Raw genomic sequence first — 72,089 nt, 5'->3', positions numbered from 1 at the left:
CCATCAGAGATGGAATACTATTGTATTATAAGAAATGATAAGCAGGATGATTTCAAAAAAAAGTTGGAGAGATATGCATGAACTGACACAGAGTGAAATAAGTTGACTGGGAGAACACTGTACACAATAACAGCAATATTGTACAATGATCAGTTGTGAAAAACTTGGCTACTTTCAGCAACATAATGATTTGGGACAATTTTGAAAGACTAATGATGGGGAATGCTATAGACCTCCAGAGAAAGAACTGGTGAGTCAAATGTGTAAGGAATTAAATTAAGGGGTTTGACTAAAAGGAATTAAATTAAGGGGTTTGACTAAAATATATGAGGATTCCAAATTAATATTGTGGTTGCTGATTTTAAAATATTATAGCTCAAGCCAAAATGTCTTTTCGTAGATTTATTTACAAAAAGGTGGAAAGAGTGAAAGTAGAGGAATATGAAAAGAGGGTAGAGAAGATGTCTAGCCTATTAGGGCTTGTTAACCCTCGACTGAAGGACCTGGTATTCCACCTATACCAGTGATGGGCAAACATTTTAAAGAGCAGGCCAAAGGAAAGGAAATGCTCATCTGTCAGTCTGTTTCTAAGGCAACTCTTTCAAAGTTTCATTGTATTATATTCTACTCATTGTATTTGTCAGATTAGGAATAATGTCTCCTCCAGAGAGAACATTTTAGGGAGCTGCAGTTTACCCATCACTGAACTACATGATCTGCTCCAAGAGGGGAAGGCCTCTCCACAACTAATCTCTCCAAAAGCCAGAAAAGGAAGGCCAGCTACTCACCCAAGAATCAGTCCAAGAGCCAAGGTCCCAAGTTGAAGCTAGGTCCAAGTCCAGAGTCACCTCCAAGAGGCAGGTTACCAGCCAAAGCTCCAAACTGAAGACTGAAGCTGGAGATGACTCAAAGACTCAAGCTGAAGAAGATCAGGACTTTCATAGTCCTTTTTGTCCCTTTCCCTCTTCACAGGGGCCAATCATAGCTTCCAAATTGCCTAGCACTGCCCAGGGGGGGCAGTGTCTGTGGGATTCACACCTCTTATCCTCTGAAAGTGTAAACTTTATCAAAAGGATTCACGTGTTCCTGACTGATTGAGTTTCTGAGGGTGTGAACTCTTTAAGTAAGTGACCTGTGAATTCTCTTGTTGGCTAACAAAGTATTAATAAGGGGTGTTTTGAGTTTTTGGTTGATTAAATTAAAAGTTGCTGATTGATGGACAAAGAAAGTTTGATTCACACTTCATAGATGGAAACAGATCAAAACACATTATCTTTCACATCAATGTGTTTACAGTTTATTTTGGTTTTGTGTGAGTTTGGCCTTTCAACAATGACCAATATGGAAGTATGTTTTGCATGATAACACATGTATGGCCCAGATCAAATATCTTGCCATCTCTCATTAGGGGGAGGGAAGTGAGGATAGGAGATGGTTTGGATCTTATAATTATGGAAAATGTATGTCAAAAATTATTATTACATGTAATTGGGAAAATAAAATATCTTTGAATTAAAAAAATAATATAGGTACTCCATCCCATACCCATACCCTATGTCATTGCAACAAGCAGCAGACACTGACTTTCCTCAGCTACTTGGAGAAATGAGAGGGGACTGTGGATTTCCTTCTAGGTTAGAGAATCTAAAGGCTAGCCCTTATCCTGACTTTAATTATGATTCTAACCCTAACCCACTCCACCTTCTGCTAGCCCAGCAAAAAGTGGAAGATATGGACTGATTCAAATTGATTCAACATGGCTCAGGGACTTAAGAATGGAAGTAACTGGAGTAGGGGCCAGTGTGCCTGGCTATGCTGGGCCTGAAGGAAAGAAGACTGCAACACAGCTGGGCCCAATCATTTCCTTCCAGATGCTACTTGGGGAAAGGGCCAAGGTCAGTGAAAAGTAAATTCCAAAGAGGGTCTAGCCCAAGGGTATATCCACCATCAAAGGGGGAGGAGTCAGAAAGTGGGTGGAAGGGAATTACCAAACCCTCCAAAGATTTGAAGAGGAAAATAATTCAATGAAAAACAGTGAGCAGAAATAGGTAAATCCAGAGAAGACAATATAATTGGAAGTAAGGGTGTGTGGATCACACCTCTATTATTACAAGACAAAATATTACAAGACAAAAGAATATTGAGCTAATCCTTGATGAAACATGGGACCCTTTGGGATCCTAAGAGAGCATAGAACAACATCTGACTATTCTGGGATTCTTCAAAAGAGAAATGAAAACCTTCAAGGCAATTAGAGGGACTGCATTTCTGAATGTACTGCCTCCACAGCAGAAATAATTAACAAAAGAGAAAAAACTCAAATCTACAATTGCTAGTCTCTCCCAAGAAACAAAAGATAGAGAATGATACATTGGGAATAAAAAAAAATTGGGAATAAAAAAGACGTTCAAGAGAAGGACAATCTGGAAGAAGAAAAGGAAAAGGCAATAATATTTAAAGTACACAATGATCTTGAAGACAGGACATGTAGAGCCACCATATAGATTACAGGTTTTCCAGAATAATATGATGAATAAAAAAATGAACATCAGAGTGTAAGAAACAACATAAGAAAACAATGTAGCTCTTAGGAATACAGAAGACAAAGTACCAGTTGAAAGAATCCACAACTTTTCTCCAGGAAAAACCCAAACCAAAAACAAACAAAAGGGCCAAAACAAATATAAAACAAAAAAAGCCCATATTTGAAATGCATAGGTGTTAAACTTAACAATTATAAAAAAAATTCTGCAGTTAGGATAAAGATTCAAACATAAGGGAAAGAAAATTCAAATAGCAAAAGAATATTCTGCACCTACACTATAAAAAGGAACATTATAATATATTTGGAAAAAGAAGAGAGATCAAGATATAACTCCACATATAACCCTGAGCTTAATCATTACAGAAAAAGCAATAACTATCCAAAAAGAAGAGAGATATTGATCCATTATTTGAGGCAAGAGACCAGAAATAAACAGATTTTTCAAGAAAACTATCAAGGAAGGAGTAAAGTGTGAAACAAATTGCTTCATCTCTAGAACTTTTTTTCCAGATGCTACTTGGGGAAAGGGCCAAGGTCAGTGAAAAGTAAATTCCAAAGAGGGTCTAGCCCAAGGGTATAGCCACCATCAAAGGGGGAGGAGTCAGAAAGTGGGTGGAAGGGAATTATTAAAAAATGGCCAAACCCTCCAAAGATTTGAAGAGGAAAATAATTCAATGAAAAACAGTGAGCAGAAATAGGTAAATCCAGAGAAGACAATATAATTGGAAGTAAGGGTGTGTGGATCACACCTCTATTATTACAAGACAAAATATTACAAGACAAAAGAATATTGAGCTAATACTTGATGAAACATGGAACCCTTTGGGATCCTAAGAGAGCATAGAACAACATCTGACTAACTTTTTTGCTTCAAAAATATAACAAGAGCGGGTGGCTGAGTAACTCAGTAGATTGAAAGCCAGGCCAAAAGATGGAAGGTCCTAGGTTCAAATCTGGTTTCAGACGCTTCTTAGCTGTAAGACCCTGGTCAAGTCACTTAATCCCCATTGCCCAGCCCTTACCACTCTTCTGCCTTGGAACCAATACACAGTATTGATTATAAAGTAGAAGGTAAGATTTAAAAATTTATTACAAGAGAGAAGTTAAGAAATGCCTTCTGAAAATAAACAAGGGATAAAGATTAAAAGTAAGATTCAAAGAACTGACCATGGAGAAGTAGACTTGAACCATCATGTACTAATTCCCTAAAGTCTCCATATAAGTGAATAAATGTATTTTATGGGACTAGATTGCTCTGAGAGGGTTTATAAATTGGGAGGCATATTTCTTCCCTCATGAATTGATACCTCTAAGAGTGGGGCACAACATACAAAAGGGATAATGTGGCAAGATATACACACACATCAATACTAGCTAAAAGAGAGAGTTTAATATTGGCACTTTAGAAACTTGGATTATATGATAAAAACATACCATATAGACTAGAACCAAAAAAAAATCCATAATATATAGGAATAATGAGAATCAATGAAAATAGTAAGGTAAAAAAATATTTATTAGACAAGAGTATAGAAAAAGAAAAATATAGCAAGTTGGAGATAAGGAAAATTGGAGAAACTAAATTAAACATGTATAAGTGAGGAAAAAAGAAACAGGAAAATAAAAGAATTACAAACCGAAAAATAGGAAGTAAAGAAAGAAAAAAGGAAAAAATGAAAAGAGGAGAAAAACTAAGGAAGGAAGAGAGGTTGGAGGGAGAGAGGGAGAAAGAGAAAACAAGCAAGAAAGAAAGAAATAAGGAAAGAAAGAAAGAAAAGAGGAAAGAAGGAAAGGAAGGAAGGAAGGGAGGAAGAAAGGAAAAAAGGAAAAAAGAGAAAAAAGGAAAAAAGAAAAGAAGAAAAGAAGGAAAGAAAGAGGAAGGATGGAAGGTAAAAGAAAAAGTGAATAATCATGTAAATTGAAAAATTGGAGGGAGTTATGAATGGGAAAAGAAGGAATAGGATTGTATCAAGCAGATTAAGACTAAGCAAAACTAATCATAAGAGAAAATACTGCCAAAAAGGGAAAGAGGAAAAACAATAATAAAGGCACAAATAGAGGAAATAGCAATTTTACTCTGTAATTTTAAATGTGAATATATTAAACAATCCAATAAAACAGTAACCAAAAAAGAGCAACATTGAATTAGGAAACAAAACCCTATCATCTGTTGGTTACAGAAACACATCTATGAAAAGCAAAGACATACAAGGATTGTGAATGAGAAGCTGGAACAAAATTTATTATTCATTAGGTGAATCCAGGAAAAAGAAGGAGTGGTAATCATGCTCTCAGACAAAGCAAAAGCAAATAATCATAATATAAACAGAGATAAACTCTGGAAATTGCATTCTGTTCAAAGGAACCAAAGAAAACAAATCTTAATATTAAATATGTATGCTAAAAATGGCATGCCATCTAAATCCATAATGCAAAAGTTAACTCAATTGAAAAATAAGACATTATAATAGTTGTAGAATCTTTGAGCTGGAAAAATCTCACAGAAAGATTTTTTTTAAAGGGAAGATATAAAGTTGAACATGTTAATAAAATTAGAGCAAAAAGATTTATAACACCTCTGAATGGAACGTCTAATAAATCAACATATCTTTCAGCTCCATGTGTAACTAATACATCAACAAAAATTGTTCATGCATAAATTGCAAATAAATGTAAATAGGCAGAAATAGCAAACATTCTTTATAAATCATAACACAATAAAGTAATAATAAATGCAGGGGAAACAAAAAGAGATGACCTAAAATGAGATGACAAAAATTCAAATATTGAGAACAAGTCATAGAAATAATTAACAATTATATGAAAGACAATGAGGAAAAAGCATACCAAAAAACTACAGGAAGGAAGCTACAGGAGTCCTTAAAGGAAAAATTATATCCCTCAACACATGCATTAACAGCATAGAAAAAGAGAAAATTAATGAATTGACTCTGCATTAAATAAATTTGAACCCAACAAATAAAGGTTTGCCTATATAATATCCCAACTAATTTACTCTAATAAGAAATATAAATGTGAGCCTATAGATATTTCATAGAATCATTTGACACATTCAGGCACTGGAGGCAGAAGGGATAGTAAGAGGGCAAAAAGTAGTTACCTAAAGTACAACCTCTTCATCAGCCACCAAGTGGCTCTTTGAGCCAAAGTTGCTCCAGTTCCCTGTTCACTTTTCTTTCTTTCTGTCTTTCATAGGTATTAATATAGACTGCCTCCTGTAACATACTATAGGTCCCAACAACCTCATTTTCTTAAGAATTCAGCCATAATATCACAAGGGATAGGAATCTGTCTGTGTTCTCTATACTTCCAACCTCCTAATACTTTGGTCCATGTGAAATATAGATTTTTAAATATGTGGATTATGATACAATAGTTCATAGTTTATTATGGGCTCAGAGGCCTATTAATGGGAAGGACTTGATAAACCATCTTGTCCAACTCTCTTATTTTACCAATGAAGAAGAATCTGAGACTTGGAGACTAAGGGAGCTGTCCAAAGTCAGACAGGTCATAGGCATCGAATTTGCGATTTTAAACTAGTTACTTTAATTCGAAAGCCAGCATTCTTCCCATCATTCTGATGACTTATGCCAAATCACAGTAAAATTTTATATCCTTAATTTCACGTGACCCAAAGAAATACATACTTTTATTATATGAGTATATTTGCTGAATGGAATTTAATTTTAATTTGCCTCTCCAGTCAAACATCTTTTTGATGTAGCACAAGGCTCCTTCGGAATATTTAATGAATCAAATATAAAAATTTTAAAAATACAACATTAAACTTTCCAAGTAACTGGCAACCTTAAGGCTAGAACCACAAACTTCCTGTGGTTGTAGCTGTTCCCACTGCGATCTGAGTTACCAACTTCATTTATGCAGTACATTACCCACAATGACTCACACAGAGGAAATGGTATAAAAGATATGATCAAGGACTGGAAAAGAAGGAGGTGAGCCAGTCAGCTGCCAATAGTGAGGAAGAAGAGAGAAACCCTTGATGTACTGAACCAAAAGGATTGAAGAGGGTTAAGTGTGCCATGTTGAGAGTGAGAGGCAGGAATATGACTGAACCTTTTCCTGCTAGAGCTGAAGAATTCTTCATCACATCATTTGTTACCCCTGTCCTCTTGGGTATAACTTCAGTGGCCTCTGCCCAGACTCAGATATCTCATTTTGGACAACATGTCTTTTCTTGTATGTTTTGAAATAGATCCATAGTGAAGGTCTATTGCTTTTTACCATCACTGGCTAGTCTGCTTCATTTAAGAAAGACACTAAGTTGGTGATGGCAAACTTATGACATGCATGTCAGCACTGACACACGTAGCCATTTTCAATGACACGCGGCCTCATGTAGCCACATATGGAGAATTATGGGGCTGCATGCCAAGGATGAAACATTTGCTGTAGTGTAGTGTAGACACTCTGTGCACTATAGATGACAATTCTACCTAGATTAATTTACCTATTTTGGTTTATTAAATAGTTATATATTACAATTATACACTTTTGTTATTTAAACTATAAATATCATGAAATTATGGGTTTTTTTTCACAAAGTGACACATCACTCAAGTTATGTTCACTTTTTTGGTGAATTTCAACACACCAAGCTCAAAAGGTTGCCCATCATTGCCCTAAGTCCCAAAACAGCTGCAAACCAAGATGGACCAGGACAGATCTGGAGAATGGACACACAATCCATTTAGAGCTATTTCTCTTTGTTCACTCATGATCAGAATGCTAATAACTGTTGTCTCCTATGCATTTTTGAAGAGATTCAACCCACTGGGGAACATTAATTACCCACAGGACTAGGCAGTACCTGACTTTTCCATAATTGAAAATTCTAATGTCAAGTAGTAATTTCTTTCTACTCTCTCATCTTCAAAACACACAGATGCACAAACTCACACAAAGTGGGGTTGACAAGATTTGCTTTTCTAGGCAAACATCTTTCTGATGTAGCACAGACATTCTTTGGGACAGGTATCAACCTTGGGATAGGTATCAATCATTGGTGTTGATTCATTATTTATAGAGATAGTAACAATAAATATTTAATTTCTCTCTAAATCCTAAAATTACAACATTAACAAAAACACCAGGGAATTAACAGTAGGGTTTAATTATCAGTGACAGTTATGCTTCACATATCAGTCTCTGATGGTTGATAACCAGAGACATACTGGTAAATATTTAACAGTTATCTTTCTGAAAAATTGCAACAAATTTTTGAGTTTAATCTGAATTATTAATGTTTTCATCATTCCTTTCTTAAGTCTATACATTAATATAAACATAGTTCAAGCCCTGATTTACTCAATTTGTTGGTTTCTGAGATGTAAATGCTCATGTTGAAATTTTAATAGTTTGCTCTGGGGAGATGGCATATAATGGCTTCAGCAAAGCTTTTCTATTATCTAAAAGTCACTTATTTTATTAGATATTTTCAAGTGATGAGTTGGGTTATTAATAAAAGGCATAATTACATAGAGGATAAAGAGCAGGTTTTAGAGTCAAGAAGGACTAAATATAAGTTTTGCCTCTGACACATGGATTTTGTGATCTCAGGAAAGTACAGGGCCTTGGACTTTGTGATGGTCAGCAGCATAGAAGGTGTCAATCTGGGGGCAGCTGAGTAGCTCAGTGGATTGAGAGTCAGACTTACAGACAGGAGGTCCTAGGTTCAAATCTGACCTCAGACACTTCCCAGCTGTGTGACCCTGGGCAAGTCACTTGACCCCCATTTCCCACCCTTACCACTCTTCCACCTAGGAGCCAATACACAGAAGTTAAGGATTTTTTTAAAAAAAAGGTGTCAATCTGCCCTGCAGAAGGAGTTTCCTCACCGAGAGTTCTCTGTACTAATGAAATAAAAGACTCAGTCCAAAAATAAATCAATGATCAAATGTATAATTTCTTCATATTAAAAAAACCTTCCATCTTAAAATCAATACTGTGCATAGGTTCCAAGGCAGAAGAGTTGTAAGGGCTAGGCTAGGAAGTGTCTGAGGTCAAATCTGAACCCAGGACCTCCTGTCCCTAGACCTGGATCTCAATCCACTGAGTCATCTAGGTGCCCCCCACCCCCAATCTTAACAATTTCTTCATTATTTAAAGACATGAGTACATTTGGTTACTATAGACATTTTATTATATCCCTGCCTACAGACCTTCCCTTTCTAATTCATCTCTTCAGTTACATTAAGATCCCAGGGTTATTGTGACAATTTGTGTGTAATTTAATATAAGAGCCTTTCTTGTTCCATGTATTACCTCCAATGGACTGACACAAAGACATTTATCTTAACACAGACATGTTAATACTTTAAAAAATTCATTTTAATGATATTTTGTTTCTTCTATCACCATATTATCCCATGTATCTCTCTGCCTCCACCTTCCAGACAGCCATTCCCAATGACAATGGCATTTCCTCAAAGAGGGAAAAGAAAAGCCAGCATAACTGATTGTTATAGTGAAAAAGTCTGAAAACGTGCAAATGAGTAACACTTGTAGATCTTCCATCTCCACAAAGAGGTAGGTTGAGATGTCTTTTCAGATCTCATAATTGCAGTTCTTTTGATCTTTATAATTTTGTTTGCTTGTGTATATGCTCATGTGTTTGTATTGGAGAGAAATTTCTTCTTGTGAAAGCACTATAAAATTTCCTAGGTGAAATAAAGCCCACTTGCTTCCTCCTACTCAAATGAGATATTTGCAAAGTGCTTAGCAGAGTTCTGTCCCATCAGAGATGCTTTCTAAATATTTGTTCCCTTCCCCCCTCCTTGTTTTCCATTTAATTCTGAGTTGAGCCTATAATCCATCTACTTTACTTATCCTTGTTATATGTGCCAATGTTAGATGAACTTAATGAACTGACCGTTGCCAAGCATCTATGTTTTGGGCAATAAATATTTTTCATTCATTTATTTTCCCCACCTTTCTATTTTAGCTTAGGACTTATTTTGGAGGTTCTATAGATTCTGGGACATGATTCCATCAGTACAATGTCACCTGAAAATAAGAGAATGCAGAAGACCTTACCATTTCTAGGAAATGTGACAAAGTAATTCCTATGGCTAAAACTTAGCAAGTAAGGTCTGTTTTCTTCTATTGCATCAAATACTTTTTTGGTGGTAATTAACAAAAAGACAAGGATAATGGGAGCCTGTATTCTCTGTAGCTTTCTGTCAACAGTGTGACTAATGTTATCGTCTGTTGTGGGAAATCATTTGACAAATTCTGCTTGCTTTCTTTTTCTAGTCTCATCATCAACCTTCTGCAGATGTTCTTAAGGTCCATGACCTTGTGTTTTTGGTAACCATATTTTATTAGTTTTCTTTTTAATCCTATATATTTTATTCTATTTATTTAAAACATCATCCTGAGAAGGGATGCAGATTTTATCAGATTGCCAAAGATATCTTTGGCTCAAAAATGTTTGGAACTCTTTATTATGGGCTTATATGTCATTTTTATAAAGATTTTTATAAATTTCAGAATATAGGCATTTGGTTAGTGTGTCATTATGTTTTTCTTAACAACCTTTTGGGGAGTAGAAATGTAGTTTGCACTTATTTCCATTCTTTTGGTATCTTTGTATCTCTGAGTTATCCTAGAAAAATTTACCCAGTGTTTTCAAGCATTTGTCATTTCTAGAAGGGATTTTCTCTTTGTACTTGATTTGGTTCAACTCTTCAATCTGACTCTGTCTTTTAAAACATGCCTTCTTGGGGGCAGCTGGGTAGCTCAGTGGAGTGAGAGTCAGGCCTAGAGACAGGAGGTCCTAGGTTCAAACCTGGCCTCAGCCACTTCCCAGCTGTGTGACCCTGGGCAAGTCACTTGACCCCCATTGCCCACCCTTACCAATCTTCCACCTATGAGACAATACACCGAAGTACAAGGGTTTAAAAAAAAAAAGTGCCTTCTTCCTGCTTATCGCTATTATACATTCAAGTGGTAGTAAATTATAATTGGGTAGGGTCACAGATGCGGAAAATAGATACAAGTACTCTTAGGCCATTTTCAGTTGTATTTGACTTTTTGTGACCTCATTTTGGGGTTTTCCTGGCAAAGATGCTGGAGTGGTTTGCCATTTTTTTTCTCCAGTTCATTTTACAGATGAGGAAACTGAGGCTGGCAGGCTTAGGTGACTTTCCTGGGACCACACAACTAGTAATTGTCTGAGGCCATAGTTGAGGTCTCAGAATTAGTGAACAATTTATTCCATTTTGCATCTACTTGTTGCTTTTCTGCCAGTCTCAGTTTTGATCTTTCTTGGGATTATAATGTAGAACCGACTTCTTCCATTAGGCTTCCTACAATCTCCACTGCTTTTTGCTATTCCATGAAGTGATACAACATGGACTCATTTACCTTCTTTTGTCATTTTTACAGATGAGCTTACATTCTAAACTTGTGATGCCTCCAGCTGCTTCGTTTCACTGTCAAAGAGATGAGCATTTGCTACATTGAGTTGGCTTGTGGACTCATGCTCTTCTTTCTCATTGTGCTGTCTACTTTATATTGGTTCCAATTTACAGGGAATGTTAATCACAATCAGGATTAATACCTTTATCTCTTTATTCCCATTTCTCAGCATCCACACATACCTAGAAAAGCCCACAAAGAAGCAGTAATTATTGTACTTAATGTGTTATCACCCTTTTGGTTGAAGACCACAGGGCATAGCGGAGAGTACGCTAGACATGAGCCATGAAGTTTGGAGTTTGAATTCAACAGCAAATAATAGCTATGTGACCCTGAGCAAATCAATTCTTCTTTGTATGCCTCAGTTTCTTCATCTGTAAAATAGGAGTAATAATAGCATCTACCTGAGATAGCTGTATTGAAAATGAGAAGTATGTAAAATTCTTTTAAATTCTTAAATGGCAGTAGAGATGGGAGCTAAGGTTTTTCTGTTGTCATTAAAGCATGTGACCTGTTTGGCTAGTGAAAATGTTTTCTGAAATCCATTAAGGTACTCTTCCATCTTTTAACACAAAAAAATCAGCATTTCTGGATAGAAGATGAGAAAGAATTGAATCTGAAAAATTGTGCTTTGGGAGTAACATTAGAACATGGGGTGACACTTAGCTTTCATAAAATGTGTTTATGACTTCTGTAAGTAGGTCTGTTCCTCTGATATTGATAATTGATTTTATGGAATGCATTACTTAACTCATTTTGAACCTCCTGACCACCTTATGAGGCAGGCGCAAGAGGTATTATTATTCCCATTTTATAGGTGAGGAAACTTCAGAAACTTGCCTGTGGACATACAACAAGAATGTGTGGAGAAGGGATCTGAATCGCTCTTGACTCCACTTCCAGAGTTCTGTAATACTCTCCATGATCTCTCTTGACTATCCTTGTTGTGATTCTTAATGATTTCAATTTTGATTCCACTCCTACCCCCCACTCCAACCCCCATACTCCAGTTCCAGGCATGGATACAGAATCCTATGCTCTTTATTAAAAAAAAAAAATTTAAGGTTCTAATGAACACTCATTTATCAAGTGTTGAAGTAAATCTTTTTGATGGGTATGACTTTTTATTATTGTTTTCATTGTTGTTTTTGGTGTTTGTACCAGTATTTGTTGAGACCTTATACTTACAAGGAGCTCCCATTGACAAATTTTACACTGCCAATGAAAATTACTGTCTGCTCTATGATTTCCAGTCCTGGCGAGTTGTCTAAGGCAGGGAGAAGTAATGTAATTTTTCTACTCATACAGTATCTGTTAAAGGCAGACCTTGAACCTAAGGCTTCCTGATTCCAATGTCAATTATCTATCTATCTGTACTGTCTAATACCACCATCACCACCACCACCACTACCACCACCATCATGAATTATATTATTATTATTATCATCAATTTATTTGATGTTTCAGTGCATCTGTGACCTTAATTATATGTATATTCTATGTTCTAGTACAGGTCCTAATCCATTCATCTCCAGGACTTTCTATGACTTACTGTAAATCTGCCATAAGGGTTTCACCCAATTGCCAAGAGACTTTGAAATTATGTTGTGATTGATATTACCATTGCTGCTATTATTATCCATAATCACTAACTTCCCTGAAAAATAGGAATAAGAAGAAATAAGAAATTTGTTGTGATTCAGAAAAATGAAGAAAATACTAAATTATCTCTATTGATATATTCTAAATGGAGAATACATTCTCTGAAAATTTAAGGTACTGAAGAATGGAATTAATTGACTTTGAACTCAGACTATGGAAGATGGTTCATTGTAGTGCTAATCAGGACTAGAACCACAGTAGAACCTAATTCTCCTATTCCTCAAACCTCTAAAATTTGTAATCTCCAAACTAAAAATTTTAAAATATTTTTTCTTTTATCCTGATTGTAGCTCCATAGTATTTAAACTTTTCCTAAAAAAATGTTCAATATAGCAATAATGTTCCTGAGAGCTTTCCTGTTGAGGTGGTGATTGATGAATTCTTTCAAGTTGTATTTTATCCTTTCATTCCAAAATTTCAGGGCAAATTTTCTTTAATACTTTCTTGATGTGTAGCATCTCTCTCTCTCTCTCTCTCTCTCTCTCTCTCTCTCTCTCTCTCCTTTATCATAACTTTCAAGTAATTGTAGAATTCTTAATCTTCTATTCTTGATCTGTTTTCCAGGTCAGTCACTTTTGTAGTAAGACATTTCATAATTCTTTTCCCCCATTTTTATTTCGGTTCATTATTTCTTGTTGTCCTAAAAATTTATCACCTTCCCCTTGCCCATTCTAATTTTTTTAAACCTTTACCTTCCATCTTCAAGTCAATACTGTGTATTGGCTCCAAGGCAGAAGAGTGGTAAGGGTAGGCAATGGGGGTCAAGTGACTTGTCCAGGGTCACACAACTGGTAAGTGTCTGAGGCCAGATTTGAACCTAGGACCTCCCGTCTCTAGGCCTGACTCTCAATCCACTGAGCTACCCAGCTGCCCCCCCCCCCCATTCTAATTTTTTAATGAATTTTTTTCTTTGGTAAGTTTTTGACTCAGTAATATCACTATTAGACTTATTTCATAAGATGATTAAGAAAAAGGAAAGAATTTATATGTTCCAAAATATTCATAATGGCTCTCTTTGTGGTGACAAAAAATCCTGGAAATTGAAGGGATGCCCATCAATTGAAAAATGGCTAAACAAGTTGTGGCATCTGATTGTGATGGAATGCTATTAATATGTAAAAATTGATGAGTAAGTCAGTTTTTAAAAAAATGGGAAGACATATGAAATTTTGAAGAGTGAAATGATTAGAACCAAGAGTACATTATATACAATAGCTGAAATACTTTTTGAAGAATAACATGTATATATACCTCCAGGGAAAGAACTGATGAAGAGAAATAAACAAGACTTTCCTTCTATCTATCTATCTATCTATCTATCTATCTATCTACATATCTTTGTCAAATGATACTTTCTTTGATGGAGGGAGAAGAGTGAGGGAGGGAGTTGCCAGGATATTTTAATGTAACAAATAAATAATTTTAACTTGAATAAAAAGAAATGTCTCTTCTCTCTGCCAGTACTGATCAACTTTCCTCTATGTGTTACTAGGATAGTTTTTATGAGTTGCTATGTCTGAAGAATTTTACATTGCCAGTTAAAACTTTGGATCAACAATCATATCAAGGTAGTATTTTTTTGAAAAAAGAATTTTTATTCATTTTAATTTCATTGATAATATACATTTTGATATTCTGAATTTAACAAATACCAATAAATGTTAGCATTTTTATTTACAGAAAAAAAGAACAGAAAAAGAGCACTGTATATGAAACTGAATTTCTATTTTGTACAGCTGTTTTTTTAAGTATATAATACATTTAATACATTGATTTAAAAAAATCAAGAATCTTGAACTTTTCATGTCTACCATGGACCTCTTTGGCAGAATGGTAAAGCTTTTAGACCTCTACATGTTACCAAAGTTAAAAAATAGAATACATAGGATTATAAAGCTATTTAAAATATAATTATTGAAATATTTTAAAATATTAGGGTGTCAGGCTAAGAACTGCTGGTCCAAATGGTTTTCAGATTCTACTCTACGCCTTATTTGTCATTGAGTTACATGATTCTTATGAAATTGTCACTTCAGTGTCAACTTTGATTTTCGAGAATATGTATGGTAAGGAGGCCTTTGAGAAAAAAATCTTTATGAATAGTGAGTACTATTGATACCTTTGTATTCAAAGTTGATATTCTTGAATTATTCAAAGATATTTTATTTTATGAATTACACATAATAAAAATTTTCAACATGTTTTTGGAAAGTATGAGATCCAAATTGTTTCCCTCCCTCTCTTCCCTATCCGCTCTCAGAGAGAGAAAGCAAATTGATCTGGATTATACCTGAATTCTCATGTAAAACATACTCCTATATTGGTCGTTGTGGTAAGAAAATAATGATATAAAACCAAAATCCCAAAATAAAACTGTAAATAAATGAATGTGAAAAATAGTTTGCTTTGATCTGCATCTGACTCTAAAAGTTCTTTCTCTGCAGGTGAATAGTATTTTTTTTTCATAAGTCCTTCACTTTGAGAATCCTAGAGAATCAACTAAAAACTAATTGAAACTTTAGTAAAGTTGCAGGATATAAAACAATAATACATACATATTATTATTTTATAAATCATCAGCATTTCTATATATTACCAACAAAGTTCAGCAGTCAGAGATAGAAATAGAAATTCCATTAAAAATAATTATAGACAACATAAAATACCTGGGAATCTACTTGCTGACACAAACACAGAAATTATATGAACTCAATTATTAAACACTTTTCACACAAAGTCAGATATAGACAACTGGAAGAATATTAATTGCTCAGGGGTAGGCCAAACTAATATAATAAAAATGACAATTCTACCTAAATTAATTTATTATTCAGTGCCAAGCCAATCAGACTACCAAATAATTATTTTATAGAACTAGAAGAAATAATGACAAAATTAATCTTGAATAACCAAAGGGCAAGAATATCAAAACAATTAATAAAAAAATGAAGAAGGTGGCCCAACAGTACCAGATCTCAAACTGTATTATAAAGCAGTAATCAACAAAACAGTCTGAGTTACTGAAGAAATAAATAAATTAATGGTGGTAAATTAATGGAATAGTTTAGATATACAATATATAGGGGTAATTGACTTTAGCACCTACTGCTTGATAACTATAAAGAGTTATCTGGAAAAAGAATTCATTATTTAACAAAAAGTGTTGGGAAAATTAGAAAACAGTATGACAGAAAGCAGGTATAGACCTGTATCTCATACCTTATACCAGTGATGGGCAAACTTTTTTAAAGAGGGGACCAAAGAAAAGGCAATGTTCCTTTGTCAGTCTGTTTCTAAGGCAACTCTTTTGAAGTTTCATTGTATTGTATCCTACTCTTTGTATTTGTCAGATAAGGAATAATGTCGTGCAGTGGGATAGAACATTTCAGGGGGCCACATCTGGCCCGTGGGCAGTAGTTTGCCTATCACTGCCTTATACCAAGATTAGGTCAAAATGGATATATGATTTAAAGAGTGATACCATAAGTAAATTAGGGGAACATAGAATAGTTTACCTGGCAGAACTATAGAGAAGAATTTATGACCAAATGAGATAAAGAACATTATAACATGTAAAATGTATAATTTTGATTATATTAAATTAAAGAGCATTTGATTAGAAGAAAACAAAAAAAACTGGGAAAAAAGTTTATAACAATTTTTTTTTCTGATAAAGCACTTAGTTTTCAGATTTAAAGAAAATTAAGTCAAAATTAAAAGAATACAAATCATTCCCCAATTGACAAGTAGTCAAAGGATATGAGCAAGCAATTTTCAGATGAAGAGATCAAAAGTATCAATAATCATATGAAAAAAAAATTTCTAAATCCTTCTTGATTAGAGAAATGAACTTAAAACAACTCTGAGGTGCCACCTCACACCTATCAGATTGACCAATATGACAGTGAAGGAAAGCGATCAATATTGGAGGGGATGTAGCAAAACTGGGACACCAATGTATTGTTGGTGGAGTTGTGAACTGATCCATACATTCTGGAGGGCAATTTGGAACTATGCTCAAAGGGCCACGAAATTGAGTATACCTTTTGATCCTACTGGATCTGTATCCTGAAGAGATAATTTAAAAAAGGAGAAAAGACCTATTTGTAAAAACAAAACAAAACAACACAACAACAACAACAAAAAAAACCCTTTACAACACTATTTTTTGTGATGGCAAAGAATTGGAAATTTGGGGAGTAGCTGAACAAATAGTAGTATATATGTTAGTGATAGAATTCATTTCAAGCTGTTGGAGAATTTTGCTCTCAGGATCTGCCCTAATCCAGACTTCCACATACATACACAGTAGAGCTTTCTGTCAGTCTGCCAGTAGTCTGTCTGTGTCTGTTGTCTTTCTGTAGTCTGTTTTCTGTCTATAGACTGTAGTCTCTGTTTTCTGGGAATCTATTGTCTATTTGTAATCTATCTGTTTTCTGTCCATAATCTAGTCTAACGTCTGTCCATCTGTTTGTCTTTCCTTCTGTCTGTGTTCTTTCTGAATTATCTTCATTTCTCCTAGCTGATGCCTGCTGGTTTTAGCTGTGTTTCAAGATATCCTTAAAACAGGGATTCTTAACCTTTTTGGATGTTAGACATCTCTTTGGCAGTCTGGTGAAGCCTGTTGACTCCTCAGAATAATATATTTAAAAAATAAAATTAGATACATGGAATTACAAAAAAAGTCAATTACATTAAAATTCAGTTATTCAAATATATGCAAAAACAAAACCAAAAACAGGTTCATAGTCACCAGGTTAAGAACCCTCCAAAAGCATATCTTTATTCTTCTTCTTGCTTATAAGGTCTGCACTTTCAGACATTCTTGGTCACCCCCTTGAATTCTTCAGTGTCAGTGCCTTGAGGGCACTCACGTGAGTTCCTAGATTGGCATGTAAATAACTTGGAATGCTGGAAATGTGCATTTGGAATCTAATCCTACTAGGAAACATTTTTCTCTTTCCCCCACATTGATATGATTCTAGGTCACTTTTTTGACTCTGAGCTATGTGGTGGGTAGGCTATGCTGAGTTCTTCCCAGAAAGAAAATGCTTCCCCACAAGTTATTTTGAAGGAACATGAACCATGGTGAGTGGAAACCCAGGAAGCCAATAATTCTGAGTAATTGCTGACAATCTGAATAGGAGGTCTTGGCTTAAGGAACCTGACAAATCTTCTACTCTCACCTACAGTTTTATATCTCAGTATAAACTAAGATCCAAAGCTGGTTGGACTTCTATTTTCAGTGTAGAATTCTGTCTCCTTAGATTATCTTGATATATATTTTATGGCTTAACTAAGATGGAAACTTGGTTTGAGAGGTTGTATGATTCAGTGGAAAGAATGTTGTATATGGAGTCAGAGGACTTGGGTTCAAAATCTACCTCTATTATTCATTCTTGTGTACCAGGGATAAGTTGTTCTGCCTCATGGGGCCTCAGTTCTCTTATCTATAAAATGAGAGGGTTTGGACTTCATGCTATATTCAAGGTGTCTTTCACTTCTCATATATATCCCCTTTTTTCCATCTTAATTCAGGCATTCAATGCCTCTCACTTAGACTATTGCAATAGACTTCTAATTTGTCTCTCTGTCTTGTTTCTCCCCCAATCCATATGTCCTCTACATCACTGCCAAAATGATTTTCCTACAGGGTAAGTATGATTGTGTTATCTACTACTCATTAATTTCCAATGGCTCCCTATTGCCCTTAAAACCAAATATAAACAATATAAATATAATATCAACTAATATAAATATGAGCATAAGATCATATAGAAACTATATAAATGTAATATAAATATATTTATAAAGTGAACTTTAAACTCCTTAGAGCTTAGAATTGGAGTTTCATTCCAATTTTGGAATTAAATTTAGAATTTAAAAGTCATCACAACCAGACCCAACCTGTCCTGTTTTTCCATCTTTACAAATACCTGCCCTCCACATGCATTATGGCCCCACCACCCAGGCCTATTATCTCTTTCTTGAGCACAATGCTGCATCTCCATCTACATATATTTGCACTGGAATACTGATTCTCCTTACCTATATCTCACTTCTAGGAGAATTCCTTACTTCAAGATTTAGCTCAAATGCCAACTCCTTTTAGAGATCTTTCCTATTTTTTTTAAATACCCTTACATTCCATTTTAGAATCAATACTATGTATTGGTTCCATGGCAGAAGTGTAGTAAAGGCTAGGCAAAAAGAAAGTAGTAAGGGCAAAGGGTTAAATGACTTGTCCAGGGTCACATAGCTAGGAAATGTCTGTGGCCAGATTTGGACCCAATTCTTCCAGTCTCTGGCCTTGGTTCTCAATCCATGGAGCCACCTAGCTGCCCTCTACCTAATATAAGTTTGAGGAAAAACAAAGACTTTCCTAAATAAACTTCAGAAGTTGCTTGAGACAATTAGAAGTTAAATGGCTTCCCCAGAGTTTGATGTGAAAGTCAGGATTTGAACCTGGGCCTTTTTAATGTCAGATCCCTTGTACCAAACACCCTTGAAGACAAAGTTATTTGTGAAGAAAGCCAACCATTTCCTGTATTCTTTTAAAAGTGATCAGACCCTTCCCACAACACACACATGTTCCCACTGCAAAACCAACTTTCTTTATCCTGAGCACATTGTACTGTGTGGCTTTGAGCTCACAACTGGAACAAGACATGAGGAGGAATTAATTTTCTAGCCTTGTTAGGGTTTAAGCTATTTCCTCCAGTCTAGTTTTCCTGAGTCAATTTCTCTTCCACCTTAAGAGCACCAATCACATGGCTGTATCTCACCATTCTTTAGCTCCATTGCATAGTAAATCATTTCAAGAACATTCCTTTCCAAATCATGCCCTAGCCCCAGACTAGATGACCCAACAAAGCCCAACATTATGCTCTCCATGCAACATAAATGGACAACTTTGTTCCTTCCTCCCCCAAGGACTATTTGCATCAGCAGGGGGTTTGGATGGCTTCCCAACCACCAACATGGTAGGGGAGTTACCACCACAAATTCTTCAAGCTCGCATCAGAGCAATAACAGGAGGAGGATGGTATGTGTGAGGCTATGGGGAAGGGGGTGGGAAGTGGATGGGAGGGAGAGTAGTAGCTCCATTTTAACCTACTGAATTATTTCATTTTGGAAACCAAATTAAAAAGAGGTTTTAGTTGTACAGAACAATTAGCTAGTTTGGAAACACTTGACTAATTTGATAAGAAGTCAATTTAATTAATGTTCATGCTAATAAGGTAGAAAGAGAGACTGTTATATTCATGACTCACTCACTCAAATGGAATAGTTCGATGTTGAATAAGACTTCTTTTCCCAAGTCTTTTCATGACTGGGCTTTCATTTCATGTTCACGAGCTGCCACTCTGGGAAACAATTGGAGTAGGGATCCTTCTACCCATTCCATTGAATGGTTTAAAAGCATTTATTAAGAACTTAAAATGTACATACAAAGCTCTGTGTTAATGTTGGGGATACAAATACAGAATGGAAACCATCCCTGCCCTCTCAGAGAGCTTACATTTGAATAAGAGAGATGGTACATACAGGCAATGGAGACCAAGGAATGGATTTATGGTCTGGGAAGTCATAAATAGGGTGTAGGTGAGAAAACAGGAATAGAATAACTAAGTGACTTGATGAAGATTGGTTACATCCAGAGGACAACCCTGACTTTTCTGATGCTCCATTCCTTCCCTTTTTTGCTTGACCATGATGGATGATGATTTTAGTTCTAGGTTTTGCTGGTTATGTGGTAGAAAGAATGTTCAGCCTGGAGTCATAAAGACCCAAGTTCAAATATGGACTCAGAATTTACTGGCTGTGTGACCCTAGGCAAGTCACGTGACCCTATTTGCCTCAATTTCCTTATCTGTAAAATGAGCTGGAGAAGGAAATGACAAACTACTGTAGTGCCTTTGCTGAGAAACCCTCAAGTGGGATCACAAAGAGTCAGACACAACTGTAAATAACAACAGCAATGTCCTCTGTTCTGGAGTAGGAGGCAATGGAATAGCAAGGAAGTGAGGGGGATGTAGGAAGAAAAGTAAACAAAGGAATGTGATGGGAATATACCTGTTCATCTACAGACTTGTAGTACCAGCTTCTTATTCATTTCAGGATCCAGTTTGGTGATCTCATTTATAGAGGCAAACATGTAAAGGCAGAGGCAGAATTGACTCCTTCTCACCTCCCACATGCAACTGGTTTCTAGACTTTGGACTGACTTATCTCCATTCCTTTCCAATGTCTAACTCAAGCAAGTGGCCTTAGCTCTCTGAACTAGACTTCTTTCAAGTGTAAACTGAAAAGATTGCATTAGGTGACCTCTTCTTTCCCTTCAAAATCTAAATAAATGGCCTTCTGGTCTCCCAGGTCCCTTTTTCCTCTGAGTTTATGGTCCTTTGATCTGAAAAATGCCAAGGCTGATGTATTTAGACCTGGTGTCCTTAGGGCCATTATTTTAACCGGGTATCTCATCTGTTTTCCTTTCTAATGCAAAACCTAATTTGTCTTTCAGACATGCTTCTATTCAAGATTCTTCTTCTTTATAGGAGCTAACTGTGCCCCAATTCAATCATAAATATGAATCTGAATGTAAATGCTTTATCTAGTTTCCTGTCAATTTATCTGTAAATATGCACACATTCTCTCTCTCTCTCTCTCTCTCTCTCTCTCTCTCTCTCTCTCTCTCTCTCTCTCACACACACACACACACACACACACACACACACACATCCCACAGAGTCCTTTATCCATTCACTTTTTATTTTCTAAAAATCAGTATTTATTATGCACGTACTACTACCTATGAGGCATTATGTTAACCACTGGTGATGCAGAGACAAAAATGAAATAATGCCTGCCCTCAAAGAGTTGACAATCTTTGACATTTTCTACATTGTATTTAGGGAATCACAGACCTTTCAGGCAAGTTTAGCTATCATTTAGTCACTAGGAAAGGAATAAAATCTGGATGAGATAGATTTAATTGAACTATAAAAGGGTAGAACAAATGACATCTCATAGATTCATAGATTTGGAGTTAAAAGTGAAATAGAGTTCAAGTCTTTCATTTTATAGGTGAAACACGGAGGTCTAGAGAGTTTTGCAACTTGTTCATGTTCACTCCAGTTGTCAGGAACACAGCCAGGCCCCAAGTGTTGAAATCCAATACTCTTTCTGCTGTGGCATGCTGTTTTTAATAGAAGAATACTCATGTTTTGGGTCCCACTCTGAAGATGGCGTGGCTAGATGTGAGCTTCACAGAATAAATGGACCTGGCAACAGAACCTGAAAATAGCTAAGGATAATTACTCTGGTGTAGTGGGAAAGCCACTGTCCTTGGAGTCAGAAGATTGGCATTCTAGTGGGATGGAACGGTATGTTGATAGACAAAGAGACATAGATAGGTAGATAGATAGATAGATAGATAGATAGATGGCTAGACGGATGGACAGATGCAAAAACGGATGAATGGACAGACTAGAGAGAGAGAGAGACAGAGAGATGTGTAAGAAATAAAATTAATGTAGAGTGATAAAATTAAACATATCATGGTTTCAAAGGGTTTATTGAAAGCCATTTAGAAAAATGAAGCCACATGCCTGTTGAATTATTTTAAAGTGACCCACCATTTATCTGCTCCTCCCATCCTCCTGCTGCTCCACAATCACCAAAAAAGAGGAAGTACCAATCCAGTCCTCAGTCTTTATATTTTTCTCCATGTTACTACGCTTTCTGTATATGTGATAATGCAAGAGGAATCATGGGAAATGTAGTTCAAAAGAGATCTAAATGTCCACAGGAAGTTTAGACCAGGGACCTCAAAATTAGTTCAAGGACCCCCAAATTTCCAATATCACATTCCCCCCTGAAGAGCCTGAGAGAGACTAGTCTCCCTTAAAGCTCTTGTAAACATAACTAACTTTTAAATTACAGAGATTTGGGGATAAAAAGAAAAGAGGACAAAAACAATGATCTTATGATTGCTAGCTGCATTGACAAAAAGCCAGTTAGGGGGCAGTCTCCTTCGGCATAAGAGCGTACATCCAAAACAAATGCATTCAACTCCCCATAGTTCAATCAACTGCACCGAAAAGTTCATTTTGGATCTTCATGATGCAGTGTAGGTTCTTCAGGCATCTTCACGGTGCCTTCTCCAAACAGGTTTGTTATCTGGATTCTGGGGAGATGGCAAATTTCTTATCCTAAAATTACTCTCAAAAGAATCTAAACTTTACATTATAGATTATAAAACATACATTCCCTTATGAGGAGAATAACACATTCTCTCCTGAGATTACTCTCAAAAGAATTTAAATTTTACATATCACAAATATTTACAATATCATAGATAGATAGATAGATGGACAGATGGATAAATGGATAGATGGATAGATGGATGACAGATGGATGGACAGATGGAAGGATGGATGGATGGACAGACTAGATAGATCAATAGAGAGAGAGACAGAGAGATGGATGAATGGATACATAGATAAAGGTAAGTGGAGAGATAGATGTATAGATGAGGGATATTATTTGTCCTTAGTTTTTGAAAGACATCAATGACATCAGCAGAGAAGTATCTTGACTCAAGCAGGAATTAGAATTAAGTGAGGCCCTTCCAGTGGGGGATATCTTCACATAGTTTATGGTAGACATCTCACCAACTCATCAAAGAGTTTGAGCCTGTTCATTTGTCTTAATGTAGCTTAGACCATTTGCTGAGTTGATTTAACTGGGATGTGTCTGAAGATCTCTGGCTTCTAGGAGCCACAGGTAAGAGTTAGTGAAAGGTAGATACTAAGTGAATGAGCAGCCATGAAAAGGCCTTGGCAAGTCTACATACCAGTGGCGTTAGTCATCTCTGAGCTCCTTATACAACTTATATGGTAGATGATAAATAGATAATAAAGATATGTGGAAAGATAGAGAAATAGATATGTAGACAATGAATAGATAAATGATAGGATGTAGATATATGAAATCTATACCTTCATGATAGAGAGGTAAAGGTACAGGTAGGTGATGTAGAGTGCTAGGTCTAAGCGAAGAAGACTCATCTTCATGAGTTTAAATCTGGCCTCACACATTGGCTTTGTGATCCTGGGCAAGTCACTTAAAACTATTGGTTTCAGTTTCCTCATCTGTAAAATGGACTGTAGAAATAAATGGCAAACCACTCCAGTATCTTTGCAAAGAAAACCTTAAATTGAGTCACGAAGAGTTGGACATTATTAAAATGATTGAATAACAACAACTATGTACCAGGCATTGTGCAAAGAAACAAAAAACAACCTCTATCCTCAAGGAGCTTACAATCTAATGGATTATTTTAAGAGTTTAGAGCTAGAAGGAGCTTTAGAGGTCACAAAGTCCAACACCCACATTTCACAGATGAGGAAAGTGAAGCTCAAAAAGAGTAAATTACTTTGAATTCAGGACTTCAAGACTTGATTATATATTCTTGAAATCATGTGACCCCCTTAGTGATATCTTAAGCTGTTTGTTCTGATAATTTTCAATCCCTAAGTATGCTTGCCAATATATTTGACAGTTCTCTATAGAGGTTAAGGTCCTCTAGATCAGGGATTCCTAAGTTTAAGATGTCCATGGATAGATAGCAAGGGGATTTTGAACTTGGATGGAAAAAAATAATTTTTGTTTCAATTGGCTTCCTTTGTATTCCTGTTTATTTCATTTCATGCATTTAAAAACACGAATAGACATTTATAACACATATAAAGTTTAGAAGTACTAGTGTAGATGCACCTGTCTGTTAGGTAACATCATGTCAATCATATCAAGTCCTAAAACATTTCAGAACTTCCTGAATTAGGTCCATAATTATTTTAACTAATGAGGTCCAACTAGCCTTATATGAAAAACCAAGTGGATAAAACATACCTTTTATTCAGATAAAATTATACACTGAGATGTATAATCTGTAGAGCTCATGCAACAGTCTATCTATCTATCTATACTATCTATTCTATCTAATTTAATCTAGCTGTCTGTCTGTCTGTATCTATCTATCCATCTATCTATCTATCTATCTATCTATCTATCTATCTATCTATCTATCTAATCTAATCNATCTATCTATCTATCTATCTATCTATCTATCTATCTATCTATCTATCTAATCTAATCTCCCTCTTTATCTATCTATTCTATCTAATCTAATCTAGCTGTCTGTCTGTCTCTATCCATCTATTCTATCTAATCTAATCTCCCTCTCTGTCTGTTCGTCTGTCTATCTATCTATCTATCTATCTATCTATCTATCTATCTATCTATCATCTATCTATTAATCTAATCTATCTGTCTGTATCTATCTCTATTCTATCTAATCTAATCTCCCCCTCTCTCTGTCTATCTCTGTCTAATCTATTCTATCTGTCTGTATCTCTCTGTCTATCTATTCTATCTAATCTAATCTGTCTGTATCTGTCTATCTGTCTGTCTGTCTGTCTGTCTATCTGTCTCTCTTTTAAACAAATACTGCCAATCACCAATTAAGCTGGGACCAGCACAGAACAATAGGAAGACAGCTGACTGGATTGCCTTTGGGGATTTCCAAAGTTTTATTGCAGTTTATTTTTGTACTTCTATTCCAAAAGTTTGCAGTAAGTCATACTGGTCGCCTTTCCTGGTTGATAGGACTTTCCAGAACTTGCTCTTTGCTGGTAGGAGGTTTGAGGTCCCAGAATCATCTGTAAGTCATGTTGAGGCATCAAAAGAGGACATCAGTGGAGGCCAAAAGAATTTCTAGTCATATATACCAGATGCACTGAGTAGTTCTGCATTACCATAAACATTATATGGGGCCTAGTTTTCAGTCAAGCTTGGGTAGACAAACAGTGTGTGATATGACAAATAATTCTGGTCCACAGATGTCAGCTCCAGCTGTCAGTTCAATAATATTTATTCCAAGTGTGCACTTGGATGAGGCATGGTGCTTGGCACCATCCAGAAGTTAATCTAATAAATGACCTATTTTTTCCACTAGAGATTATAATGGAATGTGAAAACAGAGACAAAGATAGGTATTTTCTCTAGAAGCAAAGGAACTCAGTTTTTCCAAAGTATTGTAAGATTCGCAAAGTTATGTATATGTACTATCTCTTATTTTACTATGGGCCGTGTGTGTGTGTGTGTATGTGTATGTGTGTGTGTGTGTGTGTGTGTGTGTGTGTGTGTGTATGTGATTACCATATTTGTACTTTGAAATCTCATGGATTGTATAGGAAACAAAGCAGTAGAATAGTCTTAGTCTGGATTCCCAATGTCTTTCCTCAATCAGGTCATCATTTGTCATAGACACAATAGCAGATCCAGGCAAAGAGAGCTTGGTTTGGAATTCCTGAGTCCTTCCTTGGACATTTTCTACCTGAGTTTGTCATTTGTCAAGTTATTTAATCTCCTTTGGATTCATCCTCAAGTAAAAAATGAGGAAATGGGACTGGATGGCCTCTGAGGTTTTATTTAGCTCTTGGTCAATGATCCTATGAAACTTTGCCTAATGAGCAAGCCTTCTGGATGACAAGAATCAAATCTAAGTCTGGAACAAAGGAGTTTTGTTGTTATTATTGTTTGTTTCTTTTGTTTTGCAACTTGATGTCCTAGTCTTTTCCAGGCTTGAAGCACAAACCTGTCACTCAAAGTCCAATCCCAGTGCTGTTTGGCATGGGAATTCTGACCTTCTTTGATTCTGGTCTGAACCTCAGAACTCCTAAACTCAAGTGATTCATCCGCCTCAACCTCTCCAGTAGCATTGTAGAGCTACGCCACCATGCTTAGAGCCACCATTCTTGGAACATGTGGTAATAATTCAGAAATAAAGGCATTTATCTAATTAGATGGAACATAGACCTCTTACTGTACTAAAATGAATTATCACTCAATCAATCAGCATATTTTAAGTAAGATACTAGATGATGAGGACAAGGGTACACAAAGAAGATAGTCCCTCCCCTCGGGCACTTGTCTGCTTGCTCTTAAAGAGGAGAGAGAGATCTCTGGAGAGACATCTCCCAACAAAATGGTGGCCTGAGTGTCTTCTTCCAAAGCCTGAGCTAACTTCTATGCTATGAGGAATGAAGGCAGAATGGACCTAGGGGACAAGCTCTCCCTGGATTGGGAGAAACAGATGCTGCAGGTGGGCAGGTTAATTAGTTGTTAATTGGGCAGCAATAGCACATAAAATGAGATGCTCACTGGGCCAGGTGGGAGCCTGGGGGAAGGAAATTTCACCACTCATTTCAGGAGAAACAAACTAAAAACAAAAACAGACAACACAATCTTGTAAAAACAGGTCTATCACTAAGAAAATGAAGAGCTTTCAAGGTGAGTAAATTATTGTAAATAGGCAAAGAAATGAATATACTGCCAGGACTGGGGGAGATTTTCCCCTCAGTTAGCAGAGCATTTGTTTTTGTCTTCTCAGTAGTTATAACAAAATGCCTGGCACATAGTAGGTGCTTAATGAATTCTTTGATAGAGAGAGTAAACTAGATCTTTTCTACCTGGCTTTATTTTAAATAAATGCCAGAGAATTTGTAGATCAAAATGTCACATTGAAACCCTGAGAGAGGCAGAGTTTGGCAGTTTTAACTACCCAAACAGGTTTGCTAGCTGAAATGTTTTGAGAGTAGATCAAAAGGAAAGGTCTGAAGTTTATGGGGTATATATATAATTTTTTTTTCCTGAGAGCTCAAGTTGACAGGAGCCTATAGGTCTGTAGTCCAAAAGGATTTGGAGTACAAAGTAAGGATCTTTTATTTCTAAAAAACAGAAAAGTCAGTCCTTGAACAAGGTCTGAAGGGCTGGGGAGGTAGCTAATGCTCTGGGAAGCTGGCTCCTGATTGACACCAATAAACTTTAGGAGATCTTGTGAAAATTGTTCCTAACTTCTCAAAGCCTATAAAGCACTCTGAATGACCCTAAAGAAAGATAGCATCCTCCTCGTAACAAATGATATTTTATACAGCACTTTAATGTTTGCAAAGTACTTTATGGATCATCTGACCTTTTAGCATTATGAGAACATTTAGTTTAATTTCCTCATTTTACATTTGAGGCGAACAGAGGTATAGAGGAGATAAATGATTTGTCTGAAGTCACACATGTAATGAGTTACAGAGCCAGGATTTGAACCTGGATCTCTTGACTCCCAATTCTGTATCCTTTCTACTATATTATGTTGCCTTCCCATGTGGTTGTTCCTAAAACATTGTCATTATTTTTCAGATAAGAAGAGTGAGACTCAAAGGGGGTAAGTATCATAGGTGCATCTCTGATGTCATTCATAAAACTAAAAACTAAGGGGAAAAGTTGTTGGGGGGACGTCATCTAGCTCTTACTTACTAGAAATTTGATCTGAAGACATCAAGGTCAGAGATGAGAGAGGTTGAGGAATGGTAGGGTTTCCTTCTTGGAGATTGCTGTTGAGTCTACTCACTTTGTTCTATGGGCTGGCAGAAGCAAGGCACAGGAAGAGGCCACAGGCCATGATGGAATGTGACACAAAAATACCAAGTCACTTGTAAACCACCCTAGAGAGAGGATGATGATATGGCTTCAACCTTCTTAGGTTTTCAGGTAATGTTGGAAGTTGAATATTTTTTGGAAACTGTCCTGTCATATTGTCAACACTCCAGTGGCCATGCTAAAGAAGAACAAGTTAGGGCACTAGTCAAATTGGGATATAAATCTCTGAATAAACCCTGGATGGGTTATTTTTCCTAGAACTCCTAGATTTGGATCAGTCATTGGACTGTCCAGGGTAAGCTAGGGATGTATAGCCATAGAATGAAATAAGCATTGTTTTGTTGTTTTTACTGTTTCTGTGCCATATACCATTAAGCAAGTTGATGTCTTTGGTGCCAGAATCACATATTTCAGGCTCAGTAAAATGAAGCATGACCAAGGAGAAGGCTGGAAAAGGCCACTGTGGGTGGTGGTGTCGGTCAGAATTAGTCTGATTGGTCAAACACAGATTTTTACTATCTTTCACCCTAGATTGATGTCCATTGCCTAGCAGAGCACATGGCATGTAGTAGGCATTTAAAAATATGGATGGATTGGGGACAACTAAGTGACTCAGTGGGTAGAGAGCTAGGCCTGAAGAAAGGAGGTCCTGGATTCAAATATGACCTCAGACACTTCCTAGATATGAGACCCTGGGCAAGTCATTTAACACCCATTGCCTAGTCCTTACTGTTCTTCTGCCTTGGAACCAATACTCAGTATTAGTTTTAAGATAGAAATTAAAGGGGGTGCTAAGTAATATTTTTTCTGGAAAGGGGGCGGTAGGCCAAAAAAGGTTTGGGAACCATTGCATTTAGTCTGACATTTGAGGCTCACTACAATCTAGATGTGGATAGTCTCACCTCCTTTATCTCACATTGAGTTCCCTCATTTCCTCTTCTCCATTCAAACTGGCTACCGCTTCATCAAATCCTCTTACATTCTCATCCCCATGCTTGTGTTTGTGCTATTTACTAGTGTCTGGAATTCACTCCATGAGCTCAGTTCATCTATTGATATCCTTCTCATCCATCAAGGCTTAACCCAAATGCCAGCTCATCCATGATGCCATCCCTGATTCTCATAACTGAAAATGGCCCCTCTGTCTCGTTGTCTTTTGATTTTTTTCATATTCCCATGTGTATAATGCTGCCTGACACATAGTAAGAGCTTAATTAATGCTGCTGATGATTTCTAAATTGTATTATATTTTTCTTGCAGAATTTTAGACTTAGAGTTAGTAGTGACTTCAATGGTCTATATATATATATCAGATCATTACTATATTATGAGCACCTAGAGGGCAGGGGATCCATCCGAGTACATGTATTGGTATCTTATCTCTGAGACTCAATGTATTGCACACAGTAGGCAATTAATAATTTTTTATTGATTGAACAAATGAGCAACTGATTGGTGAGGTCCTGTTTGTTCATGGGATAACAAGTGTTGATTGGATCAAGTTTCAAAACATCATCAAGGACGTTGGATAAGTGGTGCTCAATGAAAGGTTAAATTTGAAGTCCAAGGATCAGACTTTGAATCCTAGTTTTTGTCACATCATACTTCTATGACCCTAGGTCAGTCACTTCCCCCTTTTCTTTGTCCTCCTCTATAAAATGAGGGCATTGGTACCCTCTACAATTTCTTCTAGTTCTTAATTCATAATCTCATAATCCCATAAATAAAATTTATAATCACTTAAGCGTTGGGCCTAACCATTCAAAAAGAAAATGCCAAGTGGATAAAGAATTCCTGTTGTCAAGATTTTGATATGTAGTTGCCTAGATAAATTATGGAGCTCAATCCAAGCACTGGATTGCCTTTGCACAGTTGAAAAGTTTCTTTAATTATCTTAGCTTCTCTCTGAAGTCAAGACCGAACTTCTTAATGACATTTTTTCCCCAATACTGTTAGATGACTTCAAGGAAGGCAATACTATCATCTCAAAAGAACTGAAATTGAGGTTCACCCAAAAGACAATGGAGAAGTTCATAGCTGAGATGGGCAAGTTGCAATAAACTGCCAATGTAAGCTTACACAAAAGGATGTGAATAAAGGATGTGACGATCACAAAGGAGGAAGGATTGGTCTGATGGAAAGATTAAGATGAACTAATGTATAGACAACACATTGGAATCCTTCAAAAGTTAAAGGACTGGGAAGAAGATCCTGAGAATTTTGGGTAATTCACTCCTCCCAGGGACAAAGCCATGCTTCTTGCATAGGAGGGGCAGGTTGAGCATTGTACCTTTGAAGAGAATATTGACATTGATGAGATCATGGATCATTGGAATATTAGAGATAATAAAGGGATGTTGTATGGAACAGGGGGGCTGGAGGACCTGGGTTCAAAAACCACTTCTGATACTACCTGGGCCACAGTTTTTTCATCTATAAAATAAGGTAGCTGGTATGGAAGACCTCTAGGTTTCCTTGAGCTTGAAATTGATGATCTCTTAGATGATACAGGCTACCCATTGGGTTTCAGGGAAAGATATAAAAAATATTGTTGTGGAAACATGAGAATTACAACTATGTTACAGTTTCTCAAATGCTTGCAAAACATTGCTCCCTTAAATAGACTAAATGAATTCTAAATTGTAAATAGACCAACCTCACTGTTAATACATGGGAAAAAGTAGTATATTTTTCAACATCAACAAAACGAATGCCAATTTTAGTAAACCATATGCCAGCCCTTCACACAAAAGCAGCAGCCAACAGTGAAGTATCTTACTTGATTACATAATCTTTCTTATCCTCCTCCCTACAGCCTTCACTTAAGGATGGATAGAAGGAGGGTGAGATGCTATATTTTTTCTCTTCTTCCCAGATTCATGTGATTTCTCTATGAGCAACATCTATCAAGATGGGAAAAGGGAATGGGCTTTGAAAAATATATTAAAGATGCTGGATTAGAGGTATCTTTTCTAACATTGGGTGCCCGTTTTTTAAATTAAATTTTATTTTTTTTAAACCCTTAACTTCTGTGTATTGGCTCCTAGGTGGAAGAGTGGTAAGGGTGGGCAATGGGGGTCAAGTGACTTGCCCAGGGTCACACAGCTGGAAAGTGTCTGAGGCTGGATTTGAACCTAGGACCTCCCATCTCTAGGCCTGGCTCTCAATCCACTGAGCTACCCAGCTGCCCAGGGGTGCCTGTTTTGCCATCCAATAATTGAAGGGGTTTACTCCTATTTCATTTGATTCATCAATCAGCATTCAGAAAAATATTTACTGTTTGAAAGTGATTGTGTTAGGTGCTAGAGAAGATGTGAGCTTAAGTCAAACATGATCTCTTCTTTATAAGAGTTTACAGCCTCCTTACAGGAGAGATGACACCAGCAATGGAAGGGCAATGTTGAGTAGTGGATAGAGTATGCCTTGGAGTCAGGAAGAGTAATAATCCTGCCACAGACCTTTGGTAACTGTGTGTCCTTGGACAAATCACCAATTTCTCTCATGCTCACTTTTTTCATCTATAAAACAGAGATAATCATATCTGTAGTGTAAGATGAATATGCAAAGGATTTTGTCAAGCTTAGATCTATTTATCTATCTCTCTATTCTAGTTATTGTTGCAGTTTACAACATGACATGATAAGAATATTAGAGAATTATAGAACAGAGTGGTAGACTCCTGGGTCCATTTCTAACTTCTGGACTTCCTTTACTCAGTGCCTTTTATAATCTGTGCCATCTCTCATTGGGTAAAATTTCTTCCAACAATCCCTGCAGCCTTCTCAGTTTTGAATGTCTCACTGCAAGGTCTAACCCCTTCTCCCTTTGGTGAACTTATCCTCAAACTGCCATATTGTAAAAGGGCCCAGGTCAGTCCTCATTCTTCTCCTGGACCAGTTCCTGGCTTTTGGACTTCAAAACCATGTCCTTGGACTGGTCATTTCCCCACTGCTCACCTCCTTGCCCACTTTATAAACCCTATTGTGCATTGTCTCCTCCCTTAGAATGCAAAGTTCTCATGGGCTGGGATGGTCTTTCCATTTACTTGCATTTCTATCCCTTGTGCTTAGAACAGTGCCTAGAACATGGTAAGAACTTAATAAATTATTGTCTCTTCTCTAGTAGAAGGTAACCTCCTAGAGAGCAGGAACTATCTTATTTTTACTTTACTTACGTTTATAGTTATGCCTGGAATACCTAGCACAAAGGTTGGCATATAATAGGACATTAATTGTTTGTTTTTTGTTTGTTTTCAAAGAAGACCAGTGACTTCAGGAGTGTGAAGTCATAGCTTGTAAGTCATAACTTCAAAATATATAACTTGTATTCTGAAGCCAGAATAGTAAAAGATGTAAATGAATTGGATTTGTCAGAGAGAGTTACACAAAGTCAACAGTCTCAGTCTCTTCCAGAATCACTGAAATCCAGGGGGAAGACAAAAATCAGGTCAACTGACTTTTTTTTTTCTTTCTCCTGAATAGGATCTTAAGAAATGCTTGTTGATTGATTTGATTGATATTTGAGGGCTGAGAGAGACAGCATAGTGTAGGTGATGGTTCACTGAACCTAAAATCCCAAAGACCTAGGTTCAATTCTTGCCTCTGTCACTTAATAGCTATGTGACTAGGGCAAGTCATTTAATCTCTTGGAGCCCCAGAAAGCATTTTCTCTCAGAAGAAAGAATTTCTAAATCAGGAAAATGAGAGTCTCTGAAAGAGAAGGCCACTAGCAATGGGCAATTCTTTTCTCTTCTTTTCCCTCTTCCCCCTTTAACAAGGGCAGAGTCCCAAGAGATAACTAGATCAATATGTGGGATAATATCCCGTGTATGTGACACAATCTATGTTGTAATCCCTTTTGCTCTGCTCAGGATCACCCAGGACCAAACTGGGCTACATCTACATTTCATTTCTTACAAGATTAGGAACAAGGCCTGTAAGAAATCCTCTTAATCCTTTCCCAAGTTGTAAATAGACTATTGGCAAGATTTTCATTAGATCATTCGGCATCTTCTCCCTTAAATTTCTCATCTCACTTATAGGAGTTTCAAATAGGGTTTGCTAATTGAAGTACCAACATGATACATTAAATAAGAAAAGTGATAATGTCAGACCAAGGGGAAAATAGCAAGCTTTAGGCAGAGCTAAAAGAGTAAGAAATCTTCAGATCAGGGATGTTCCTGTTTACTCCAAACACTTTCAATCATTTTCAAGAATGAGGTTTTAAGTTTTTTGATTCAAAGAAGCATTTTTCCCCTGGGAAAAGAAGCCAGAATAGTAAAAGATGGACATCTCTCAATGAGATCCCATGGGACTGGCTGCGATAAGTTAGGGAGCATTAAAAGTTACAGCTGTGCATATTTCAGTGGGGCCATTCTCCAAACACACTTTGATGACTCTGGCTTTAACATTCTCCTAGAAAAGAACTTGAAATGAGCAGATTTATGATGAGATAAAAGATAATAAAGTAATTAAAATCTCCCTTAGTTACACTATCATTTGAAAAAGAAATGATTCCCAGATGGGGGAAAAAACAACAACAACTCTGAATTGATGTCCTACCACCATTGTTTTGCAACTCCAATTGAGTAATGAGATAATAAAAAACATGAGCCCCCAAAAGTCTTATAACCCATCAGATGTGTGGGCACCACGTACTATGGATACATTCTTTTTAAAACTCATCCAATGGTATCTCCTTAATATAAAGCATTTCTACCTTGGGCAAAGTGATGGAGGAGAAAAATCATGGGATATGAAGCCTTTTCAGCCCTCAGGCACTAAGGAATTGGACTGTGGACAAATCCTTTCACATTTGAGCAAGGCTAGAATGAGTGATTTTAGTATGCTCAAGGCATTCTTGGAGGGATAAGGGCATGAGATCTCAAGGAAAGATTTCAGATCTTCAAATATAAGTTTTTATAACAGAGAGGGGGAAAACATTAGGATATCACCTATAGGAGGAAAACAAAGTCCCATGGGTAGAAAACTAGACAATGGCAGAGATACTGGGAGGTGGCTGCTTGCTACCCACTGGAAGAGAGGAAGGTGAAGCTTGCTTGGATGAGATTTAACCTGGAATTGCTGCTGAGGGTTGGGGATGGGAGTAGAGGAGAAGCCAGGGAAGAAACAAACTTTAGAGAATTATTCTTGCTCCTCAGACTTGAAGCACAGCTGTTTCCACGTGCTAAAGGAATGCCAATTACCAATACCCTCTAAATTTCAGTGCCTTGGGAAAGAGGTCTCGTGAGTCTGCTCATGTTAGGACTATCGGGGATGGGGATCGGGTTCCTTATCTGGAAAATGAGAGGACTGTGTCTCTAAGGATTCTTTCAGCTTTAAAATTTGAAAAATCTATGAGCTCCTCTATCCAAAGAAGAAATTCCTAAGTAGAGTTGCCCATATCGCTTTGAAAGCTTATTTCTATGGTTCAATTTCAAGGGTTTTCAAGAGCTGCCCTCCTGAAAAATATCTTACCTACTTCCCAGTTGCTTGGAGATGTGTTTTTTAGAAGACAAAAGGTACCATTCCCTAATTTGAGATGAGGCCAAAAATAACACTCCAACCTGGGAGATAGGAGTGATTTAAATAAAGACTGAGTTAAACTTACATATAGAGATGCATCCATAAATACCTACCTGGGTAGATATCTGATTTCAGGTCATTTCTGGAATAAGTTTTGTTAGGGAAGAGGGTGCTAGGACTCTGGTGTGGGAGTGGAGCATCAGGGCTCTCTCCAGAGTAGGGAAAGCACATTCTATGAGGATTCTGGGAAAACAAGACTAATTTCACCTATCTCTGGTTACAACTTGAAATAAAATTATAAATCTATCCCATGTTAGGAAGGAAGACTTTTTCATAGGTTTTTCTAGGACTGGGACTGGGATAGGGACTGTAATAGAATTTCACTCCTGGATGAAGAAATTCTCTCCATCAGTGCAGGTCAAAACCTTTTCTGTAACCTCTAATCCTACAGTTAACTAGACCAAGGGGCCTGGCTTGCCTAGAGTCTTTCGGTCAATATATGTCTGAGACCAGTCACCCTCAGATTTTTTTCTGGCTCCAATGCCAATGATTCCTCCATTAAGTCATATTGTCTCTCCAAGTTTTAAGTATTTTATTTATTATTTGTTTGGTTATATTTATATGCATATATTTATCAACTTTGTATGATGTAGCACATTTGGCTGCTTGGAAAGAACAGGCTTAAGCAATTCCAACAGCACAATCCTTTCAAAATGGCACTATTGAAATCAAAGTACAGTGTTGAAAAGTCATACATGAAAAAGATTCTATAAATATTTAAGCTAAGTTGAGGGAAGAAGCTGGTATCCTGCAGACTCAGAACAAGAGAAACTTGTATAGACAAGATCCTTGAAGTCTTGTATGTAAAGGAGTTAGCCTGGTGAGTTGAGAGAAGGGCTATTTATTCCTCAATTTATTCAATAATTATTTATTAAATGTCTCCTCTATGGCAGGCACTGTGTTGACCACTGAGGATACTTAGACAAAACTGAAACTGCCCTCAAGGAGTTCATAGTTTACCAAATGGGGTATGAGGTAGGTAGGGAGATACAGCTTGAACTAATCAGTGATGAGCTTGTAGTTTCTACATCCCAAAAGATGTCCTCTCCCCTCACAGGACAATTACTGATTCTTTAAATTCCTAATATTGAGTTCTTCCCTGATAAAATGACTTTGTATTTATTTACTGATTCCTTAAATAATACTAGAAATCTATTTTCTTTGTTAAGCATCATCTTAGATTCTGAAGAAAATATCTGTGGGGATTAGAATTCCCAGCTAGGTGGTATAGTGGCAAGAGAGACCTGCCTGAAATCAGGAAGATCTAAGTTTGAATTCAGCCTCAAACACTTATTAGCCATGTAACCCTAGGCAATTTGCCTTGTTTACTCTAGTTTAACCTTCTATAAAATGAGTTGGAGAAGGAAATGGCAAACCATTCCAATACCTTTGCCAAGAAAATCCCCAAAGGGGGCAGAAAGAGTTGGACATGACTGAAAGTAACTCAATAACCATTTGAATTCTCCACATATAGTTGGTGCTGGATATTTGGGAATGTATTGGCAAATAACACATTAAAGCTCAGTATATATTATTTTAAGGAGCTCTTAGGTAAAGCAGCTATGCCTTTGAGAATGGGGGAGTAGATTTATGAGAAGGTGGATCCTGAGTAAACACAAGAGGGAACCAGAAGTGGCTCAGGAGGGACACTGGACATATGAAGAAAAGGAATCCAAAAGAGGGATAAAAAATGCAAATTTCTAATCTACTTACAATTTTCCTTAGGCCAGCCTGGATATGTTTTAATTGAAAGCTATAAATATTTGTACTGAAAATAATAGTGATGGTGATGAGGATAAGGATGCTGTTGACATTGCCCTTCCCTTGAAGAATCCAGTGACATAGGCGTGCCAGGGACACCTTCTTTCTAGAACACCTGCACTAATTCCTCCTATTTTTCCTGTGTCTGAAATATGGCTAATCCCAAACTTTAATCCTCAAACTCCTAACTTGCTTTCTCTTCACATTCTCCCTTAGATATCTTACCCATTTCCAGGACTTTTTCTATCACCTTTATGTAGACTCCTACATTCCCATTATTGGCTCTGAACCCTCTCCTGGGCTCTAGTCCTGCATTTCTACCAGTTTCCTGGATATCTCTATTTCTGTGGCCTCCAAAACTCCACGTGTCTCCTCACTCATTTCTGAACTGTACCTTCCTCAGACCCTCCAGAGAATAGGAGCCATGAATTTGTCCATCCTCAGGGGACATCCTAGTAAATTTGGAAATTTTCTGGCTATGGAGAAGAGAAGGGCTCAGAAGTGCAAAGACTTTTGGGGTATTATCAGTGCCAAGTGGAGTAAAAGAAGAAATATTTCTCTAATAAGAAGATTTAGAGAAAGGTAAGAAGAGAAACAGCTATGAAGACTTCTTGGAGATTTCTCTCAACAGTGCCCCAAGGATCCACTTGCCATCTATAGTAAAGATCTAGTTGCTCCCATGTCGATAAGAGCTGGATAGATCTGGTCTTCTATCTTCACCATGACCAAGGGTTCCCTGTCTTTAGCTGACTGATCAACAGGTATCAAAGGTGCTGCTACATCAATGTCACCCAAATCCCATTGATCTTCTTCTAGGATTTCTGTATGTGCTGGCTCAGGGTTCTGTGATTGTAATGATGGTATGTCTCCTTAAAATCTGGCTTTTGGGATTTTCTGTGCCTTAGTCTGCATTTCTGCATTGTTCATGGGCCTATCAGTGTCAAGTTGAATCTCTTTTATCTCAGACCATGAGTAAGGTAGAGTGTCTTGCTTTTCACTGAACATGCTTTGCTTGGTTTGTGCAAAGTTAGTTTCGGGAGAATTGATTCTTTGCATTAAAGGACATTCTTCAGAATTGGGAATGCATTGTTGGTTCATGATGACATCCCAATCTTGTGAGTCCATGCCTTTTCCTTGTACTTGACCCCTAGATTCTATGTCAGTAGTAGGAAACTTAACACCAGATGTACTTTGCATAGGAAACAAAGTAAGTGTTGTAGGTTCTTTCTCTGTTCCTTTTGGTGTTATTTTGTTTCTCTTTTGGAAAGGATTTCTGGAATTGAATTCCTTTAAATGCATTGACTCAGAATTTGCTCCAAAGGTGGCTTTCTTTGGAGTTCCACAGGCTTGAAAGTGTGCTACATCTTGATGCAACTGTCCCTGCATAGCTAGGCTTGGTAAGAATTCCTTAGCATCAGGATCCAGCTGTAGAATCCCTTTATCATTGTAGCAACTAGACTTTCCGCTTTCCCTTTCAGCTTCTTTAGCTGGTGATAAGAAAGAGATTGTGCCTGTGTCTGAGAATTTTGCACTTTCCTTCTCAATGGTCTGCAGGAGTTTATCTCCCATGTTGACAATGTCTGTCTCTACGAGATCCCCATTAGAACACCTGTCTAAAATCATTGCCCTTGTTGTTTTGCCTTGCTGTACTACTGATTAATTTAAATGATCCACAGTCTTACTACATAATAATGTTTCTTCTCTAATATAGTGAAAATTAATGAATGCTACTTTCTTCAAGCTTGGATCAAGATTTTGTGTAGATGTACATGGTTTTCTTTCATCATTCCCCAAATTACTGTTTCCCTTCCCATAAATCCTCTCTTTTATTTCTAATATATCATACTCCATCTTCAACTCTTCCTCAGTCTTTCCCTTTTAACTTTGTGTTACATCCACCAGCCCATAATTTAGGACTTCTCCCCCAATTTCTCTTTCTCAGTTTTGTCTGTCTTATCCCTGCAACAGTCCTTGTCTGTTACTGCAACAATTAATGCTGCTTCCTCAATTCATAAATTGGTACGTGGCCTCCCTCCTTGGGACACATATTCCTCCATCTTAGACAAACTATCTATCTATCACAATATCTAGCTTTTACTTTGTCACTATATTTGGTGTTATTGTCCCTGTTGTTGCTGTTATTATTATATCTATAATTATAATAGGTGTTTCTTCGATTGCTATTGTTATAATTAATCTTGTTGAAATTTATTTGTGACTTGAATCTACAGTTCCTGACAATATGGCCCAATTTTTGGCATAGAAAACACCTTTTCATAGAGTTATTATTATTACTATTGTAAGATTGCCTTGGCCTACTCTGGCTCCTCTGATTACGGGACATTAGAGCCATGTTCTTTAACTCCTCAATTTCCTTTGCCTTTTGTGCCTTTCAGTTGTCTTTTCAATTCTGCTATTTCTTTGTCTTTTTCTGAGGCCTTAGACATCCCTTGACTCATGAACATAGGCAGCTATCTTCCTAAGTTCTTCAATGGGCATGATTTCCCATTGTGGGCAATGCAACTTAAAGTAAGATTGTATGGGAGTTGCATTACTCTTTACAAACTAATGCCTAACATGTTGAATGTTATCCTCTGTCCTCATATCCCTAAAGCCCAAAATTGTCTCTCCTGCCTCCAAGAGCCTGTCTAAATAAAGGCTTGGGTGCTCTTCTTCCCCTTACCTAAGCTTCTCAAAGGATCCCCATGCATTGGAGCGACATACATGGAGATGCATTTCTTCTGCCAAATACTCCCTACGACGTTTCAGATATGCCATGTTGTCATGGGATGATAGCTCTAAGTCTTGATGTTGTTCAGGCCAAAAGGCTAGGTTGGGGTTTCTCCTAGTCTCAGCAATAAACTTTGCTTTCTCACTAGGGGTATAAAGTTCTGTAAGAGCTACTCCACATCCTCAAAGTTTGGATTGTAGAAATGGATAGCCCTTTTAATCCTTAATTGACTTATGTGGATTTGTGTAGAACTGGGGAAACCTCCATTTTAAAATCTCTAAATCACCCCCAGAGAATGGTTTATAGCCCTTCACATGCACAATCTCCAAGTCTGGCTGAACCACAGTCCTGTCTATGATGGGTAAAATGGTGACAAGAGCTGCTTTAGCCCTGCAACTTGTTATTCAGTGTTGGTAGTGTCATTGGCTTTTTGCTTGCTTTCTTCCTTTTTTGTCAAAACTGTTCCCTCAATAATTTCTAGCTACATGATGGTTCATGCATCTAGCTCCTTGCCTTCCCTAATCTCTTTGTTTATTTCAATTAGAACTTTCATCTGTTCAATTAATGTTTCCAAAGCTGGATTTGTCACTTCTGTCTTCCCAAAAGTAAAATTCAAAACCTTCCCCGATATCATAAAAGCCCCATAAAAATGACACTGTCATGGCCATCCCTGAAGGTACATAGTCCAGGGCTTCTCCCAGGGGTATGGTCAGCCATTGGCATGAATCATACACCCTGATAATTTCTATGAAAAATTGAGGGATCATAACAAGCCATAGAATTGAACGTGCTCTCCAAAGACCATGAAGCAGTATTGCAGTGCACCCCAGAGTAACAATAATTCGGTTAATAAGATTGCCCATGTTGAAATTTTCACCCTCAGGTTCAGAAAAAAAATCCTAGGCTGGCTAGCCAAACTGTAGGATTAGGGAAACTGTGAGATGGCAATGAAACCTCCCCAATCCTGATCTTTAGAGAGGCAGGTAGACTTGACTGGGATGGGAGGGGCAGGAACCTGTGGAGTACTTCTTCACCTCCCCCCACCCCCACCCTGGAAGCAGTTGGGGAAGTCAGTTAACTGTCTGATTATGGAGGATAATCTAGCTTGGTAACTTCTGGGCCAAGATGGTAAGTGGATAAAGATTAAACCCCTTGTGATAATATCTTTCTCTGTATGTATTATTTCCCCACAGGATAAAATAGATGAGGCTTGATGTCTTAGGAGCATTGCCCTGGCTCAGAAGTTAGGATCAACTTCAAAGCCACAGGAGGAACTTGGATTATGGAGGATGTGAGTGTTTCCCTAAATTATCTGTACCCAGGCACAGTTCCTAGATGATAAGGGTTTAATGATATCTGGGAATAGGAAGGGGGGGGGAATGGTTTAGGAATGATAGGTAAGGGAAAGCTATCTAAAACAGCTATGTCAAATAAGCAGCCCCTTCCCCCCAAAGGGGGAAATGTATATTGAATGGCTGACCTCTTATCTAAGCCCCTAATAATCTTCTTTCTAAACCTAAAGAGCTAAACTAAGGTAGACTGTGGTCTTGCTTGAAGGTCTAACAAAGTAAAGCAGTTCTGGCTGTCAGAGACTGGATGGCTCCAGCAGCTACACAGAGTATGTGTGCCCAGAGCCAAGAATCAGGACCCTGTAAGAAGGATGACCTGGCTTTTATATCAGAACTCCAACTGTCTTTAACTGCCCCCTCTCTTAGAGTTCTGGGGGCACTATGGAATTCTGTGATGCAGCTTGAACCCCTCTCTGCAGCTTGAACCCCTCTCAGAAATATGGATCCTACACATCCCTTTGTTGAGGCCTAGGACTCCAATGCAATCAGCTCTCATCGTCAGTCTAGGGTCAGATAAAAATTGGACCCTGAGAGAAGGGTAGGGTACAAATTATTATAGGTTAATAGCAACTAATATTTACATAATGTTTTAAGGTTTGTAAAACACTTCATATTCATTACCTCATTTGATCTTTATCATAATCCAGGGAGGAAGGTGCTAGGGAAAGAAAGTGAGGTGGAGCTTATAATTGTTTGAGGCAGGATTCAAACTCATATTCCTTAGTTCAAGTCTAGAATTCTAATGCCACCCATGTTCCTTCCTTCATTCCTCTCTGAGATTTGCACCAAATTTTGACTTCTTTCTTTATTAGTCCCAGTAGCTTCCACCTCCCCCTCTCCCCAGAAGCTGCCTTTCCTCTATTTTCTAGGAGTCTTCTTATCTGGGAAGATTCCTCTGGTCCTCAGGGTCCTTTCTCTGACTGGTCAATTCCTCCTAGAATCTTCATTTTAAGAAACTACCAAGACCTCATTAATTGAGGAAAACCTGAGTTCAGATACAGTCTCAGACATTTACTAGCTGCGTGACCTGGGCATTTAACCTCTTTTTGCTTCAGTTTTCTCAACTGTATAATGGATATAATGCCAATGCTATCTTTACTGGGGTGTTTTCAGAATCTAATAAAATAACATTCGTAAAACATGCTTAGTAATAAGCACTTAGCACAGTGCCGGGCAAATAATAGGTGCTATATAAAAAGGATATTCCCTTCCTTTCTCTCCTTCTCCTGATCTCTGGGCTCCACTCTCTTGACTTCTTTTTCTACTTGGCCCCTCACTTCTTCTTTCAGCTACCTTTTCATGTATTCTCTACCTCTTTCATATATTAACATCTTGAGGACAGGGAATGTCTTTTTTTTTTCTTATATTCTTAGAACTTAGTTCCATGTCTAGCACATAGTAAGGGCTTTATTAATGCTTGTTGACTGATGTTATCTACCTACTATGTCCCACTTTGCAGCCCCATGTCAAAATTTTGGGCCTGGTGAAAGCTGAAGGATATGCCCAACTGCAATGAGGAGAGATGCTATTAGCAGTTAGAGGGATAAGGAAAAACTTCATGTAGAAGGTAGTATTTAAATTGAATCTTGAAGGATTTTCAGGATTCTATAAGGTGGATGTTAGGAGGGTGAATATTTCAGAAATGGGAGAGATGATGGTGGCCATGATAGAAATGGAAAATAATTTCAGAGGGAAAATATTGGTGGATAGGAGGAAGAAGTGAATTGGAGCAGTTAGATGACACAATGGATGGAGAGCAATACTTGGAGTCAGGAAGAACTAAATTCAATTTCTGTCTCACAGATTTATTAGATTTGTGATAAAGAGCAACTCAATTAATCTCACTAGGACTCAGTTTACTCATTTTTAAAATAAAGGACATTGATTTGATAACCCCTAAGATCATTTATGCCTCTGAATCAATGAAGCTAATATTTCAGGGGGAAAAAAAACTTTACATTCCTTCATTAGTCAGTCAATATATTTAAGAGTACAATATTTCAAAGAAATTACCCTCAGGTAGAGACTGGGAGAATTGTGATTCAGACAGAGACTAGTCAGATACTCAAAGCAGTTGCACAGAGGTTTTCATTTTATTCTTCTGATTGGAGGAGGGTGGTCTGTAGGGAAACAGAAATAGAATATTTGGGCCAGATCACAGAGAGAGGGGGTTGGCAAAAAGTATCAGTAGGACAGAGGAGATGATCTGGAAATATTGCAGAACAATCCTACTGAAGTCTACATGATTGGTGGAAAGAAAAAGGAGGACTTGTCTTACAATGAACTCCATTTGTGGGTTTGGGAGTCATCAGTAGGATAGGTCATTTAATCCATACTTCTTGGGACTACAGACCATGTAATGAAGGGATAAATCATGACTTTGAGGATGAACATCTTAGGGAGGGACAAATAGGGGAAAATAGGTCCAGAAGAGGAATGGCATGGAATATTGAAGGAAATGGTATAGAACAGGATTGGTGTCACGACTTCAGGTTCAGAGTGCCTAGTTCACATCTCACTTTCTACCTCATGAATTAATTTCGTGGGAATGCAATTCATCCAAAATCAAGGCAAGTTGAAAAGCATTTATTATGTGCTAGATACTGTGCTAAGCACTGGGGATTCAGACATAGACAAAAATAGTCCCTCCATTCAAGAAACTCACAGACTAATGGGAGAGACGATATACAAATGCCATATTGTAAAACATTGGGTGTGTAATATGTGTATAACTTCATATGTGTATCTATACATACCTATATTTGTCTTTTTATATATAGACCTATATATGCAGATATCCATTGGAAGTAGTCTCTGAGGGAAGCTATTAAGATTAACAAGAACTAGAAAGGACTTTTTCAGGAAGTAGGACTTAAAGTGAGACTTCAAGAAAGTCAAGGAAGCTGTATGGCACAGGTGATGAGGTTAAGTAAGGGGGCTAGGAAGGACAGCTAGTGAAAATTCAGAGATGGGAGATGGAGTGTCCCAAGTGAGAAACAATGAGGTCAGTGTCACTTTATGACAATATACATGGGGAAAAGGAAAGACAAGAAGATGAAAGGTCACATGTTAAGAAGTGGAGCTATAAAGAGTTCTTTGAACTCGTTAAAGGATGGATTGGTTATAAGAGAGAGGGAAGTTTTGCCCCCTGGGCCATTAGAGAGCTAGCAACTCATTAAAAACGGATTAGATAATTAAAGTATGGGAGTAGATGAAAGGAGGGGAGGAGTTGGACTTAAAACAGTATTGAGAATTTCTTCTTGGTTTTGCCTAGTACTGCATAGGAATCCTAATGATTTTTATGGTTTTATTTTTATATGTCCCTTTTTTTACATAAACAAATATTTTATTTATATTTATTTATATAAACTATTTAATAATAATGTATCAATTTACACATTATTGTTATGTTCAAGTACACAAGCAAATACTTCTATGTATAAACATTATATTTAATAATAATTATTAAATATATTACATAAAATATATTTAGTAATTACCTACTATGTGCCTAGGTTCTGAGGGTACAAGTACAAAAAAATGAAACAACCTCTATTTTTGATGAACTTACATCCCACTGGGGATGATAATAATTCCATATAAGATATATGCAACATATATATTAAATAATTAATACATAATATATATTACACACAAATGAGTTAACAATTGTAGAAGTCAAGAAAGGCTCCAAGGAGAAAATGGTGTGTGAGCTGTATCTTTAAAAAAATAATTTTTATTTATATTTTCTGTTTCTTATATCACTCTCCCTCATTTAAATCCAATTCACTTATAAGTCAAGACATCATCCCATTATGTCATTGATCATCTTTGAAAATGAAGAATAAGTAACATCACCATTGTTTCCCACATATTCCTTTCCCTCCCTAAGAGCCATCCTATATGAAATATAGTGGAGTTTATTTTTAGAAAGAGAAAAAAAATCAACATAATTGATTGACACATTAAGAAAGTCCAAAAAAAATGAGAAGTGTGTAACACTTTATATTTTTTCTGCTTTACATTTAATTTATATTTAATTACATTTTAAATGCATAAAAATACATAAAAAGTTTTGGAGTTAACCTACCAAAATATATTTACAATTTATATTAATGCCACCATGAAAAGCTTCTTATAGAAATAAAGACAAAATGTTGATATTCTTTGCTAAAGAATGATTCATTGCTCATGGTTGGGCTGTGTTGATATAATTTAAATGACAATAAATTAATTTATAGTTTTAGTGCTACATTAGTCAAATTGGTGCAAGGATACTTTGTAGAACTAGACAACAGAATAACAACATTCATTTGAAGAAAACAAAAGATCTACAATTTTAAGAAAAATAGTGAGGAAAAAACACAAAAGCAAGAGGCAGAGAATTATAGGACTTCAAGTTACATTACAAAAGAGTAGTCATAAAAGTCATTGTTGTGGTAGAAAACCAGAAGAATGAATCACTGCACAGATTAGATAAGCAAAAGCCAAAAACAATTGTAAACAGTAGTCCCATACTTTATAAATGTAAGACCACAGTTACTGGGGCAAAGTCTACTGTTTTTTGTTTGTTTGTTTGTTTGAGAAGAACTACTGGGAGAATAGAAACCAGTTTGAGAGAAACTGTATTTAGATCAATGTTTTAAGTTACAGGTAAGAAAAAGTTCCCAATGCCTATGGTACCTGAATGAGAAAGATCACATCATAAAAATGCTGATAAGAGGAGGATTTAGTCATCTTTCTTAACTATGGATTTTTTACCCAAATTCAAGATAGCAAAGATTATTAAAAACAAAAGAGGCAATTTAAATTATATAAAATTAAAAATAAAACTTTTTTCCCCACAAGCAAAATCAATGAAAATGGAATAAAAGAAGAAATTCCTAAATAGGAAAACAATGAAAAAGCCAATGAAAATACTGGTATTAAATGCACATGGACAAAATTTCATTAACATCTAAGTAATTGAAAAGGTAGGCAATTTGCAAAAAAGTTATTTATAGTAGCACAATAATATTAGTCTATTTTAATATTCCTCTTTTAGAGTGAAAGTCAAACAAGTGGGAAAACATTTAAATTTTGGGCAAATATGTTTTTCATATAACAGAAAAGAAGAATATAACAAATACAGAAAACATGTTTGAGATAGAAACTGGGTCTGTGATTTCATGGGCTTGGGGTGCTTTTGGTTAAAGAAATTGATATGCTGATAACTTAACAGTCTTATGGAATTGCTTCGGGGTAATGAGAGGTCAACTGAGATAGAATCTGAACATTGATCTTCTTGGTTTTGAAGTTAGCTCTTTGTCAGCTATGCAAAAAAGTTCTAACATTGCCCAAAGAAAGACTGAAATCACTCATGGATCAGAAGAATAAATGTCTACTTGATCTATATTATTAATATTAAGTGAAAATTGATATTACATAGAGATATCAAAGAGATATTAGTAGAGATTATTTTCATTAGTAATTAATAAAATACAGTATTGATAATTTTATAGCTGGAAACTTTCAATATTAAATCTTAGAGGTGGGAGAATCTTTTAAAAAATAAACAGATTATTAGAATGTTAGAAATGAAAGGACAGTCAAAGATTATTCAATCTAATGTTCTCATTTTGGAGATGAGGAATTGAGACCCAGAAAGAATATGTGACTTGCTTAAGGCCTCACAGCTTGTGACTACAGAATTGGGTCCAAATTTTCAGCTATGCTTCTCACATTCACACATCCCCCCAACAAAAAGCAAAAAGCTTTGGGGGCAAAAAAAGGTGATGACTTTTGTTCTCCAAATCTTATTTCTTGTGAATCACATGACTCCATTTCTTATTAGGTGAAAATCTATCAAGCAGCATTATTTTTTGAATATCAAACTCAAATAGGACTGGGATCATTAAAGCATATATGAGGATCCCTGCATGTCCCCATCAGATCTTAGAAAATCACATATTGACATTATCTATGTTTTATTGTATTTTTACTTATTTTTCTTAAATGTTTCCCAATTACATTTTAATCTGGTCCAGGTCACATGGGAATGTTGAGGATTTCACACCTTTGATTTAGTTGCTCTGAATATATATGATTAGTTTATTTTCTGACAGTGCAAACTTTCTCTTTTCCCCCCTCCAGTTTAGACCATGAAGACTTCAGCACAGATGGAAACATTTGGGACACCATTGTGAATCAACACATCCACTTTTATAGAGACATTTTAATAAAAGGAACTTGAAATTGCCTATGATTATTTCAAAAGCTCATCAGAATTTACACAAAGAAAGATCACTCAGATGACAAAAGCAATGGTCTCAGATTTTTCAGGAGGCCTGAGTTGGAAGCAAGATTGATACTAATTCACCATGTGATCTTTGGTAAATCATTTAAATTCTCTGGATCTCAGTTTTCTCACTTGGAAATGAGGAGATTTTACTAAATTATCTCCATTTTATTTTTACATTTCTAAAATTCAGCAACTCTGTGACATTACTCAATGCTTTACTAGGTACTTCTTTACTTGGTCAATGAAGTTCGCAATCTCTATATAATCTTGTAGAGACTGTAGTGATATTATTTCTGGAAGAAAGGAAGAAAAACGTTGCTTGCTCCCTTCATTTTTCCTCATCCGTTCTCAATGATTAACATAGACTATGACCAGAAGCACAATAATGGAAATGATTTGACATCAACTGTCCCACTCTAAGTCAAAGAACAGTTTTGACTGAGAGACCTCCAAGATGCTTCAGGAACAATGGGGTTTGAAAGACTGACTCACAACCAAAGGCTTTTCTAACTTAACTGATGGGTATAATTGGCTGAGGTCGGAATCTCAGAAGAATTGAAATGACCAACTGTAGCCACAAATTCCCAACAAAAAATCTATATCCCAATTGAGTATTAGCAAATGGAAGCAGAGAATAGCAACTAAGAGTCCTAGAAATGGCTCTTCCACCATCTCCAAAATGTCTCGGACTCCAGAAATCTATGAATTTCTCCCCTTGTCTTGACTGTCTGGACAAGCAAGATCTTTTCTATTGAGACTCTAAAGATGTTTCAGAACTGCCTATGGTGATGTTTTAGTGATTGTTCAGTAACCCTTCCCTCTGTAGATCCGAGCAGTATCATCCCCTGGAATGTCTAAGTAATCCTTAACCTCTTGATTGTTGATGTTTTGATTCTTTTTTCTAAAGCAAATTCAATGATCACTTAATATAGGTACTTTCATTTGGGTGAAGGTTAGTTCTTCTCATTCAGCTCTCCTTCTGGTTCAAACCTTCATTTCTTCTAGCTGCTGTTGTTGCTTAGTTATTTTTCAGTCATGTTGGGCTCTATGACTCCCTTTGGGGTTTTCTTGGCAAAGATCCTAGAGTGGTTTTCCATTTTCTTCTCCAGCTCATTTTATAGATAATGAAACTGAGGAAAATAGGGTTAAGTGACTTGCCCAGGATCATACAGCTAGTAAGTCTCTGAAGTTGGATTTGAATTCAGGTCTTCCTGATTCCAGGCTTGGGATTCTATCCACTGTACTCTCTAGCTACCATGAAACAGAAATATAGTATGCAACTATTTTGTTTAGTTGATTAGTCCTATTGAACTCTTCATGATCCCACTTGGAGTTTTCTTGGCAAAGATTCTAGAATATTTTGCCAATTCTTCCTATAGTTTATTTTATACATGAGGAAACTAAGGCAAACAGAATTTAGTGATTTGCCCAGGGACATGCAGCTAGTGTCTAAAGTTGAATTTTAACTCAGGTCCTCCTGTCTCTAGGGCTGGCACTCTGTTCACTGAGCCACCTGGAGACTTCTTCTAGCCTAGACCAGTGATGGGCAAACTTTTTAAAGAGGGAGCCAAAAGAAAGGAAATGCTCATCTGTCAGTCTGTTTCTAAGGCAACTCTTTCAAAGTCTTATTTTATTGTATTCTATTCATTGTATTCATCAGATTAGGAATAATGTCACAGGGACTGATAGAACATTTCAGTGGGCCACATCTGGCCTGCAGGCCATAGTCCATAGTTTGCCCATCACTGTCCTAGACCATTACAACTCATCTTCTTACCTCCCTTTTCCAATCCATCTTCCATTTAGATGCCAAAATTATTTTCCTAAACTCATTATTATATTATCATAATTACATTATATTATAGTGCTAATTATGTCACTTCTCTACTCCAACTTCCCAGTGTCTCCCTTTCACTACTAAGATCATATATTTTGAGCTAGTCAGGACCTTAGAAGACCTGGACTGTAAAACACTTAGGGAGCAAATACAAATCTTCATTGATGTTCAAATTCCTTAACAACATGGCCTTAATCTACCTTTTTAGACCTTTTGTACTTGAGTCCCCTTCACATATTCTATGTTGTCTTTGTACCAGCTGTCCCCATGTTTGAATGTTCTCTCTCTTCCCTAGTACTGGCCTCCTAGGATCTTTAATTGTCTTTTGAGATTGCCTCAAGTGCCATTTTCTACCTGAGATCTTTCTGGTTAAGTCCTCTCCCAGATACTCATGCCATTTATCCCCCAAATTAATTTCCAAATAATTTGTATATACTTACATATAAACATCTATTTGGTAGCAGGAACAGCTTCCTTTTTGTCTTTTTATCTGTATTGCCCCTTAGAGTGCCTGGCATACGGTGGTAACTAATCAATGCTTGTTGATTGATTAATTAATATCGACTCTCATTTCTTACTCTCTAGTCAGCACCTAAATTTCCTGCTTTCAGAAATTTGCACATGTGCTGGGCTCATACTTTTTGAACCTCCTCTCTCAGTTGTGCTCATAGAAACAGCATCCAACTAATGGCAACCTTTTTCCTCTTCAATGACTCCTTGCCCTTGTTAGACCTCCTACCAAATATCCAGTTTCTGGAACTCATGGAATCCCACCTCATTAGTGGAGTGGCCATAAAGATAGACTTGAGACCAAACCACAGCTCATATCTTTCTCTGACTCCCTTGCCAAGTTCACCCACTTCTTCCTGTTCTCAGGTAGATCACTCATTTTTAAGTTCTGTTCTACCCACATGTCTATAATAAAAACATATTTTTCATGGGCAATCACATAAAATGCTTCCCCCTCTCTCCACCAATATGACAAGGTACCATCAGGACAAAAGAAAAGATGCTTTCCTGGCACACAAGATGTGGATTCTGCCCATTTAGAAAAAAAATAAGAAGGGACATAGTAGCTGCTTAATTGAATGAATGAATTAAATAAGGCTGCATTAGATCACAAAAGTCATTAAAAGCCATAGACTAAGCTTGTAGTTTGGCTCAAAGGATAATGAAGAATTGTCGGAAAGCTAAGAATAGAGATATATGATGTGGGAGAAGCATCCAAAGAGAATTTAGTAGCAAATTAATGAAAAATGTGGACTAATAAGAGCCTGTAAATAGAAGACCAGCCAGAAAAGATCACAGTGAACACAGAATGAAGAATGGATTGAGCATGAACCATCATTAAAAGGCTAAAAGGTTTGGATTTTCTTAGGCACCCTTGACCCAAGATTACTCCAACAAAAATATACACTATGAATAGACCAAGATGGACTTGCTGATTATGCAGTTGTAGGGGACCTGGAATAGTGTTTTTTCTTTGGAAAAGAAACCAATACCACTCTGGATAACTTAAATGAATATTATCTAGAAGCTATGTTTCCCTTTTCTCTTGTAGGATGTATTTATGGTTAAAAATGGAAAGGAAAGGTTTTGGCAAAAAAAAAGTATTTGGGTTTTGTGGAATTTGGAATATTTGAAAAATTAACTGGAGGGATTGGTGGCATTTGGCCATATGTTTCTGCCAAGAAACACATCTCGTCAGCTCTTTCTGGGTCTTTTTTAAGCCCAGCTGCCCGTTTGATCTTGTCTCTGTTAGGTAGTCATTCAAAATCTTCAAGGTTTCAAAGATTAAATGATGACATTAGTACATGGTAAGTGGAACTGTCAATTGCTCTGCTCATTCTGGAAAGCATTTTTGGGGAACTCTACTAAGGTGACTAAAATGTCCTCATTCTTTGGCCCAAGATCCTTTTGGGTGATGCGTGCCATGATAAGGTCAAAGACAAAAAGAACGGTCCAACATATCCAGTAATATTTGTGGAAGCACTTTTTGTAGTAGGAAAGAATTGGGAACAAAGTAAATACTCAGTAATTGGGAAGTGGCTCACCAGTTTGTGGTATATGGAAATAATGGAACTTAGAGAATTATAGGGAGTAATTCCAAGAGAAATAAGTAGGACCAAGAAAACTATCTACATAATGTCAATAGCAATGTAAATGGAAAAGACAGCCACAAAATTGAAATGACAATCTGTAATTATAATGACAAGGCAGTTAGGAGGTGCAATGGGTAGGGTACTGGGCCTGAAGTAAGGATTCTTTTTCTGGTTTCAAACACTTACCAGCTGTGTGACTTTGGGCAAATTACTTCACCCTGTTTGCCTCAGTTTCTTCATCTGTAAAATGAGTCAGGGAAGGAAACACAAATGGGGTCCTAAAGAGTCAGATACAACTAAAAATGACTGACCAAAAAAATTATAATGACCTACTTTAGCCCTGAAAAAGAGATTGGAGAATATACGCCTTCTTTTTTCTTTGCAAAGGTGCAGAATTATGGATGAGGAATGCCTTGTATAATGTTGGGTTTGTTGATGTTTTGAATACTTATTCTGAGTTGCCTTTTTTTCCTTGTTTATAAAAGATGACTTTCAGGGTTGAGAAGAGGGAAGGATATATTAGAAATGGAGGTGATATAAATGGAAAGCAAATGAATATTTTTAAAAAGATTTAATTGGTGACACCATTAAGGAACTAGTCTCCCTGCCCTACATGCCACATACACCCATCAGTAGATTTTAAGCACCAGGGGATCAAACTATTTCTTTTTTGTTCATTTATGCATCCCTGTAACTATCAACATGCCTTATACACAGTTGTCACTTAATAAATGCTCATTAAAATGGCTTTAATGAGTCAAATTAGAAATTATATTGTCAAATTTTAATTTACATTTATAAACACATATATACACAAAATTATATCTAACCGATTAGTCACAACCATTGGGTCTACATTTAACCAGATTTTTTTTTTCTGTGAGTAACCCTGCCAAAGGTTAATCAAATTGCCTGAAACTTTGTTTTAATGCATATCCCCAGGTTTCACAAAGACCCAGTAAACAGTTTATATCCTTGTGATTCTGAATCTTGACAAACTTTATTTTCAGCAGATACATCAACAAACTCACCTCATTTACTGACATGAAGGGCAATGAAAGAAAGAATGGCAAATCTCTCCTGGAGGTTTTGTTTTCAGTCTGTTGTTCCTCATTTCAAAGGCTGTTTTTAAACTAATTTTTAATTTAGAACACAATCTTTGACTGCAGCTGGTTCCCTATTCCGAGCTGATAAACTAAATTGTAATCAAAGACCACTTCAATTGTCCAATATTGGCAATGTTATTTGTAATTTTATCTTGGTCACAATAAGAGCAGCTGAACAAAGATTAACTCAGTATTCTTTCTGGTTTTAATATTAAATTTTATAATAGTGGCAGATTCTGGAGGTATCTCCTCCCACCTCTTACTCCCCCCAAATAACATGAAAACATCTTCTTGTTGTGCCTTAGGAATTAAAAGTATGAAAAAATGAAGAAGTCAGAATGCAGAGAGTCAGGGTTTTCTTTTGAAATTTCCACTGGTGGATTTAACAAAGAACAAATTTAGACAGTGTTAAAATGGTTTTGCCTGCTACATATTCTCCATACCTTGGTTAAACATGTTTTATTTACCTAATGAAGTTCCATAGTGAAGCAATCTCCAGCCTTTCAGGTAAAGGGAGAGAATGCCACTATAGCATGCCAATCTCTGGCTACATCTCCCATCTGGTCTTTGGTCTTCTGGGGAAAACACCCTTCCATTACCCTTTTACACTGAGTACTAGACTCTCCTCTTCCAGAGAAGAGAGCAAAAGCCATTCCATTAGATTTCCATTCTGCACTCTTATTTGGGGGAAAGAGAAATAATCCAATTCCTCTAAACTCCTTAAGGCCCAGGGGTGGGTGGGTGGGAACTCTACACTGAGAAGGTCATACCCCTATGAAGAAGTAAAGCCTTCTAAACTCTTTCTTCAACGATGGATGAACTCTGCCCTAGAAATATCCTTTCTATCCTAGTGATTCAGATTCACAATAGTCAGTCATCTTTCAAACTTAATTCTCTTTTCCTGATTGCCCTCTTATTTCCATTCTCAACTTATTCCACTCAATGTCCAAGCCTAAATGTACCCACCCTTCCACTGTGCCTTCTGAAATGCCTGTTTTATAAGCAAAAACTGGTTTTCATCTTCATTTTTTTCTTTTCCCATTCCTTCTATCTTCTGACTCTCACTGAGACTTGACTCCATCCTGATCACAGTCTCCCTGGCTTTCCTTCCTACCACCGACTGCACTTTCACTTATACCCCTGATTCACTGGTCAAAGTGGGAGAGTTGAAATACTCCTTGCTCCCAATGCCATTTCTAGGTTCTACTTCTGCTAACATCACCCAGTAACTTCTTCTCCTTTGAGATTCACTCAATCCAAATCCATCACCCACATCTATTATCTCTTTTGTAAGCAAATCCTTTGAAAAGTCTATCCAAAATAGATTCTTCCACTTTCTCACCTTCTTCTTTACTCTACAACTTGATTTCTGACCTCATCATTCAACTGAAACTACAACATCCAAAGTTACTAACAATTCCTTATTAATTAAATCCTTCTTAACTTCGCTGCAGCCTTTGACACACATTCTCAATTTCTTTTCCTTGATAGTCTCTTCTCTCTAGATTTTTGTGATAAGTACTCTCTCCTGGTTCTCCTTCAATCTAGTCTGACCATTCCATCATGGTGTCCTTTGTTGGATCTTTCTCCAACTCACACCTACCCACTAACTTGGGATGTGCTATAGAGCTCCATCCTGCTCTCTCTTTTCTTCTCTCTATTTATCTCACCTGATTAGCACATCAGTGCCTCTGGATCAATCATCTTCATACTGCTGATAGTCACATCTATTTATGAAGATCTAATTTCTCTCCTGACCTCCAGTATCACATTTCCAAATGGTCTATTGGATATTTCAAACTGCATAATTTGTTGACATCTAAACCCACTATGTTCAAAAATAAACTCATTGTCTTTCTCCCTCCTCAAATCATCTCTCTAACTTCTCTATCATTGTTGAGAGTGTCATCATCCCTCCAGTCACTAAGGCTCAAAGCCTAGGTGTCATTCTCAACTCCTCAGTCTTTCTCATTTTTTTCACATCCAATCTGTTGCCAAGGCATGAAATTTTACCTTTGAGAAACCTCTCATATAGCTCCCTTTCTCTTCTCTGCCACTGCTATCATTCTGACCCTTATTTCCACATTGTTGGACTATTGCAACAGCCTTCTGATTGGTCTGCCTGCCATAGATGTTTCTCTCCACTGCAACCCATCCTCCAGGTAGCTTTCAAAGTGATCTTACTAAAGCATACATTTGGCTATGTCACTCCCATACTCAATAAACTGTAGTGTTCTTTTTGTGACATCTATGATCAAATATAAGATCCTCTCCCATTCAGAGCCTTTCCTAACATGTCCCTCCCTTCCTTTCTCTATAACCCACCTTCTAGTCTTCTTATATATAATTACACCTTATACTTGCCTATATATTCTGTCATGCTCTCAGTGACTCTGTCTTCCTTTCTATTTCTGGAATAAGCCATTCCATCTCTACATGTGGGATATTTTCATTGACTGACCTCCATGTCTAGAATTCTTTCCTTCCTTCCAACTTCTACCAGCCTTCTCTTCTCTAAGTCCCAGCTAAAATCTCACCTTCTACAGGAAGCTTTCCCCAATCTTTTAATTCTAGTGCCTTTATTCTTTTTTTAACCCTTAACTTCTGTGTATTGGCTCATAGGTGGAAGAGTGGTAAGGGTGGGAAATGGGGGTCAAATGACTTGCCCAGGGTCACACAACTGGGAAGTGTCTGGGGCTGAATTTGAACCTAGGACCTCCCATTTCTAGGCCTGACTCTCAATACACTGAGATACCCACCTGCCCCCTAGTGCCTTTATTCTTGTTTATTACTTCCAATTTATATTGTATATACATCTCACTTCATCATATTGATGTTGTCTGCTCCATTAGACTGTGAGCTTGTGGAAATCAGGGACTTTTTTGCATGCCTTTGTATCTGTAGAGCTTGGCACATAGTAGGCATTTAATAAATGCTGACTGACTAATGGGTATGGGCCTTGCTTGAAAGGCTTTTCTAAAGCCTATAAGTAATCTCTATAGCAGGAAAAGTATAGCTCATAATTTGAGCATCTGATAAACAGCTTGAATTCTGCCTTCAAAAGGGCTATACTTATTGGACCTGTGATTCCATCGGTATAGGGCAGTGATGGACAAACTTTTTAAAGAGGAGGCCAAAGGAAAGGAAATGCTCATCTGTCAGTCTGTTTCTAAGGCAACTCTTTCCAAGTTTCATTGTATTGTATACTACTCATTGTATTCATCAGATTAGGAATAATGTGGCAGGGCCAGATAGAACATTTCAGGGGGCCTGCATCTGACCTAGGTTGCCCATCACTGGTATAGAGAGTTCCTTATAGGGAATTCCCTCAGTAAATAAATGTAGGTTGGCATCTTCTCTGCAATTTATCATGAGAGAGTTACCTTGGACACTGAGAGGTTAAATTATTTTCCCAGGACCCCATGGTTCATAGGTGTTTGAAGTGAGATTTGAATCTAGGTCTTCCTGCTTTCCAGGTGAGTTCACTACTGACTATATTGTGCTTCCTCTCATTTTTCCAAATACATATTTTAATAGATGCTGTGAAAATGATACAAGATGTAATTTTAACCAAGTATATTAATTCATGCTGTGAAAATGATACAAAAAGTGCAGCTAGGTGGCTCAGGGAATAGAATACCAAGCCTAGACTTGGGATGATTTGGATTCAAATCTGACCTCAGATACTTTCTAGCTGTGACTCTGGGCAAGTCACTTAACTCTATTTACTTAGCCCTTAGTGCTTTTCTGTCTTAGAGTTGTTACTATAACAGTCAGCAAGAGGTTTTTTAAAAGAGAGACAATGACACATGATGTAATTTTGTCAAATGTAGAAGAAATTAATTACTATGTAGAGACCGATAAATGGGCAATGGAAATGTTGACAGTGACTATAATACTTTTATCCAATGTAAATGAATTGCCATGATGAAGTGACCAAAGAAGGCTGTACAGAATGTTAGACAATGCATCTGACACACTTGCCCAATGGAGAGATCATTGACCAAGCAACAGCCCCAGGTTGGGATATTTGTAAAATCTTACAAAGAATAATGATGAACAATTCTGAACGATATGGTCTCATAAAGGCAAGAGGGGCAGTAGAGGCTAAAGCAGTTTTAAAAAAGTTTAGGGAAATATCCAGCCAGGCAATGTGATTCCAAGGACTTTTAAGGATGAAAATAGAGATATTACACAGAAGAAAAGTGAAAACAGAACTCAAAATGCCATTAAAGAAAAGAAAGCTGGGGAAAAGGGTTGGACTGAACCTAGCGTATATAGAGACTAATGCTTAAAGGGCCCAAACTGTTAGGATGTTGAGGAATTGGCATAATAGATAGCCAAAGGAAAGAAAGATATCAAAAACATAGGAAAAAAAAGTCAGATTTTATTAATAGCAAAAAAGCAAAGGCAATCAAGAGACCATTAAGAACTACTGATCTATAGTTCTACTTTCCTATCTATAAAAAGAAAATCCTTGAGGTCTCCTCTATCAACATGAATGGAGAGTGTCCATGATGAGGCTCTAAGTAGGACCCAGCAGGATTATGCAAATGATATGCAGTCATGAATCACATCATCATTTCACAATTTACTGAAAGTGAGAGAAAATATCAGAACACATTTTGCTTGTCATTTGTTGATAATGCTATATTTAGGAGAGTGTAATGCTACCTTACACGCACTTTCAAGCAAATTGGTTCTCATTTGTACAACAAAATCATTGAAGATTCCTTGAAAGACCATGTTCAATGATACACTCATCATAAAGATGAGGCAAGGAATAAAACAGGCTGATCTATTCTCATGAAAAGCATTTGTGAACATAACAGAGAATCCAACCCAGAGTCCAGACTGAAGAGGAATTCCCTTTGGAAGCTTCTGTTTGCAGATGACATTGCATTAATTGCATTGAACCCGCAAACACTGCAGTGTATGGTATTTAGTCCCTGGATTATGGCCTGTCTAGCCACATAAGAAACAGCACAAACATGAAATATGTCTATTTCCCAGATTTCAACATGCATTTGGATGGGCAGTGTATACAGTTAGTCCATTAGAATATATAATTGGGACAGACAATGCAAATATAGAAATTGGGCTCAGAGTGGAGTAAGAGAAGAGTATGTTGCATTGTTTTTGGAAAACTGCAAAACTTTTCTACATTCATTCTTTCATAGATCTTTTCTGGAAGACACATCACTATATGATGGTATTAAACCCAAACTTTCCATGAAATCCAAGGTGACATCCAAAGCTATCATCCTTTGGATGTTGCTATATGGCAGTTAGCCAAAACATAAAATTGGTTGCAAAATTTAAAAAAAAGAAGAATCACAAAGGAGATTTGGAAAGGCAATATAAAATTTAACTAATGAGTAACTCCAAAGAAGGACAGAAGGACATCAAGAAATTTTATGATAGGAAAAGAATGGTTATGAGGAAAGAATGAAGAATGACAGGAGGACAATTGGAATGTTTAACTAATGTTTTCACAATGTCAAGAGAGAGTGAAGAGCTCCCCCAAGTTGGATAGACTTCCAATAGCAAATTTATGAGAGGACATGGATACAAGTTGGATGGATAGTCATCTATAGGCTTTGATCTGCATAACTGGAAAGAATTAATGAATTAATAACAGATGTATTTGAGAGACCAACGCTTCTTCTGACTTACAGTATGACATTGGACAAGTTGCATCCTTTTTTTATTTGAAAAACAAGTTCTTTTTGTTGCTTTACTGAAAGGAACATTGTCAGTTTAACTTGAAAGTACTGCACCAAGGTGCTTATTACCTTTGAGTTGGTAAATGACAAGTGAAAGCATTTTTATCTTTGTCATTGAGGCATATCATTGAGTAATTCTGTGAGAGAATGAAGAAAGCTGGCAATTCAAAGATGGCATCATCCATTTCCATCAATGTGTATAATCTATACTTATTCCTGGTGTGCTCTACACTTAGATGAGGCGACCCTTGAAAGCAGGGACCATCTTGTTTTTTATTTATACCATTAGTCATTAGCTCAAGGACTGGCACATATTAGATAAGTAATAACTGCTTGTTGATTGATTGGGCTAGGAAAGGAACAAAATCTGCCCATGTTAGGAACACTACAACCTTTAAAATCATGTGACTTTACCCAGAAATTTATTAACTCAATAAGAATTTATTAACTCTCTTCTAAGATCAAGGAATCATTTTAGTTTATAAATGGAACACAAAGTTGTATAAGTCTGAAGCCTTGACATCCAGAAATAGAGACGATATGTTAAGGGGGTAGCTTGGCCGATAGCCACTCCTTTTCTGTAGGGATACCAGTAATCCTTTACGGAATACATATGAATTTAATTTTAGTAAATATTCACATTAATTGAAAGCAGTTGAGCATTGGCACCATTTTTTTTCAGGATAATGAGCTATTTAACCAATAGGACCTGAGTGCAAAGATAATGAATCTGTCTCTTTCACACAGCCTTGTTACACTGCCATTAGAAGCCATCCATTTTCCTACTATTATTCTATAGTTTTTAATCAATCAGTTATGGGAGAGAATTGTTTAACCATGTATGCTGCTTATAATGGAATGAAAAGCGGTGAAATTTCTATTGCAGAAAGCACTCATATAGAAGTTGGACTTGCTACCTCTTAGGGGTTTTGTATGTGGAATTCCTATCTGGATGAATGAGAAAAGACAAGGGTATCCCATATCACTTATTCCACCAGTGTTGTCTTGGAGAAGAGGGTGGAGGAAGTGTCAGTCAATCCATGTTTATCAAGTGCCTTCTATTTACCAGGAAGGGTAGCTAGGTGATAGAATGAATAGTGCTCTGGGCCTGAAATCAGGAAGATCCATCTTCTTGAGTTCAAATCTGGCCTCGGACACTTACTAGCTGTTTAACCCTGGGCAAGTCAGTTCACCCTATTTGCCTCACTTTTCTCAATTATAAAATAGAAAAACTAACAAATGATGAAATGATATAATAAAATGAGCTGGAAAAGGAAAAGGGAATGAAATATACACTCCAATGTCTTTGCCAAGAAAATCCCAGATGAGGCTACAAAGATTTGGACACAACTGAAATGACTGATGGGCAGCAACAAATGGGCCAATAATTATGCTAAGTGTTGGGAAAGAAGGAGGAAGGAATGCTGACACTGAGGAAAGAGTTTAGACTAGATATTCTGTATTTCTCTACCTCATTAAGTTTTTTTTTAGAGCACTTTCTGGATCTTCTCTCTGCTCCTATCTCTTTGTTCTCCTATTTGGTATTAATCATAATGTATGCACATATCATAGCTTCTCCTTGATAAAAATCCAAATATCTCAAGAACAAAGACTTTCTAATTAAAAAAAATCTTTCTATGTGTAGGCCTATCTTATTGATATGCATATAGTAGGTTTTTAATAATTGCTTGGTGGCACTGTTCCATCTCTGATACTCTTGGCTTCTGATTAGAATTCTATATTCTGTACTCCCTATTCTTGTCAACCTTGAGAACATTAAGGGAAACAAGTAGAATAAGTAGAATTCTGCTCTAGGGTTTTACAAAATGCCAAGATCAAAGAATTTGGCAGTAAACTAAATTTGAAGAAAGAAAAGCAAGAGTAGATTTCCATGGCCATGGATGAAAGGAAATAGTATGTATTTTTTTTTTTTTGTGCTTCTTATCTTCCCTCTTGTCTCCTATAGAGTATTAGCTTCCTAGGGCAAGATTTGGTTAGTTCTTGTCTTTAAAGCCTACCCTGCACCTAATGTAGCACCTGGCATATATTAGGGGTGTAATAAATGCCTGTTGAATGGAAGAGACAGTGGCTTAAATTCTCTAAGCATTTTATATCTGCACTAAAAATGAAGAAGTTAGACTAGATGATGTCGAGAAAATTCAGAAAAATGCTTATTTAAATGCATTATCTCAATATCTCTAATTGAAGAACTTTGCTAGTGATATATAGAAATACTAATGATTTATGTGGGTTTATTTTATATACTACTTTATTAAAATTATTAATAGTTTTAACCAATTTTAGTTGAATCTTTAGGATTTTAAGAGTTATAAAACTGTGTATATTTTTTGAGCCAGTAATACCACTATTAGGTTTATTTCCTAAGCCGATCAGAAAGAAAGGAAAAAAAATCATAGTTCTAAAATATTTATAGCAGCTCCCTTTGTGGTGCTAAAGAACTGGAAATTGAAGGGACGCCTAACAATTGGAGAATGGCTGAAGAAGTTGTGGCATATGATTGTGATGGAATATTATTGTGGCATAAGAAATGACAAGCAGGTTAATTAAAAAAACATAGAAAGACCTACATGAAATTATAGAGTGGAATGAGGAGAATCAAGAGAACATTATATAAAGCAACAGAAATATTGTTTGAAGAATGACTTATATAGGTCTACCTCCAGAAAAAGGAGAGATAAATAGAAATAAGCAAGACATAGTTTTATGTATCATATCTATCTTTTTGCCCAATGATGCCTTCTCTAATGGGAGGTGAGGAGGGAGTCAAGGAGTTACCTGGATATTTTAATGTAACAAACAAACAAATAAATACTTTTATTTATTTTTAAAACAAGAAAATAAAAATGAAATTATTAATATATGTGTTTATAGGTATATATGCACATGTGAGTATTTATATAGTTATATACAGAACCCACCTATAAATGTATAGTATATATATACAAATATATGTATGTGTATACATAATAATGCAAACAACAAGTATATATACATAAGAATTTTATTTAAATCTATCTAATTATTATTTGCCAGATAACATTCTTCATGAGAATAAAATGGTATTTTTGAAATGGAACTTTGACACTAATTACAAAGTAAAATCCAAAGTTTGCTTTTCTTTTCTTCTCTACAGCAGTCTTCTCTAATTTTATGTAAAACCAGCTCCCTCTAGTGATAACTGTCTTGCTTTTCACCTTTCATTAAGATGGGATTCAATCAAGAGGGTTTTTTTTTTTTTTTGCTGATATAAATAACCCATTTTCACTGTGAAAAAAGTATATCTGAGATCAAAAGTTGCATAGTAGAGGAAAAATATCATATTTGGGATTTTTTTGTTCCTCTATGATTTTCTTTTGTTAGGTTTAGATATTTAAAATGTATATTATTTGAGATAATTTGTATCTCTTTAATGAAGAGCTTTTTTTGAAAAAAAAAACATTTTTAACATAAAAATGAGAAATAAAAAAAATAAAATAAAACAACTACAAAAAGGTAGGATTTTTCCTCTGTTAATTTACCAGCATCCTTTGATGTCACTTGCCCTGAAAAGCCATAGTGATTGCTTTTACTAGGTAATGCCATATTTAGCAAGGAAGATTACATGGTGAATTAGAGACAAGAATTAGAGAAAAGATGGGGAAAAAGAAGGGAAGAAGTATTTTTGTAAATGCTTTCCTATGTGCCAGGCTCCATATTAAGCATCATACACATTTCTTATTTGATTCTTACAACACTTATATAGGTGTAATTATTGTTCTCATTTTTGAATGGAGAAAATGGAGGCATATAGAGTTTAATGACTTGCTGAGGGTCACATTTCTAGTAAAGTGTCCGAAGATGGAGTTGAAGTCAATCTTCCTAACTCCAGGCCTAGCCCACTGTCAATGATTCCATCTAGCTGAGAGTCTATGTTGATGTATATTATTATAATTTGTCTAGAGGAATAAACAAACAAGAATTCTAATTTTAAGTGTTGATGGGCTCATCTCACCTATAAAACAGAAACAAACTGCAGAATTTAATAAAAATAGAATCTAACGATTTGTGGCATGCAGAATATATGCATAAAATAGATTCAAAGATAAAACTGAGGAATTGGATTAAAGTTTATTTTATTTCAGTTGAATATATGTAGATCAGAATGTAATCAGTATTTTGGATAAAGCAATAGGAAAATACTATCTGCATCCAGAGAGTGAAGTAATGAACTGAGTGCATACTGAAGTATACTTTTTCACTTAATTTTTCTTGCTCTTTCCTTTTTTTCTTTTATATGACTAATATAGAAATATATTTCACAAGACTTTACATGTGTAACTGACATAATATTGCTTGTCTCAAGCATGGAAGGACTGAAAGAAGAGATAATTTGGAACTGAAAACTTAAAGAATTTTAAAGTTTATTTTAAAAGAAAAAAAATAAAACAATAATTTAAAAATCTACCATCAAGAGATCAAAACAAAAAGATAAATTTAGATTTAAAGGAACCATACATGGTGAAATAATAACCTTAAGTATATGTAAAATCCTTCCTGGTCTTTCCTCACAAAACCTGCATTCTTACTACAATTTTGAAATCCTAGAGAGTATCTGCTAACAACTTCTAGGATTGAGGGTAGGGATGAGTACTTTTAATATGTTATCTCACTATCCCTTACTATGTAGTGTTTTAGCTCTTAGAAAAGACATTTATATAAATGTCATTTAGAGAACAATTATTACAAAGCACTTTGCAAACAAACAAAACTTAGGGTATACTTTCCCAAAAATACAAACTGAGTCTACAAAAATACACAAATAAATAATTAAGGAAAAGGTAGTGAAGTTGAGGACCTTGGGTAGAGTCAGGAAAATTAAATGAGTCTGTGGGAGCTGGTAGTGAAAAGATTGGCCATAATCTTAAAGTACAATGGTAATTACTCACACATATAGGAAAACATGTTTGCAGGACAACTCAATACTCAGAACTACATAGCTTTCATGTCCCTTCTCTATAGTTTTCAAAGTTTACTGTGGTTCATTTATTGATAGATGAGTCAATCTAGTACTTGAGCTGGACTGACTCCTTACAGAGAAGGACATTTCTGTTGGATAGATGGTTCTGTTGGGTTTATTACTCATACATATGAAGTCTCCACAAATTAGCTGATTCCTTGTGTTCATCCATACATGGGCAGCTATAATTTCCACCACCTCCAGCCTTGGTTTATCTGGATTTCACTGTGCTGGTTCTACTAGAGTTCTATTTGGTTCTTCCAGAAAGGGAAGAACTTCATAGACTTGAATTAGCAGAATTTCCAGTTTTGCTCCTTCAGGCCTTTAGCTTTGAAGGTTGTGATCTACCAGGTTAGAGGTGGGAATGGTATCTCTTATCCTAGTCAACAACTGCACTTACTCCAGGGCTGGGTTCATCCCATAAAAGATATCATGCCTAGCGTATTTCTTCCAAATCCTGCTTGTCTATACAAATGAGTATTTGGGGGAAAGGCAGTGAATTAGTGAATCTGAGGTGGGTAGGATTAGAGGAATTAATTGAAATGAAATTGAGCTTTGCCAAAACTCCAATCATTTATAAGTGCCCATGTCTTTACCCCTTGCAACCTTCCACTTTGCTGAAGTCTAAAGGGAACAAACCTTTGTAAATGCTAATAAGTGATATAGCATCTAACCTTGGGGTAACTTAAGTCGCACAAACTTGACAAAAAAAGTTTGATAATTGTATTTTGAGATTTTTTTCTTTGTATTAATTTTATTTTGAATTTTAAAAACATTATTCTGTAAAGATGTCCATTATTTCATTTGACTGCCGAAGGAATTTGTGGCCAGAGAAAAGTGTTAAGAATGTCAGATCTAAACAAAACAGAGAGACTAATTGCAATATAAAAAAAAAATCATAGTACGATAATAGTTATAGGTGACATGAATCTTTAGTATAACTGATCTGACAGTAAGATTAACAATAAAAGAGAAATAAAATAGGTCTAAACATTCTTTCATACACTATATTTCATAGACTGTAGTGATTGAGGATTTTAGAATATATCTGTGGTTAACATGATGTATACCTTTACAAATCTAATATTCAAGGGCATAAAAAATCTAAAATGTAGGAAGGTTGAAGTATTGGATACATGCTTAGTAGACTTAAACATATTACAATTATAATTAGTAAAGGAAAAAAAGAAGCAAATGTGAAGACTCAATTGAAATCTAAATGATATCATTCTGAATAAGCCAAAAATTAATAATAAAAATGAATTATTTTAAAGGAATAATTGTGAGATTCTGTGATTAAGTTTTGCACATGCAACTAAAGCAAATTTTAGAGGGAAAATGCATATCTTTAAACTCACATTAGCAAAAGAGAAAGTGAGAAAACTAATGAATTGGGCACATATTTAGTAAAATTAAAAAACAAAGTAAAAATAGCTAAATGATCATTAAAGAAGATAATTAGAAAATCAAAGGAGAGATAAATGCGTTTGATGACAAAAAGGCTATTGAACATAGCAAAGAGTTGTTTAAGACTAAAACAAGAACAATTATTGACTAATTTAATTTTTTAATGTACAAGGAAAGCCTCATTTTTAAGATGAGAAATGAAAAGGAGGAATTTTAAAATAAGAGGACATTAAAAAAGATAATCCAATATGCCAAACTGTATTCCAACAAATTATAAAGAGAATAAAAATTAGAATGAATAGTTTTAGAAATAGAAAATATGCTTGTTAACAATTTAGGAAATGGGAAATATCAACAATCTCTGAAAGAGAAATTAAGCGAACCTTAAAGTAATGCCAAAAGAGTTTGGGTTAAAGGTAGTGGGACTTTGTCCAGATTTATTTAAAAGTGAATTCTATCAGACATTTAAAGGAAGTTAACTCCTATATTACATAAACAAATTTCAGAACAAACAAATAAATGAATACATAACTACATGAGTAAATAAATAAAGTGAAGGAATAAGAAAGCCATCTTATTGTACTTTTTTGAGAAGAATATGATACTGATATCCAAACCTAGGAGAGATAAAATAGAGAATGAGATGCATATTGCATTATCAATAATGAAGGTTCATGCAAAAATGTTCAACAACGAATTTTTATAGCCTCTTTGATAATGTTTTGTTGTAACTATGGGAAACCATCTGATTATGACTATTATTAAATTAGATTTATCAGGAATAAAAGCATGATCAATTTTGCACTAGGAAAATAATTTTAACAAAAATAATACCACCACTTTGTTGTTGTTCAGTCATTTTCAGTTATGTCCAACTCTTTATGATCCAATTAGGGATGATCTTGGCAGGGATATTGGAGTGTTCACCATTTCTTTCAGCACCTCATTTACAGATGAGGAAACAAAGGCAAATATAGTTAAGTAACTTGCTCAGTGTCATACATAGTGTAACTATCCAAGGTCAGATTCAAATTCAGAAAGATTCTGGGCCCAGAACTCTATCCAGTGTGCCATCTAGTTGCCCAAACAACAACAACAAAATAATGAAAAGTCACATGATAACAACAGATGCAGAAACAAAATATATACCCAATTATGTGAAAAACATCCATCCCAAAAATCAAAGGACCTTTGCATAAGATGACAAAATTTATCTAAAATTATGACTAAGAGTTGAAAACTACTGGAAGTGTTCCTAGTAAGATGAAGAGCAAAACAAGGGTACCTATTAATTCCACAATTCTTTAGCATATTAGAAATGATAGGAATGCCAATTAGACAAGAAAAGACATTAATGGAAGAGCAGAGGGGAGAAAAAAAAATCTCTATTTGAAAAACATCTGCTAGTTTGCTGAGAGAGTCCAGAATTCAGCAAAAAACTTTATTTAGAATTATCTAGCTTATTTTCAACTCTGAGATATGGGGGTGGGGTGGGGATAGGAGAAAGAAAACATGGATCATGTAACCATGGAAAAAATTCAATAATAAAAAATTAAAAAAACCCAACAACACCAAAAAAGCATTATCTAGCTTAAACAATTTGGTAAGATAGAAGATTAATCCACAAAAATCAACAATTGAGTATGTTACTGATAAAGCTTAGGAATGAGAGCGATAAAGAGTAATTCCATTTGAAACAAATTTTAAGTATGTATTAAATGTGTCTGTGTTAGTCTACAAAGACTTGTGCATGACTAATTTGGGAACCACTGAAGCTTCACAGAAAAAGGAAGACATAAATAATAAAGAGCTATTCACTGATCATGACAGGGTTGTGGCCAAAAAAGCAAATATTGAGATAGTATTCAAGTTTATCTACACTCTACCAATCAAATTACCAAAGAGATATTTTTTAGCATTAGATAAAATTGTAAGAAAATTAATATGAAAGAGTGAAATGTTTAGAATATTAAAGGAAATGATGAAAAGAGCAGAAAGAAAAGATATTTTATGTGACCAAATCTCAAACTTTATTAGAAAAGAGTGTCAAAATTGTATGGTACTAGATAAGAAAATAGAAAGGTAGGTCATTGAAATAATTTTGATAACAGAACCTAGAAGTCAAGGTATACAAATAAAAAATTCAAATTATTTGCAAAGGGACTTTTTTTTTTTAACAGGATTTGTTGGGTAAATAGCATTGCTCTTTGGAGCAAGCTGAGTTTAGATGAGAATTTAGATGAGAAAGAAATGAATATAAAGCACATGATTAAAAATTTAGAGGATTAAAGGTCATACCTCTCAAAACTGGATTGAGGGAAAACAATAAATAAGAAGTAGAATAGATGAGATTATAAAAGACAAGACCATTTTGAGCACATAAAATCAGATAGCTTTTACACAAGCAAAATTGATTAAACTAGAATTAAAAAAAATAAATTGAAAAATATTTTTAACCTTTGTTAATAATCTCTTGAAAAAAAGTTTAACATCTAAGATGTATGAGCACTTGACACAAATCTAAAAGATTTAGAAGTTTTTCCTAATAAATAGTCAAAGAATAGAACAATTTCCCCAAAAAATAAATGCGAACTATCAGCAGTCAACTGAAATTATGTTGAAAACCATGAAGAATCAGATAAATATAAATAAAAAATAACTCTGAATTATTACCTTTCACCTAATCAATTCTCAAATATTTTAAATGGAATTTTTAACCACAGAAGAGACAATGGAAATGCAGTCATGCAAATTCATTTTTGGTGGTCCTCCTGATTTATAATCTAGGTGTTATCCCTAACTCCTTACCCTTATATACAATATATTTCTAAAACCTATTGGTTTTACTTTTTAAATATCTCTCAGATATGCCCCCTTCTTTTCTCTGATACTTCTATCCCTCTGGTGCTGATCCTCATCTCCTAGTGTATGGATTATGAGTTTGCCAAAATCTCTGTTTGGCACTCCAGGTCGTTCCTAGCCTGCTCTCCCTTCTTCACCTACACTTTTCTTATAGCCCTCTGCCTGCATTCACAGACAGCTAGATAGTCCAGAGAATAGAGCTCAGGGAGTTTGAAAGACCGGAGTTCAAATTTAGTCCCAGCCATTAATTAGCTGTTTGATGCTGCGAAGTTACTTTACCTCTGTTTCCCTAGTTTTTCTCAACTATAAAATAGGCAAAATAGCAATACCTACTTTGTAGGGTTTGTTGTGAGGATCAAGTAAGATAATATTTGTCAAGCACTTAAAACAATAATTGGCACATAGTAGGTGCTACGTAAATGCCTATTTTCTCCCTCGCTACATTCTCTTCAGTCCAATGTCACTAGCCTTCTGGTTGTTCCACAAAGAAGATAATCTATCTCTTGGCTCTTGGCATTTTCTCTGGTTGTGCTCCATCCCTAGCATGCTTTCCCAGCTTCCTTCTAGTTTCAGCTGAAATTCTTTTTCTCTAGATAGTCTTTCCCAATCCTCCTTAATCCTTATGCCTTCCATCTATTGAGTATTTTCTATTTATCCTATATATAGCTGGTTTATATGTATTTGCTTGCATGTTGTCTTCCCCATTAGACTGTGAGTTCTTTGAGGACAAACATATGTTCTAACTTTTTTTTGTATCGTCAGCACTTAGTATAGTGCCTGGCACATAGTAATATCTTAATGCTGTTCATCTTTCATTTTTTAAGAAAATCAATGACCTCATGAAGGGTGAAGTCCTTTTTTTTAACCCTTACCTTCTGTCTTGGAGTCAATACTTTCTATTGATTCCAAGGCAGAAGAGCAGTAAGGGTAGGCAATGGAGGTCAAGTGAGTTGCCCAGGGTCACACAACTGGGAAGTGTCTGAGGCCTGATTTAAACCTAGGACCTCCAATCTCTAGGGCTGGCTCTCAATCCACTGAGCTACCCAGCTGCCCCCAAGGGTGAAGTCTTAACTCAAGTGTGTATTGTGTTTCAGTGAGGCTGTGGTCAGTCTCAGTCTCTCTTCTGGAGTCATCAAAGTTCAGTGGCATAAGAAATGGCAGAATGACTGGTGAAGGCCCCAGATGCAGGGGATGGCCTGGGTATCTTTGATGTTTGACCGAGGTTTAAGCACTCCACAGTGCCTGCTTCAGATGCCTTCATGGCCATTGGAACAAATTCTTCCTATCTACAAATTCCACCTGTAGTGGTCTTCACATGCTTGGGATAGACATCTCTGTGACCCACCAATGACTTTGAAGTCTCTCAGTTACCTTCATCCTGGTTTAGCACATCTTCTGAGATGGTTTGACTAGGGTGTGGCTGCTGTGAATGCTACAGCTTCTTGGAGTCACCAGTTGAAAGTTTGGTAAAAAGGGAATGCCGAAGGTGGATCAGTTTGGCAACATCAGAAGAACTAGTTCCCCCTGCACACCCTATACACCCAAACTCACTGACTTTGACTTCATCTGAGCAATATGGAAAACCATTCTGGAGCATAATAGGCAAGTTACTAAGTTGTTCATGTCACTCAATGCAAGTGTTCCACTACTGAATTTGTAGTCCAAGGACATCAACAACAGAAAAGATTGCAACATATACAAATATTTTCAAGATCAATAATTATAATAGCAAAAAGTTGGAAATCAGGCATATACCCAATGAATGAAGAGTGACTAAATAAAATGGGAATGGAATGGAATATTTACTGCTTCAGAAGAGTCAATGAATTTAAAGAATTCAGTAGAACATCCTGTATCAATTGATGCAGAGAGGAGCCAGTCAACCTAAATGTACAGTAGACACAAGATTAAAAGGATGACATTATATACAAACACAGAATTAGGGTCATACTGAAAAGTAAGAAGACATGACAGAGATGGACAATGTTGCATGTGAAATGACTGCAGTTAAACCATATGCTGTTCCTATCTACTAACAAGAGATAAACTGGTGACCTTATATTGGCTATAACAATTTTAGTAGGCAGTCTTTATTTGTGAACTCTTTGAGCCTTGGGATAGGTAGGTGACTCAGTGGATAGAGAGTCAGGCCTGGAGACAGGAGGTCTTGGGTTCAAATCTAGCCACAGATACTTCCTAGATGTGTGACCACAGACAAAGTCACTTAAACCCAATTTCCTAGCCCTTACTACTCTTCTGCCTTGGAAAAATACCTAGTATCATTTCCAAGACAGAAATTGATGTACCCTGATTGATTTTTTTTGCATTTATTAGGAGAAGCAGTATTATATTGTGAAGATAGAGAGTGGGGGTTGGTGTCAGGAGAAACTGGGTTCAAAGCTCAACTCAGACACTTTTAGTTATATGCTCTTGGGAGAAGTCACTTAATTTCTCTTTGCCTCAGTTTTCTTATTGGAAGAATAATATGTCAGACTTAATGAATTCTTAAACCACCATCAAGCTTGAAATCTATAATCATATAATGTTGAAATCAACATGCCAACAACCTCAAAGTCCTGCTTTCTAAGTTAGAAAAGCACCCACACATTTACCAAAGGCCTATAGCTCAGGGTCCTTATAGGCTTTCCATAGAAACAATAATAGTTAGAATAAGGAAAGGAACACTTATATTTATATAATGTTTTAGAGTTTGTAAAGCATTTCCATTATGACAGCTCTGACAGGTATTATTACCCCTTTTTTATAGATGAGCAGACTGAGGCACAGAGAAAGCAAACGACTGTTTCTTATTTCACAGAACATTATTCAGAGACACAGGAGTTAGTGAGTCAGGAGACTGTCCATATTTCACAAAGTATATTATTTCAGCACATGTGAATAATAGGAGGAGGACATAGGATTAAAAACAAAGAAGTCTGAACAAGAAGACAGGAGAAACTACAAGGAAAAAACACTCTCAAGATATATACATTTTAAAATTTTCTTCTCTATCTTGTTTTTAAGTTGACACCTCTTGTGATTATCCCCTCCTCTACTGAGTTTCACAGGAAGTATAATTTTAGGCTGACTGTTCATCTCCAAAGGTGAGCCATCCATTGGAATGAAGAAATTGACAATATCTGAAGGGTCCTCTCAAATAGACTAAGGTCATATGCAACTTAATGGAAGGCATTAGGTAATTTCCAGTGAAGTGACTTGAAGATGGCATCAGCTTTCCATATCTGAAACCCCATCCTGTCATGGCTCCAGTGGCTTTGGTGCTCACTTTCATGCTGGACTTTCCAAATCCTATTCTGTTAGTGAAAAGCAGTAGGAATAAAAACAAATGAAGAGAAAGTTTGGCAACTTACCCAACTGAGCCATGTTGCCCCAAGATGGAGGGAAAATTCCTTACATCAATCACCAAGAAGAATCCAGTAACTACTGACTCACGGGACTGATTTTTCTCTTCTAAACAATCATTATGAGAATTATATATTAGCTACATATTGTAGCTATTCTTGGGAAAATAGGAATAGGGAGTAGGGATGCCATGCAAACTATTTTTGGATGCACATAATATATATTTATATATACACCTATATGCATACATGCACATAAATATATAATAGATGCACTTATATATGAATCTCTGATGCACACAATATTTTTATATATGTATACATGTATAGATACACACATATGTGAATACCACATATGTAAATGGAGAGAGAGAGAGAGAGGGAGGGAGGGAGGGAGGGGAAGAGAAGGAAGGAAGGAGAGGGAGAGAAAAAGGCAGGGAGAGAGGGAAAGAGAAAAGAAAAGAGGGAGAGAGGAATAGAGAGAGAGGGAGAGAGGAAGATAGAGAAAGGGAGAGAGAAAGAAAGAGAGAGGGAGAGAGGAAGAAAGAGAGAGAGGGAGGGAAGAAGAGAGAGTATATGAGGATAGAAACACATACCCTGTCTCAAAAATCTTATTGCTTTTATTGAATCTTTAGAAGTTTAAAGCTGCTCCAAGGCACTTACAGACACATATCTACATACACTACATACAATGTTCAGGCCCTTCCCAATCTTCTCATGGAAGCCTGGGCCAAAGATGGCAGACAACAGGTAGTTTTATAATTTGTGAAATCTCTGTCTGAGACTTTAGTATTCTAGGCAGTTTGCAGCTCCAGACAGAGGTGTCGTCTGATTGCAAAGTGATGCTACCGAAGTACATTGACTATTGCAATCCTAAAAAAATAAAATGAGGTTTCTAAAAGATGTGTCTTCAGCCCCAGAGCACATGGAGTATTTGGTGGCTAACCTGAAGCCTCTAAAGCACCTTGCAATTGGGGGAACCTGATGGAATCCCTTATCTGAGCTAAAATTGTTATAAAAGAGAGAAATGAGAAACAGGGGCGAAAAAGGCCATGTGGGCAGAAGATTCTATGTTGGAAAAGCCAATTAGAATCTTCTGAAATTTCTGGGTCTAGAGTGCTAGTGCTAGAAGGTGTCTGAGGCTTGGGGTGATATCTACTATAGAAAGAGCCAAAAAAGCAGAGAGAAAGCAGGGGGAAAGGTGAAACTGGCAGAGAGATTCTGCTCCCAACTGATATTTGGATAGCTGATATTTTTATACTGATTTAACATTTTCAAAAGCAACTCAGTGTTCAGAGCACTGGATCTGAAGTCAGCAAGACCTGAGTTCTAAATATGACCTCTGATACTTGCTAGCTGTATGACCCTGAGCAAATAACTTAACTCTGTTTGCCTCAGTTTCCTCATCTGTAAATGGAGATTTTTAGATTTAAATTTGTAACTCCAGGTTATTTTCCATAGAGTTTATTAATAATCACTTGAAATAGAGAAAGTAGATGGGTATAGGTTTTAAAGTCTGTTTAGTCTGACCACATGTTGATCATCCTGCATGACTTTCCTCCCACCTCTCACATTGCATTCAGGGAAGTAGAGATGGGGGATGCAGCCCGCCACACACCTTTATTCCCCTGGTGCCCATATCATGCAATGCAGGCATGCAAAAATGGGATGTGGGAAATAGTTCAACAGTCCAGGAGTGGGAGGGGATGGAATTCCCTGTACACAAGATAAAGCTAGCACCTACCTCCCAGGATACTCATGAGGATGAAATGAGATGATATACATAAAATTTTT

General features: G+C 36.3%; 1 long non-coding RNA gene across 1 annotated transcript; it reads left to right on the top strand.

The window, feature by feature from the left end:
* Positions 1 to 27,909: 27,909 nt before the first annotated feature.
* LOC123240572 lies at positions 27,910 to 46,795 on the top strand. Its single transcript, XR_006505794.1, has 3 exons — positions 27,910 to 27,956; positions 40,441 to 40,538; positions 46,729 to 46,795. It is a non-coding gene; the product is annotated as an uncharacterized LOC123240572 (long non-coding RNA).
* The last annotated feature ends 25,294 nt before the right edge of the window (positions 46,796 to 72,089 follow it).

Source organism: Gracilinanus agilis, chromosome 3, assembly GCF_016433145.1.
Source record: "Gracilinanus agilis isolate LMUSP501 chromosome 3, AgileGrace, whole genome shotgun sequence".
NCBI classification, from domain to species: Eukaryota; Metazoa; Chordata; class Mammalia; order Didelphimorphia; family Didelphidae; genus Gracilinanus; species Gracilinanus agilis.
The sequence above is the reverse complement of the archived record's forward strand: the minus strand, read 5'-3'. Positions and strand labels throughout refer to the sequence as shown.